Here is a 60,948-nt window from a genome sequence, read left to right as displayed (position 1 = left end):
TGGAGAAATATGATGGAGTTGCAGGGTTTCTGAGCTCTGAACAAATTCATCCTAGAGTCTTAGAAGACATGGCTAATGACGGAATAGATGTAATTAGTGTTAATTTCTCTTAAATTCATGATATTCTGGGAAGGCTTCTATCGATTGTATAGGAAATATCATCTCTCTATTCAAAGAGGAAGGGAGGCAGAAAACAGGAAACTATAAGCCAGTTAGCTGGCATTTTATCTAGCAGATGGAATATTATGTGAGAAAAAGTGAAGTATTTCACTTTGGCAGGAGAAAGAAAAGAAGAAGTATATTATTTAAATAGAGTTCTGAGGTACATAAGGATCTAGGTGTTCTAGTGCATGACTAAAATTGGTTTAGTATATTGGTACAAGCCCAGTGAACCTTTTTACATTTGTTTGTGGAATGTAGATGTCACTGGCTGACCAGCATTTATTGCCCATCCCTAGTTGCTCTTGAGAAGGTGGTGATGAGCTGCCTTCTTGAACCACTGCAGTCCACCTGCTGTGGGTTGGCCCAAAATGTTATTAGGGAGAGAATTCCAGGATATTGGCCCAGTGACAATAAAGGAACAGTGAAATATTTCCAAGAAGGCCAATTCATGTTATTCATTCCTACGAGAGGAATGTAACAAAACATTAAGGATTTTATGCGTAATTTGTACATGACATTGATGAGAACATAACTCATCTTTACTTTAGTGATGGAGAGGGATAATCGTGTGCCGCAGGGCAAGAGCTATAGCTGGGGGCAGGGAAATTATGATGCAGTGAGGCATGACTTAGGATGTGTGGATTGGAAAAACAGGCTTCAAGAGAAGAACACTAATGAGATGTGGGGAGTGTTCAAGGAGCAGCTACTGCGTGTCCTCGATAGGTATGTACCAGTCAGGCATGGTGTAAAGGGCCTTGTGAGGCAGCCGTGGTTTAGTAAGGAATTGGAGTCCCTTGTGAAAGGGAAGAAGGCGGCATATGTAAAGATGAGGTGTGAAGGTTCAGTAGGGGCGATTGAGTGTTATAAGGTAGCCAGGAAGGAGCTAAAGAGGGAGCTAAGAGAAGCGAGAAGGGGACATGAAAAGTCTTTAGCTGGTAGGATTAGGGAAAACCCAAAGGCTTTCTATAGGTATGTCAAGAATAAAAGGATGACTAGGGTAGGTATCGGTCCAGTCAAGGATAGTAATGGGAAGTTGTGTGTGGAGGCGGAGGAGATTGGAGAGACATTAAATCAGTACTTTTCATCAGTATTCACTCAGGAACAGGACACTGTTGCTGATGTGAATATGGAATCACAAATAATTAGAATGGATGCCCTGGAAATATGCAGGGAAGAGGTTTTGGGAATATTGGAAAGGATGAATATAGATAAGTCTCCTGGGCCTGATGGCATTTACCCCAGGATCCTATGGGAAGCTAGGGAGGAGATAGCAGAGCCATTGGCCTGGATTTTTATGTCGTCGTTGTCAACAGGAATAGTACCAGAGGACTGGAGGATAGCGAATGTGGTCCCATTGTTCAAGAAAGGGAGTAGGGATAGCCCTAGCAACTATAGGCCAGTGAGTCTGACTTCAGTGGTGGGCAAAGTCTTAGAGAGAATGGTAAGGGATAAGATTTATGAACATCTGGGTAGGAATAACGTGATCAGGGATAGCCAGCATGGTTTTGTGAAGGGCAGGTCGTGCCTCACAAACCTTATTGAGTTCTTTGAGAAGGTGACCAAGGAAGTGGATGAGGGTAAAGCAGTAGATGTTGTGTATATGGATTTTAGTAAGGCGTTCGATAAGGTTCCCCATGGTAGGCTAATGCTAAAACTTCGGAGGTATGGCATTGAGGATACATTAGAGGTTTGGATTAGGAATTGGCTGGCTGGAAGGAGACAGAGGGTAGTAGTTGATGGATTATGTTCATCTTGGAGCGCAGTTACTAGCGGTGTACCACAAGGATCTGTTTTGGGACCATTGCTTTTTGTTATCTTTATAAATGATCTAGAGGAAGGACTTGAAAGCTGGGTAAGCAAGTTTGCGGATGACACAAAAGTCGGTGGAGTTGTGGATAGTGAGGAAGGAAGTGGTAGGTTACAGCGGGATATAGATAAGTTGCAGAGCTGGGCGGAAATGTGGCAAATGGAATTCAATGTAGCTAAGTGCGAAGTCGTTCACTTTGGTAGGAATAACAAGATGATGGATTACTGGGCTAATGGTAGGCTACTTGGTAGTGTGGATGAGCAGAGGGATCTTGGTGTCCATGTACACAGATCTCTGAAAGTTGCCACCCAGGTAAATAGTGCTGTGAGGAAGGCATATGGTGTACTGGGCTTTATTGGCAGAGGAATTGAGTTCCGGAGTCCTGAGGTCATGTTGCAGTTGTATAAGACTCTGGTGCGGCCTCATCTGGAGTATTGTGTGCAGTTTTGGTCGCCATACTATAGGAAGGATGTGGAAGCTTTAGAACGAGTGCAGAGGAGGTTTACCAGGATGTTGCCTGGAATGGTAGGAAAATCTTATGAGGAAAGGCTGAGGCACTTGGGGCTGTTCTCATTGGGGAAGAGAAGGTTTAGGGGAGATCTGATAGAAGTGTATAAGATGATTAGGGGTTTAGATAGGGTAGATACTAAGAACCTTTTACCGCTAATGGAGTCAGGTGTTACTAGGGGACATAGCTTTAAATTAAGGGGTGGTAGGTATAGGACAGATGTTAGGGGTAGATTCTTCACACAGCGGGTTGTGAGTTCATGGAATGCCCTGCCCGTATCAGTGGTGAACTCTCCTTCTTTATGGTCATTTAAGCGGGCATTGGATAGGCATTTGGAAGTTATTGGGCTAGTATAGGTTAGGTAGGATTCGGTCGGCGCAACATCGAGGGCCGAAGGGCCTGTACTGCGCTGTATCCTTCTATGTTCTATGTTCTATGTTCAAAAAACTATGCAGTTTAGGTCTTCTTTAAGGATGATGTAAATGTGGTTTAGATTAAGTTTGCTAGATTGATACCTTGAATGGATGAACAGGTTGTCTTATGAGGAAAGATTGAACAAGCTGGACTTGTTTTCAATGGCATTTTAAAAGAGTGAGGGGTGATTTGATTGAATGCTAAATTCTGAATGGTCTTGTCAAGATGAATGGAGAAGAGATGTTTACACTTGTGGGTTTGTCCAGAAGAAGGGAAAACTGTTTCAAAATTTACACAAGCTCTGTTGGGACATAGATGAAGGGACATTTTTTTCCACCTGAGGATTTTGTGATTTTGGTACTTAAATATTTTTAAGGCAGAGGCAGATTCTTGTAAGACAAAAATATCAACGGTTGAGAGGAACAGATGCGACTGTGGAATTTGGAACAGCTCAGTCAGGATTGTACTGAAGGTATTTTAATCAACCTGCTCAAGGATGCTATACAAACCTTAAGAACAACTTATACTTGAACCCAGGCCTCTAGGTTCAGAAGTAGGGACATTATCCCTGCTCCACAAGAGCTCTTGCTTGAAGAAGTAGGTTATCCATTTAACTAAGACTCATATAGGCTGTTAGAAATGGCATCAATCTTGTCAACATTAAGCCTGGGAGTGATAGTCCCCTGCATCCCAAGAACCCTCTTTATTGTAATGACTAACAGAGGGTTGAATGGCCTACACCTGCTCTTAATTGAGATGTTAGTGCCTATGTATGTATGCTATGAAACCTTGTCTGTTGTCCCTCCCAGTTGGGGAACACTTCAGTGGTCCAGGACATTCAGCCTCAGACCTTCGGGTGACCATCCTCCAAGGTGGACTTCGGGACAGGCAGCAAAGGAAAGTGGTACCCATAGGGAGGGCCTCAACCGGGACCTTGGGTTCATGTTACATTATAGGTGATCACCATTGCACTGCACACACACACAGATATCCCTACACATACACACACTCTCAAATACACACGGGCACAGGTACACACAGATGCGCATACAGACACCCACACACACCCTTATAGAACACACACTCCCACACTCACACATGCACCCCGTCACAGACTTAAGACACTCTGCACCACTACACACACACACACACTTTCTCACACTCACAACCCCCACCCCAGTCGGACACATACACGCAGACAAAGAGCCACATGCACACATATATTTTGTGAGGTGAATTTGTACTTGCAGAGTTACATTGCACTTTTCTCAAAAACTGCATGCATTTATGTAGAACTCTGAGCTCAAAAACTGCATGAATTTATGTAAAACTCTATTATCTCACTTTTTAGATTAGAATCAATCTAAACATCAGGTCATAGACAGAGAACACAGGGGGCTAACACCTTCAACATATTGTCTAGCTATCACCATTGTTAACAGCTAACCCGAGAATGCAACTTTAAAAAAAAGGGTTTTGTGATTTACACATGAAAGAAGTGAAACTATCACTGTATTCTAACAGATGAAAGGCTTAACAGACAATCAATTTTTCAATGTATAATTTCAGTTACACCACACAGCAAATTTTTGCTTTAAATTCTGTGTTACGATCGAGCCATCCACTATCACCTGATGAAGGAGCGTCGCTCCGAAAGCTAGTGTGTTTCCAATTAAACCTGTTGGACTATAACCTGGTGTTGTATGAGTTTTAACTTTGTACACCCCAATCCAACACTGGCATCTCCAAATCTTGTCTGTGATTGGAGCTTTGATTCTTACTGCTCTTTACATTTATTTGTTAATAGAAATATTCTTCAACAGTTGAGTATATGGGAAGATTACTGAGACCAAGCCGACGGAATTTTACTCTCCATGCTAATTCTTCTGAGAAACTATTGTGTTTACTTTGAGATGTAAATGGTTCTATTTCCTAGCGCTGACATTCCTCACTTCATTGAAAACAAACAAAGTTACATGAAATACCCTGGTCTTAATTTAGTGTTGAGATCCATTCAAGCTCTTATCTTGGGTGGCTTTGATCCAGTGAATGTGACTTGAAGCAGGATCCATTCCTTCCTCTCCTAAATTAGCAAAAGCTGCTTTAGATTTGTGAAAGGACATAATTGAATTGTTTGAAAGGTGATAACCAAAGGAATGGGAGACTCTTCCAAAAATAAGAACAGCTGTTCTCTCTCCTTCACAATGACTGCTCCTCAGAGAATTCCAGCTTTCCCCAGCAATCATTCCACATTTCTTTTCAAACCAAATTTAGCTTTATCCTAAACATTAAAACTTTCATTATGCAGTAATTTACTTCTACAAGAAAACTAATTTGTTATAACGTATAGGTTTGTCTCATTCAAATCCTAGAAGCAGAAAAGTGCTTTTTATGATATCTGTTTATTTATAGCACAATTAGAAAGCTTATTCTTTGGATTTGTAACTTTTTTATAATCAATTTGTTTCAAAGTTTGATCATTTAGAGTTTTGTTGACTTTACGGTATTGTGCATATCAACTTCATAAGAGCTTGACATAAGGTCTGTATTGATTGACTTGTTTATTGGTGAAGCTATTGAAGGCAAAGCAAAGGAATTAATGAGTAGACTGCAGCATACTTCCTAAAGTTTTGTTTGTGGTATGGAGAAATTGTCCAAATGCATGAGCCCTTTAATTTTTTTTTAAATTTGCATAGTTGTACATGCATAATATGTTAAAGAGGGTAACTTAAAAGCCAATATGAAAACTCTGGTGATCTGTCCAAACAGCTTAGAAGGAACTTTAGTGCAATGTACCTGTGTGTAGCAATTTATAAATGATCAAAATAGTATAGATTGAATATACTTGCCTTTTTTTTCATTAATATACTGCCACAGTTGTTACTGTAGCAATGCTGGATCCCCATTGTAAAAGTATCTTTTAGGAATTAGGCCTTAGATGTTTAAATTTGGAGAAAAGTGGCTAGACTGTCTTCTGTCCCATATTGACACGCAATTTCTCAATGCTCATTTCTAGCCTCCAGAGAGTAACCAAGATGCTAAGTGTGTACAGTCTCTTGAGGTATATTTTGCTACTAGCTGACTGACTTAAATTATAATGATAAGTGACCAGCATTCGAAAATTTTATCTAGTTATTGTCTTTTATTTAAAAAAGGCAAATCTGAGCTGATGTCATTTACACATTACAAAAACTTTTCTTCTTAGTTTGATAAATTTTATAACCGTAGGGTTTCAAAGCAAAGAGAGTTCTCATCACAAATCCATTGGATTGTAGACATCAATTCATTTCCCTCATGATCACTCTACATTTCTCTTCAAACTAAATTTATCTTTACTCTACAAATCAAAATTTTAAATATGCAGTTATTTAAAATTATACTCATGAGCAAAGACACTTTTGAATAATTTTACAGAAGTGGTGTTAGCACCTGTTTAAATTCAACAAATAGGCTCCTTTGAGTTTGTGTAATAAAACCCACACTGATTCTTAGTACAGTCAAATCATTATCCAAAATGTTCACAATGTTCGTAGGAATTATCACACAAAATTCAATTTATCTGATACTATTCAATAGATTAGATTATTTTTGTGGTAGGATTTTTTATGTTTCCTGCACTTTTATCTTTGCTTCAAAGACCTATTGTCTCTTAATTGTACTAATCAGATCAATGCAGCTCAAATCAACACAGCAATTTATTATATACATGATATTGTTATGGAATCAGGAAGGCAAAAAGATGAGATTTGCATATCATAAAATTGTACAGGATATAAGAGAGCATGGAATGAAAAATTGCAATCTGATCCACTAGCTTCTGAAGATAACTCAAGAATCTCCATGAAATAGCAAAATAAGCCAATGCTTCAAACTTTTTGTTCTTCACAGGAACAATTGTTACTTGTATCTGAAACCAGATATCTCATCATAAAAATAAATTGACTTCCACAGCTGTACAGATAGGTCGGATTCCACTTCACCCCACCCCCTCCCCCTCCCCCGCCCTCTCTTTTGGTGATAAATCTAAAAATTAATCATTTTTGAGTTTTTGATCATATACTTTGCTTATACTTGCCTCCTGCATTATTATGTTTCCAGTTTCTTTCCATCCCCCAAAACACATTTATGCCTTTCCAGTGACACTCACCATACTGACATCTAAGAATAGCAAGATTCATGAGTCATGACAAAGCGATGGTCTTTTATGGATTAGTGACTCGTGCTTCTGTTCAGAACAGGCTAACCAGCATCTTTCTAAAATAGAACATTCAACCCTACCTCACCAATCAGGAAATACTCTGGTCTTGGGGTTGGACTGGATTTTAAGCACAGAATCCTGAAGTAAACTCTCAGATATTTACAAGTCAGCTGTGGTGTTTATTTGTGCTGCTTTTCTTCTGGGTAAGAAAGTATTCTTTTTTCCAAATAACTTTATTAGAGTAAGATGTGATCTTATTTGGTTACAATTTGAAATTATTTTTTTGCGGAATATTCAAGTAACGTTTTTACCAAAATAGGTCACATATTTTTATTTTGTTTACTTGATGTGAATTATAAAAGCTGGAAAATTTGAACCCATTTGATGACTTAAATGATTACATTTGTTCACACTAACATGAATAAAAGCCACACTTTTAATGTAAATGTTACTGTGATACTGGTTTGACAACTTAGAAAGATCAATGCTGCTGACATTTAGCATTTCAATTACTAGATGTTTGTTTTGTAGATATGGAATGATTAAATCCTACTAATATACAGTATGCGTATTTTCATGATAATATACTGATGAGGGAAGTCACAGGCATATATGACATTTAAATATGATTTTGAGAATCAGATTTCAACAGTATTTAAATTCAGGATCAAAAGTCTGTTTTGCACTAAGTTTTCACACCTTTGAATACTGAAATGTACTTTAATTGATGGTGTGCATAAGGTTTTAGAAAATGAGATTATGTCCTATTACTGGCTCCTCTTATCTGAAAAGATAAAATTCTTTATAAAACATTTCCCTTTAAAAGAATTTCAATGATTTCTGTTACGTAGAGATCTAAGTTGACCACTTGAAAGCAGTCATCACTGCCCAATAGCTATCAAGTGCCATGATATTACCTTTAATACTGATATAAATACATATTTCTTTGTAGTGTAAAGTACTCTAAACAGAATTTGAACTTTTACTTTGGAAAAGATTTCTACGTTGACCCTTAATTCTTTCCCTTCAATATAAACATTTCTAAACCTTAAACAAAAGTTTATATTGATTCCTTCAAAATAATTAAATTTTCAGTGTTTTGAACACTTAGCTGCCTAAAACTGCATGACAGAATTAAAGTCAATAAATTTATACTTCTGAATTTTTTCATTGTGAATTTTATTTTTCAAGAATACTCATTCTTGAATAGACTGAATGTACAGAATCACAGAATCACGCAGTTGTTACAGAATTTAAGGAGGCCATTCAGCCTGCCATGTCTCCACTAGCTCTTGAAATGTATAATTTACTTAGTTGCATTCTTCACTGCACCTCCTCAAGGGCTTCTTGCCTATTTAATTGAGTGGCAGCTGCAGTACCACCAGCAGAGCCATGGTCAGAGTAATGGTACTGTTAGAACTTCAGCAAGGCCTAACTTCAGAGAAGACAGCATCTATCCTGGAGAGAGGCATGTCTAAGGTTTTGGGATGGCAGTTAACAAAGCTTAACAAGAGGCAGGCTTTGGAGAGTGTGGTTTTCAGAGCAGATTGGTGGGAAGAAAAGACGGGTGCTACATTCAGAAAGAGTGTCCCTGATTTGCAACGAACAATCCTTGAATATAGCAACCTCAATTTCTTCCTGCCAGTTTCCAAAATTATTTTAAAAAGGCTTGCTAAGTCCTGTCCAGTTGTCCCTACTAACCATATTTTGGCATGGGCAGCATGTTATGAGGATCAAATGAACTTTCAACAAGTTTAACTAACCCATATTTATTCAGATGTGATGAACAGTTTGCCAGTTTTGACTGCCTACCCTCTGTATTATGGAAATGAGTCTAGGGATAGGTGGGAAGTTACATTGCTGGGTATCTAATATATATTACACACCACCCATCAAAAAAACAACACACCCAGTGAGGATACATCATAGGGACTGCATAAGCCAGCCAACATTTCAATTCAAGTAACCTTGACAGAGTCTTAGATAGGAATTTCCAGTAATAATTTGCTTTCTAAATATTGCCAATTAGTTTTATCACTGTACTCAACCAATTTTCATCCTTTTATATTTATTATAGTTTTGCCAACATGCATATTCTCACTGCCAGGGCAATATGCAGCACATGCTACATCATCTTGATTACAACAATAGATACTACAAATCAGTGCCCAACTTAAATCAGGATCAAAATGTCTAAATATTTTATAGATTTTCAAAATTGGTCAATTGATTGAAACTAGACAGCATTGTGAGCAAACATTCGTTTAAGCCATGCCTTATATGAGAACCAAGCTCCTCCGTTCTGTTGATCTTCTGGCAGGATCACAGTGAACCTGCATCTACCTCAAGCAAATGGTAGTGACATAGTTACCTTTGAGATTTCCAGAATCCTTTGACTGGCCTTTTAAGGCATAGCACCTTGGGAAGGAAGCTGGTGGAGGTCCATTTACTGAGAGTCTTTGTCATGACTCAATGAACCAAAGAAGGCTTAATTGAATAGCTAGGTGTAGGTCTCTATGATGGGGTCCAGCCCAGAGAAGGTCTTCCTGAAAACAAATGGTTTTGTTTTTATGAAAAATGACAGCTGGAACCTCTAGACAGAGGGCTGATGAGGACATAGACTAATGTCAAAGGACATTGACATTTCCAGCCACATGCACGTGTATTGGTGTTTTTCTGTACATATCTCAGCCATGCAATTGAAATGCAATTCACTGACTCCCCAAACTATCACCAGAGAAAAATTCTTCCCAGTTGTTTTTTGTTTCTTTTTAACAAGGGCAAATGGTTTCATATCAAAGTGATCCAAGCCTCAAATATTATGCTGATGTCCTGAAGGAAGTGCAGCAGTAGTCAGCTTAATCTAATTTGGAATTCTACGCCTTCATATTTGAATGAGAATCCTTCTGCAAACTCTTTTGCTATGAAAACATTTATCTTGTGGTTTATTTATGAAGCAACGTGGCAGAAATGCATTATGTCTATTATCTTTTCCGACCCAAGGAATCACTTTTGAGTATGTCAGACACAGAAGACTTTGTGGAGGAAGTTGAGTAAGTACAATTTTCCATTGATGCTTCTTTTTTATTCTGTTACCTTACTCATTGACTTCTCACTGCTTAAATGTTTTCAATTATTCAGTGCACAATTTGTGATATTTTCATTCCAAATTCTTTCCAAACCATTCCCTTCTTGGAGCCATTGACCCTTTACCCAATACCTCACTCAAGAATCCATTCTACATAAGAGGACCTTGACCTCCTATTTCCCGAGCTATGATGCTGGTGGATGTGTTAATTTGAAGCCCAAACCTGCCATCTCTTAACTACCATTAACTACTATTGGGAAAATTCCCATGATTAGGACTCTGGTCCAACTTTTTCTCCTTAACCCAAGGAGCCCAAATTTCAGTACTATGTTAGTATCCCAGTTGGAATCAACTGATTTAACAGAAATTTGAATGTGAATCGATGATTTCTCTGTTTTGCACACTTTACTCACTTTCACAGTCAACTTGCTCAGTATTTGAGGAGGTTTTTAATTGGTTATTATTTTATTACAGGGAACAAGAAGGTAAGAAGTCAGATATGAAAATGCTGCAGTCCCTTTTTTTTTAAGAAAGGAACACTCTAGTGATCTATAGTAAATATGTTTCTTTATGTTTCATTTGCCCATTACAACAGAAGAAGTGGCTGAAGGTAGGTATATATTTAATGTTTCTCTTGTTAATTTATTGATGATAAATACAAATTAGAAAGGCACTTCAACTCACTTTCTATAAGCCAATGATATCTTTAACACAGTATTTAACTATCTCATGCTTTAACAATATAATTTTTACTTCTCCTACTTAAAATGGCGTTCCTGGTATTAATCATTCTTTGCAAAGCAGTAAGTTCTGACATTGGCCTTACAAATATTTAAATTGTTTATTATCTCTGTCTCTTTGGTTTACATTCACAATTTAACTTGAAAGACTGAAGAGCATTAAATTAATCTTTTCTGTTTTACATTGTCTTCTATTTTTATATATATATATATATATATATATAGGAGCCCTCATATTTGTTTTTAAGTTTGAATGAATGGAAGCTTTTCTTATTTTTTTTCCTTATAATGCAGTCCTCCGGATTCTGACATGTGGTCCTTTATTTTTCACCAGCTGCAGGACATATTATGGACCCCTGAACTCAAGATTTCAGCTCAACTGCCTCTTTTAGCTTGACATTTGGTTTTGAATTGTGCTTGCTCTTACTGATTATGCCAAGATATAGCTCATTTCAAGATTACTATTGTTGTGACACAGAGACAGACAGTCCGATCAAAAATCAGCCTCCGTCTCCTCGTATGCAGAAAAATGAAAATACCCAAAATCCATCAAAATTGACCGATGGTTTATAATCAGACTTTGAAAATAACCTTTGTGAATAACCATTACTAGACACTCAGTTTATAGCTTACAAGGATTAATTATTAAATACAGTAGCATTAGCAGACAACAGTAAAAGAACAAAGCATTCTAATTAATGTCTATGATATAAAGCCAATCTTCTTTGAATCTATACTCCACTCACATAAAGATAGATAGACAAACAGACAGACGCAGTTAAGGAATAAATCAAAAGTAAAATAAATGAGATGTAACTGGCCAATTCATTTAAGTAGTGATTGGTAATATTACAGGCACATGGGATCGCATTTTGCTTGGTTCCTGAAGACACCAGTCAATGTAAATAGCTTCCAGTAGGCTCTTTAGAATATTCTCTTAATTCTTATACCTGGATTCTATTCTCTGAGCTTTCAATAAGTTGATAATGGAAGGATAACCAGGGAACAATCCTGTAGCTTACACAGCCACACTTTTTCTGGTAAAGCAAATCACAGTTCGAAACCAGTGTAAACTTTGGTTTCTTGTTCTGTTTCTTTAGCCTTCTCTTAGCATCAACCATTCTGTCAGGCCATGTTAACATGCAAATATTGAAAAATCTTGTTTGAGCATAATGTCTCTCTCATGTCACAATATTTATAAAATACTTTGAACAAGAATAAACCTGCAATGATCTTGCAGACCAGACCTCATACACAAATATCAGTATTTTTGTTCTTAAATAAAATATCAGGCTGCTGCTCACAGCTCAAGTCCTCAGCTCACAGTCCACAGCTCCAAACCAAAATGATAAAGTAAAGAAAACATTAGCATGGTTCCAACATTTTCATGACCAAAGCTTATTGGATCATCCGTTAACTAGTCTAGCTTCAGTCATTTAAGAATTTTTCCAATCATTTCTCATCATGATAAGGTTGTACCATTTCTACGTGTTAAATTTAATCTCTCATAGTTTGGCTATTTAGTGACATTTTAGCCTTGATTATTTTATCACATTCTACTGTTCTAGCTAATTTATGATTTATATATCTGAGCAATTTAGAGAGCAGCTAACCTATATTAATCAGTTTTCTCACATCTCAAATGAACCACTTTTTTTGAATGTCAAGATATTTATATAGATATATATAGAAGGATACAGCGCAGTACAGGCCCTTCGGCCCTCGATGTTGCGCCGACCGAATCCTACCTAACCTATACTAGCCCAATAACTTCCAAATACTAGCCCAATAACTTCCATATTTATGTAATAAGGCTTTCTAATAAGGACTTGAGTGTCAGTTGCTCCAGAGAAAAAACAAATCAGGGAGATCGTTCAGACACTTATTTCATAGATGTAATCTTCCAGATTATTCTTTGTATAACAACTCAGATTATTGGGTCTATGTTGGTTTATTTTTCATCCAATGAGATCTTCCTCCCCATTATTGACATCTCTAAGTATGAAAATTGTGAAATTTGTCCCTAGTTTCAATTAGCATCCATAGGGGATTATCATCTATTTCCTTAGGCTTTGCTAGGCATAAAATTGAAGCTTGCTTGATGTTGCCATAAGCAAATAGACTACTGTTTTATTCTACGACTTTGGTCCACACCTCAAAGTAAATAATTGACTACGATCTGCTTTGGGACATTTTATGAATGACAAAGAATCTACCTAACTGAAAGTGCATTTTATTTTGCAAGTGACATAGAAACCATATTTCTGTAACTTCTTCCTTTGTTGTTTGCTGACATTTAACCCTTTGCTTTTCACACTAGCAGTTTACAAAAATGCAAATTTAAACCCAGACTAGATGATAAAGTAAGGATGTGACTCTGAGGGCATGGCAATCACTTAATAACTGTTTACCATCACTGGGTCAATTTATGTTAGTTCTTAACAATGATTTTAGTTGAAACTTCTCATTGCAGTTAACATGGGATTATTAACCCAACTATTCTGATGGGGAGAATTGCAGATTGCTTCCAAATCCTATCTCTTTCTCGGAACATAGCACTGCAATTGGAAAAAGGCAATAATGCAAATGTAAGACAATAACAGAAAACATTATAGGTCATCACACTTGATATGAATTATAATCCTATATTTTGTCATGCCTTGTTTAAATATTAAGTTTTTACAAATTTGAAGGCTATACTTAAGAAAATGAACACAAAAGGTGGTTACAGCATATCGTGTGACTTTGAAGTAGTAACCTCAAAGTCTTGTTGATATTCTATGAAATATGTTTTAAATGTGGGCATTAATAGCCATCCAGGAAATTCACACATTCCTTTATTTATGGACCGACTATCAACAAGAACTATAATATGCCAGATAAACTGCTTTTCTGCTTCACAATGAATACAAGATACATCAAAACTAGATGAATGTGAAATAGATCCCATTGTCTTTTCATTGTACTGTGACAATTCTTTACCCTAACATAAATTTTCAAGGCTTGAAACGCCACAACATATTCATCTAACACACTACCATAATTGGAATAGCATGCTCGACTTGTAAGAGGTTACATGGTTAAGACAGCTATGTTTGTTGCCCACTTGTAAAGTAATAGCAGACACTGATCTGAGGCAGAGACCATGCTCAATGGTTGTCTGAACCCTGCAAGTGTAAGCACCACCATCTGGTCTCTGTTACCTCACACACCGGGGCCAGCACTCAAGTCGAACTCCACGACTGCAGATGCATATTAGCAGGGCTGATGCTCCACAGTTCTCCATATTCCATGTTATCATGTCCACTCAAGAATTTTCATCTACTTTATCCTCCCAAACTACTAATCCTTTCTGCCTTCAACCCATCCTATTCATCTCTCCTAACCATGCATGATCACTAATTATGCTTGCATCCACTGCCATCATACTCAATCCTTCTCTTTGTCTCATTACGGAATAGATTGTTCCAGCTCCCAGACTGATGTCTCAACAGAACCCTGACTGTAATCTTCGGACTGCTGATCGTAGCTGACTTCCCACAGTAATTTAAACAAGCCCATTTACCAGCAATGGTGGACAGACTATAAACTCTTCTAAGCATCCCACTAAGATGTGTCTCCTTTGGTTTGCATGCATCGTCACTTTCTTGAAGTATATGCAGTGTGTTTGCTGTATAAACTGTTGGAACAGTTTCTGTTGTGTTGTGGTGATGTATACAGTGATGTACAATGACATATTCACCTTATCTGACCTCTAGAGTGACTGACTGTTCAGTTTTCCCCACTGTCACGTGCTGCCTGTCTCTTCCTGAGTGCTGAAAAATGTATTGCTGGAAAAGCGCAGCAGGTCAGGCAGCATCAAAGGAGCAGGAGAATCAATGTTTCGGGCATAGTGCTGGCCAGCAAGCTAAACCACAGGCGGCCTGTGACTGAGCGTTCAAGACCTTGTGCATAAAAAGAAAACCAATGTTACCCAGAGGCTGGCAGCCTTTAAATAGGCATTAACACCATGAGTGCTAAGTAAACATGTTCTATGCCATAAGATACATGTTCTCATGTCAGTGGGTAGCATTCTATGCAGATGCATGAGAGGTGCACTTGTTCTTGTGTGCAGAATGACCTGGCAGAAACATGCAATCATTCGTATCTGTCAGCTCCAAAGTAGAAGTTGAAGACCTGATGTGGTGTGAGAGTTGGTCCAAGAATAGATATGCTCATGTTGTGAGGTTGATGGTTTTCTGTAGCTGACTCAAATGGGTGAAGGGTCAAGGAGGGTGGTGGAGTAGATGGGAATGTTGTGCAAAAGAAATATTGCATGATGGTTAAAATAGACATGCAGCAAGTAGCCACCAGGTATCTACTTTGTTTTTACCTGTTGGAAACCTGTACCATTTATTTTTTTTTCATTTACTTATGGGATGTGAGCATCATTGATTGGCCACTATTTCTTGCCTGTCCTTAACTGCTCTTTAGAAGTTATCTTCTTGAAACGCTGCAACCCACATGTTGCAGATTGAGTCACGATGCCCTAGGGAGGGAGTTCCAGGATGTTGAGCCGCAACAGTGAAGAAACTATGATATATTTCTGAGTCAGGATGGTGAGTGATTGGAGGGATATTTGCAGATGATGGTGTTTCTTGGTGAAGGGAGAGAATTAGAAGCCGGATGTAAATAGGATCAGCTGTGGCTTTAATGAGTTGCAAATGTTTGAAAATAAGTAAGTCATTACTTAAGGGAAACATTCTGGTCACCATTTAAGACTCAAAAAGAAAGTAATATGACTTTTTCTCAACGTTGAGAATCTGATTTCTTTCGATCTTGCCCTGCTTTGCCACCATACTCATCAGTATGCTAATCACATCACAGAAGGTAAAAGTCCATCAACTAAATTGTATTCGTGAAAATGTCCATAATGTGAAGAAAATTAACTTTTTAAGCTCAGTGACATTTGGACAGAATTGTAAGAGATATAACATGATGGCATTTATGATGATTAGGCAAGTGTGTTAGTGTTCCTTGAGCTGGGAACTGGTATTGTGAAGCTGTGGGTATTGACTGAGGTTTTATGAAACTATTAATCCTAGATTATCATTGTAAACCTCTTCTGCTGAGGTGAATGCATTAATCCTGAAAATCTATGGAACCACCTCTTTGTGTAAACATGGAAAACTCTTCACGCTGTTCCTTATCCTCTGGAGTGTATGTATGAACAGCAAGAGATCACATCCTCATAACATGGCTAACAGATAGCACTAACAACACTACATGGGAGCAAATGACTTCAGATACTGGAATGTAGACTGAAAACAACAAATGCTGGAGATCACAATGGATCAGGCAGCATCCCTCAAGAGTAAGCAAGCAATAAAACTATCTTGTGCTTACTTGACAAGAGATGAAAAATGATTCTTATGCTATGATAGTTATGATGAAGGATGTCCAATCTGAAGTTAGGAAACTAAAACTTTGTCAAGAATGCTGTACAAGTGTGACAATCATTCCCTTTTATACAAAAAAGGAAAGTTTAAAAGAAAAACGTTGAGTTTAGGACATGACCTGGGCCAGAATCTTCAGTTTCAAGTTAACTTCTTCAAATCCTATTCATCCTGAGTTCAACAGGTCTGGCATATCTGTGAAAAGAAATCAAAGTTAACGTTTCAGGTCCAGTGACTGAGGACACGAACAGAGTTGGGAGTGTGGTGCTGGAAAAGCACAGCAAGTCAGGCAGCATCCAAACAGCAGTTTCGGGCATAAGCCTCCAGCATCTGCAGTCCTCACTTTCTCTATACTAAACACTGAGTAAGGGTCACTGGGCCCGAAACATTAACTTTGATTTCTCTTCACAGATGTTGCCAGACCAGCAGAGTTGTTCCAGCAATATTTGGTCTTGTTTCTGATTTATAACATCCACAGTTCTTTAGAGTTTTATTATGTATTTTTATAACCCTGTTTTAACATGCTAGTTTACAATATTAACTGATTCAAACTTTTAATTTATGACACTGGCTCCCATGTAGAAGAGGAACATGAAGAAAATGGTAAACAAATTTTTAAACTCATTGAATTGCATGCCAAGCAACAAACCTACTAATGTTCATTGTTTGCTTCATTTCACGTTGTGCTTGTCCTCATTTGCATTGAGGTGACTTAGATTTTCCATCTCTTGTTTAAATTGTACTGGTTAAACCAGTGATTAACCAAGATTGTTTCTGCTCTGAAAGAACTGACCTTGATAAATACATAGCAACTCCTTCGGACTTGATTGTTTAACTCTGCATTAAGTAATTACAATCTCCTAATATTTAAAAGCTCAGTGAAAATGAGTCTGGCTATATGAACCCATGGTGTAAGTAGCTGATACCCTAATATTTTAAAGGAAATTTCTAACTTGCGATTATGTAGATCATTATGATGGTAAGGAATACTGTAACTGGTCTAAGAACCTTTGTTTATAAATGGACAACATAACCAGTATTCTCTATACCCAGTTTCACGGCCCATAGAAACCAATAACATTTAAAAAGAGACTTCCGCGACTGACTCAAATGATCACATGGCACGTTTTAAGACTTTTCTAAGAAACAGATAAAATCAATATCAAATAAATACTATATACAGTAGTAGATAAGAAAAAACACTTACAGGAGAGTTATCCCCCTTTGATTTGTAACGGGACTGAAGTCCCCACAGTGTGTTTATATATTGAATACTCTACAGAACTGTAGCCTTTACAGGAACCAGTCAGATTATTTCCAGCTTCCAACAGATTCACCCTTCCTGTTTTATTGAAATGAAACATTCAGTGTTTGTAGGTTCCCTCAAAGGTTGTGGTGCCATTCCATCCCACTAACAGTTTTTACTGCAATTGGGACTGCAAGATTGACCTAAAGATATTAGGAAGTGATGAGCTAGAATGCTGATGGGTCACTCTCTGGTTGAAGAGACAAGACCAATTTGAGATATAAGGACACTGTTAGTTTTTTTTCCCTGGCATAGCCAGGAAGGAATAATTGGAATGGAGTGACGCCATTTTGCCTATCTCCCTAATAATTTATCAACTGTGATTTTCCATAACTGTTTGTTTTCTCTACTGAGCCTTATCCAGTCTTGACTACAATGAACTGCTCAAAACTATAGCCACTGCCCTTTTGTAGCTTCATAGGAGAGAGTAACCCTCAACTGTGATATTATATCATTCATATGACAATCACCTTTTAGAACGGTGTTTGTAAAATCTCTGAGCCTAGAATGGTAAACTCCCTTTGGCAATTAGATAATTCTGTAAACAATAAGAAATCGAACCACAAAAGAAATAATACAAACAACACCCTGACTTAAAGGAAAACTAAATTAAACCTTACATTTTTATTGCAGAATCTTGCTCCCATATTTGTAAACCGGTAACTGTTACTTTTTTGTGTTTTTTTTAAAATGTCAATGCTGTAGAAGAAGAAATAGAAGATGAACAAGGTAAAATATTGACTCTCTAAGTACTAATGCTTGGCCGCGGTTGAATTCTAATTGAGAACTTTGTCTTACAAGTCAGGAATGAAAAGCATGCAATCTGTGTAGCTTCAGTGGAGGGTTTAACTGATAAAATATTTGCTACACACATTTTATTTTTGCCACATCCACTGCAAAACTCAGACTTCCAAAGTAGGATGTAAATCGCAGGAACACAATTAGAACTGGTCTTGCTCAGCCATTCAAAGAGAATGTTAACAAGTTGACATGAGACGCTTAAAGTGAGAAGAGTACATTGTGTAATGACCTTTAGTTAGTGTGCAATTGTGTATAACTATAATTAACATGCTTTTGATATCACTGTATTATAGCTTGAGACCTGATGTTATAAAGGTCTCTGATCTCATTTTAACTGTGGCCAGTTGACTCATGTTAAAAATCACACAAAATCAGGTTAAAGTCCAAAGATTTATTTGGAAGCACTAGCTTTTATTTGAGGTGCTGCCTCTTCATCTGGTGGTTGTGGAACATGACCTTACGACATATTTGAATCCTGACAAGCTAATAGAGGAGTGCTACTGTTTGCAACCAAATAGTTTAATGTTAGCCCAGACACCAAAGTGCCTGTGCCTGCAATAGAAACATAGAAAATAGGTGCAGGAGTAGGCCACTCAGCCCTTCAAGTCTGCACTACCATTCAATGATCATGGCTGATCATGCAATTTCTGTATCCTATTCCCATTCTCTCTCCGTACCCCTTGATCCCTTTAGCTGCAAGGACCACTTCCAGCTCCCTCTTGAATATGTGTAACAAACTGGCTCCAACAGCTTTCTGTGGGAATGAATTCTGCAGGTTCACCACTCTCTGAGTGAAGAAATTCTTCCTCATCTCAGTCCTGAATGGCTTACCCCTTATTCTTAGACTGTGACCCCCTAGTTCTGGACTTCCCCAACATCAGGAACATACTTTTCACATTTAGCCTGTCTAGTCGCATCAGGATTTTATATGTTTCTATCAGTCCCTCCTAATTCTTCTAAATTCCAGTGAGTACAAACCCAGTCCATTCAGTCTTTCCTCATATGTCAGTCCTGCCATCCCGGAAATCAGTCTGGTGAACCTTCACTGGACTCCCTCAATCGAAAGACCAAAACTGCACACAATACTCAAAGTGTAGACTCACCAAGGCCCTCTATAAGTACATCAAGGCATCCCCACTCAAATACTCAAATTTCTCACTATAAAGGTCAGCATGCTGTTAGCATTCCTCATTGCTTGTTGCACCTGCATGCCAACCTTCAGCGACTGTTCCACTATGACACCCAGGTCTTTTTGCACCTCACCTTTTCCTAAACTACAGCCATTCAGATAATCACCTGCCTTCCTGTTTTTGTGGCCACTTGGAAAACCTCACATTTATCCACATTATATTGCATTTGCCAAGTATATGCCCACTCAGCCAGTCTGTCCAACTCACCCTACAACCTCTCAGCATCCTCCTCACAGCAGACACTGCCATCCAGCTTGGTGTCATCTGCAAATTTAGAGATATGGTATTCAATTCCTTTGCCCAAATCATTTATGTATATTGTGAACAGCTTGGGTCCCAGCACTGAACCCTGCAGCATGCCCCACGTCACTGCCTGCCACTCTGAAAAGGACCCATTTACTCTAACTGTCTGCCAACCAGTTCTCTGTCCACATCAATTCATTACCTCCAATACCATGAGCTTTAATTTTCCTTACTAATCTCTTATGTGGAACCTTGCCAAAAGCCTTTTGGAAGACCAGAAACACTGCACCGACTTATTCATGCTTGCCCATTCTACTGGTCACATCCTCAAAAAACTCCAGAAGATTTGTTAAGCATTATTTCCCTTTCGCGAATCCATGCTGACTAGGACTGATTTATTTGATTGTTACCCATATCTAAGTTTCATTATAATCTAAACATTACTATATCAGATACAAATACTTTGGTGGCAGTTCAAGGCACATTATATTGAAAGCAATGTTCTTCTCTCTGGTAATATGGTAATATCTTTTCACTGAAAATTGAATTTAATTAATTCATCTGAGTTATTTTCCATGTAATATCCTGTTGTGCCATCAGGGATCTTGCCTCCCTGGAGAATCAGTGAGAGGTCTATGCTATCTCTTCTCTGCAATGTCCACCCCTGAAGCCTCATACCTCGAACCCTACAAGGATCAGGCAATGCTGAGGTTACCAGGCAACCTTCCCTTGGAATCAAGACACCAGACCAATCAGAGGCTGGCATCTTGTGCAGTCAGCAGCATCATTGAGAAGGTCATGTCAGTACAGGAGGGATATAAATCAGTGTTCCAAGGTTGCAGTGGATCTAGGCCACAGACAAATAATGTTAGGGGAGGGGCAGTAATTGATAGGATTCAGAGGGAGAGGGAGGTTGGAAACAAGGCCAGGGGCATGATCCCACTTTCCCAAAGTCCAGTCTCTCGATCAGATTGGTTGCCTCTGCTCCCTCTGCCAAGATAACAAGCAGTCAGCATGATTTTGGCTGTCATGTGCATTGAAGATTGACAGGCCTGCCTGGAGGTGTGTTAATCCCCTCAATAGCAGGCTGATGCATTTAGGAAGTCATTTATTGGTCACTTAAGGCTCCCAAATGACAATGGGTTTTCCCTCTGACTGTTTCATTTTGGGAGAGGTGGTAAGGCAGAGGGTCCATGTTCTTGTTACTCACTAAGGGATGTCACTGGCTGGCCAGCATTGATTGCCCATCCCTAGTTGCCCTTAAGGTGGTGGCGGTGAGTTGCCTTCTTGAACCACTGCAGTCCACATGCTGTAGGTTGATCCACAATCCCCTTAGACAGGGAATTCCTGAATCTTGACCCTGTGACAGTAAGGGAATGGTGATATATTTCCATGTCAGGATAATGAGTAGTTTGGAGGGGACTTGCAGATGGTGGTGTTCCTATCAATGTGCTGCTATCAGTCCTTCTAGATGGAAGTGGTTGTGGATTTGGAATGTGCTGCTAACTTAGGATCTTTGCTGAATACATCAGCATCCCACCTAATTACATGCCTTACCCATTTCCAAACTAACCAGTGGTGGGAACAGAAGATTGCTCCCATCATCTCACTATTACTACATTGCAATGTCAATCTGTTGATTCATATAGTCAAAGAGGAATGGTATTATACTGTTTTATCCCTTATGGAATAGCTACTGATATGTGCCAATTTATATTTAATGAACGTTCTTTGCTTGAATGTTTATTTCAGGTGATGAAGAAGAAGTGGAGGACACAGAAGGTAAAGTGTATGAACCAAAATGAACATTGTCCTTATGATATTTGTTTTGCTTGTCAAATTGTAAGTTCTCTTGTTTGATAATGATGAACATCATGTGTGGCTACTCTATCTTCTCTTCTCTGGATATAATGCTCACTGTACCAACACTATTTCCAAAAAAACACAACAACAATGATAGTAATTATTTTATTGTCAAAGCTGTTCTGTAAACATCATTTCTTTCTGTTAGAAATTTACTTTCTCAATTTTTTTTGGAAAAGCTAGCATCCTCAATTTCAAGACAGGCAGATCATTGCATTTTCTTAGTTTAATCGCAAAGCATGCACTTCACTGGGAAATATATGGCAAACGCCATTACTATCAGAATATTAAATTGAAGAAGGTGTAACTGGCTAAAATGAAGTGTAAATCTGGATTTTAATATTTTTGATTTTTTCTAAAGCTGTATTATTTCAAACATGAGTGATATTTCAGGGGTGGGAGCTTATACAGAAGTGGATGGGATGGTCAAGCTAATAAAGAAAGTGGTACATATGTTCTCAACAGATGCTCACGGAATCTGAAGAGTATCACATAAAGGACACACACAATATACCCTCACAGGAACTCACAATAGCCTTCAAAATTGCAAGACTTAACAATCACAAGTTAATACCATGAGCACAGATATGGAAAACAATCCATTTGGTCAAGTATGATAATCTTAGCAACATTTTCATTCAGCATGTCATAAAACATTCACTGTGATAGCAATAAAGTGCAAATTATTCTGCAATTTAATAAGGTAAAAGATTTTAAAACAGACAGTTTACCAATTAAGTTAATATAATGTTACTTCAAACCCACTTGAGCTGCACCTTTATTTTCAGCTCAGTAGTTCTACTTGAACCAAAAATGTAGGAAGTTACACATTAATCTTCTAAATATTTATGCACATAAAACACACAAGTTATAAAACTGTCAAAGATCAAAGTTAAATGTGATGACTATTATTATTCAGTTTGACAGAATGAGTTGTTGTTTTCAACTTTCTGAATCTACAACCGAACAGTTCCGGGGAGTACTTATGCTCCACTGTGAATAATGGTTCAGATTCATTTTCAGACAATGTAAAGTACCCAGTGAGTTGGCTCAAACCACAGTGCACTGAGTAAGTGGAAGGTCCTTCGTAAACTTTGGTTAAGAAATTATAAAGGAAAAACAAGACTTGAGGATAGCATTTTTTTTCTCATTTTCTCCAAATAAACATTTTAAAAAACAGTTATATGTGATGTAATATCTTAACATAAGATTTATAAAAAAAATCTTAGAGTGCCAATAAAATCCCAATTTTACATCATTCAACAAGCTGTAACCTATTTCAAGAGGGTTTACAGCGAGACTAATAGTGTGAATGGAGAAGTTCTCACCAGTTCAGTAGATTGCAATTTATGGGGTCTTCCAGGAAAGCATTTAATAGCTGTCAGCAGATTTCAGTTGTACATGTATAGACTCTAAAACTGCTGTCAATTTCAGAGGAGTAATGATACAAGGGCTGACAGTTTCACTGTCACTATCGTCTTAACACTGTATCTCATTTAAGACAAAAAATTGCTGAAAATAATTTTAGATGATTAAATAAACTTTCATTTGCAATTTTAATTCCTAGAAGATAAAATTGCTGAAGAGGCTCAAGGTATGAATTGTAAAAAAAACCTCAGAATTGTTGCTTGCAATCATTAACTGCTTTACTTGTGTCTTCAGGCTTTGGCTGATAACTGAAATGGCCAAATGATTGTTACACATCATGCACTATTTTAGCATTCACCCTTCTTCCTGTAACACACAGCTATTGGATAAACAGAATCAGAGATGCTATGTATTGTCGCACAGCTTGACAAATAGATAGGAGACTCAGGAAATAAACTGTTAATTTCCATGTATACGCAAGGAGAGCTAATCTTATCACCATGAAGTATAAAACCATCTCTGCGTGAATTGTGATACCTCCCAGCTTTATTAAAAATACTAAATCATTACATGGTACAATCCCCAAACTTCAACTGTTTCTCGCCATTTATAAAGTTATTATCTGTCTTTCACTCAAGGCCAGCACTATCTTGTGCATAGTGCAGCTCCTGCACTTCTAGCCCACATTTGTACATATGGGGTTCTTATTTGCTTTTTCTTAAAAATGTAACCCCAACCAACTATAATTTATGGTCCAGATTTTTATTTTTCATTGGAAGATAATCTGAAAGATAATGTTGTTGTATACAAAACCACATAACCCACCATCTCACTATGGCAACCTCAGAAATGTGTTTCTTCCTGAAGTTGTCTCTGAGCTTTTATGAAACAGTTTTACTGAGATTGTATCCCTGAAAGTAAGTATTAGTTATTATGTTTGACTATTGCATTTGAATCACCATACATATCAGAAGTTTCTCGAATTGAGCCTGCCAAAATTTAATATTTTATTTTCCATGAACAATTCTTTGAAATGTTGCACATGTTAAAACTGACAGGCTTGAAATGATTTAGTCAAATCATTTAGTGCACAGCAGCTAATAGAAATTTAATCAACATCAAGCATTCTGAGCAATAGTAATAATTTAATGAAACTTGCAATGCGGGATTATATGCTTTCCCATATGGATAGTTAAGCTAAAATGGGCTCAATGATGCTCAGCATAAAATTATGTGATTTTGTGGCCATCAAGCAGCCTATTGCATTGCTGTGTATGTGCCAAAATGTTTGAAAACTTGTTGATATTCAATGGTGGACATCTTACAGATTACAACTGCATCTCAAGTGCTCATCTCTTTGGTAAATTTAAAATAAAAGGAACTTATAGTTAACCAGGAAGGAATTTCAATGATTAATTGATTCATTCAGCACTGAAATCCTTCAATGTGGGATTGGAATGGAAAGTTGAAGATGCTAACGACTTATCTATAATCAAATGCAAATATGCAAACGTTCTCTCTCATTCTGACGTACACAGATTTATAGTAAAAAATGAGGTCTGCAGATGCTGGAGATCACAGCTGCAAATGTGTTGCTGGTCAAAGCACAGCAGGCCAGGCAGCATCTCAGGAATAGAGAATTCGACGTTTCGAGCATAAGCCCTTCATCAGGAATCTTCCTGATGAAGGGCTTATGCTCGAAACGTCGAATTCTCTATTCCTGAGATGCTGCCTGGCCTGCTGTGCTTTGACCAGCAACACATTTGCAGTACACAGATTTATGCCTATCTATTGGACTGCTAGGGCACATTAGTAATGCTCCAATTTTAACGAAGTAGGGGTGGGGGTGTGGTAAGAATGTGTGGAATGTTGTTTTACATTTCAGAATCAAACTCTCACTTTGAAACAACAAAAATGACAACAGACAGGAGCATTAAATCGAGTGACAACTGTTAGATGCTCAAGAAATGACACCAAAAAAGATGAGAGGTGCGGGCAAGAAGGGAAATTGAAAGAATCCCAATGCTGAGGAAGGCTGAAGTTTAATTGTAGGACCTGCTGGAGCCCTCCTGTTACCCATAGACCACAAGAAATGAATTTAAAAATGGTAAAAACATTTATCTAGGCTAGGATACAATTCACTACTGTCTTCCCTGCAATGGTTGGCAATGCAAATGAGTCAGGGAATCCAAGGTTCAAATCATTTTGAGGTTTGAATGGTGTCATAACCCTTTTAGGTATTTAATAAAGACCTTTGCCTGTGGAGGAAGCCTCATATACCTGCTGAAGCTTGGGACTAGACAGTATAGAGTCATAGAGATGTTCAGATCCTCCAGTCCAACTCGTCCATACCAACCAGTTATCCTAAATTAACCTAGTCGCAGTTGCCAGCATTTAGTGCATATCCCTCTAAAACCTTCCTATTCATATGCCCATCCAGATGCCTCTTAAATATTGTAATTATATGAGTCTCCACCACTTCCTCTGGCAACTCCTTCCATACATACACTAATCTCCGTGTGAAAACGTTGCCCCTTAGTTCCCTTTTATATTTTCCCCCTCTCACCTTAAACCTTTGCCCTCTAGTTTTGGACTCCACCACCCCAGGGAAAAGACCTTGTCAATTTATCCTTTCCAAGTCCCTCACGATTTTATAAGCCTCTTTAAGGTCACCCTTCAGGTTCTGACATTCTAGGGAAAATAGTCCCAGTCTATTCAGCCTCACCCTGTACCTCAAACCCTCCAATGTTGGCAACATCCTTGTAACCTTTTCTGAACCCTTTCATGTTTCATAATATTCTCTCTATGACCAAAATTTTGTGCAGTATTCCAAAAGTGGCCAAACCAATGTCCTGTACAGCTGCACCATTACCTACCAACTCCTATACTCAATGCCCTGACTAATAAAGGCAAGCGTACCAAACATTTTCTTCACTATCCTATCTACCTGCAACTCCACTTTCAATGAACTATGAACATGCACTCCAAGATCTCTTTATTCAGTAACACTCCTCAGGACCTTACCATTAAGTGTATAACTCCTGCCCTATTTTGCCTTCCTAAAATGCAGCACCAGTTACATTTATCTAAATTAAACTCCATCTGCCACTCCTTGGCCCATTGGCCCATCTGATCAAGATTCTTTTGTACTGAGGTAACCTTCTTCACTGTCCACTACACCACCAATTTTGGTGTAATCTGCAAACTTACTAACCGTACCTCCTATTTTCACACCAAAATCATTTATGTAAAGCAAACCTCCACCATCACCCTCTATCTTCTTCCTCTAGCCAGTTCTGTACCATATGACTAGTTCTCCCTGTATTCCATGTGATCTGATCTTTCTAACCAGTCTACCGTGAGGAACCTCGTTGAATGCCTTACTAAAGCCCATATAGATCACATCCACCACTCTGCCTCAACAATACTCTTTGTTACATGTGACACTGACTGATGGGATGTTGGTGAGTAACTTGCTCATATTATAGCCTTCATTCCCAAGCTTCCACAGCCCATTATTCACAAGAGGTCAAAACTGAAACATGGATGAACAGAGGAAAAGAACATTTATGAAAACTTTAAAGATTTTCCGTGTTATCATTATTTCAATATTCTGTGTCACATGCTGACAATAAACATTGTGGCAATCATAATTCCCCAACACAATCAATTGCCAGTATCAGCTACACTTATGTACCAAGAAGCAGAATGGATTCTAGGCAGTTTACCAGATGGAGGAAACAAATAATGGATGATCTGTGGCCCCAGGTAACTCTCGTTCTCTCGAATATAAGTGAATTATAGTTTGTTTTTGAGAGACATATGGGAGTGGAAGAAGGTTACCAAGCTTGGTCAGGGAGAGGATCAGGGCTAAATAACTGGGGCCTGGGGCTCGAGGGACTCTGCTGTGCACAGTCGCGATCATAGCTGCCCTGCATGGGTCAGAGGCCAGGGACTCAGTTTCTGTCCTTGCTTCTGAGTTTGAGATGGCGCAGCAGTAGATACTACAAAGTCAAAATATTAAAAAGGAACAAATAATTGCTGTATCGACAGATTTCTATGGAACGTTGACAAAAGCATCAATGCTGAATTAAAAAAGACATTCACAAAAGGAACAGACAGAAAGGTGCTTAGTACAGAGAACTCTGCCATGAACTCCACTAGTGACATCTATTTTATTTTCGTTATTTCCACAAATAATACAAATGATCAGGTTGCTGCTCATTTACTACTGAATACAATTTCACTGCATTGATTCTAAAGCCTTTACCAGATAATTATTGCTAAACTCAGCCATTTCTGAAGCTTATACTTCATCTTGAGGTTTATTAAGGATTCAATGTCAAAATGTTAATATTTTTCTGAGCTGGGGCAAACAAATGTTTGAATATAATGCAAAGAAAAGTACAGTAGCAACTTTTAATCTTGTTTACTGTCAACACAGGTGATTGAAAATATCAATTCAGCTTTGCTTTCACATCTCTAATATATGTTTTAATGCACTGGCACCTGCTATTGAAACCACAAACATTTATTAATGTACATTTTATTCTAACTTTATGTCTTCAGAATTATGATACACTGGAATATTTAATGATCTTGGTATTTGTCTGAATGGTATGTTTTTATTCATTCATGGGATATTGGCATCATGGTCACTTATTGTCCATCCTTAATTTTTTCTCAGAAGTGTTGGTGCGCTGTTTTCTTGGCTGCTTCAGTCCATGTGACATTTTTACTGAAACAGTTCAAACCTTTATTAGCTCAATGTCCTGCAGCTGATGCTGCATAGTGGCACTTTTCTCCTATGTGTGGCATTTCATCTGTGTGCTAACTTACCTAATACAAACGTCTTTAAACTACAGAAAATGCTTCTATGGAATATATGCTCTACACTTGATATAAAATTCTGCTTTGTGACATTTGAAATTGCTCTCTGGCACTTCCATGATTACATTACAAAAGTGTAGCTCCACTCATTTTCTTAATGCAGCCATTTCACAGCAATCAACATTCTCCTGTTCTTTCCACAGAGCCCTGGAAGTTTATTTTACCCAAGGGCTGATCCAATTGCCTTGTAAAATTGTTAAACATCTCAATTTCTACCACACTTACAGGCTGTAGGTCATTGCCAGTTACTGCATAAAATGTTCTTCCTCACATTCTCCTTGTATTCTCGCCCCCAAAACCACATATCCATGTCCTGTAGTCCTTGAACCTTTAGATAACGGGAATGAAATTTTAATGTAAAACTTAGAAATTAAACAATTATATTTTATGACTCCCCTTTAATTTCTTTCACTCCAAGGAGAATAATCCCAGTTTCTTCAAACTAACCTTACTACTAAAACTCCCCATCCTGAAATTAAAAAAAAACTTCTTCATACCCTCAAGCATTCTCACATCCTTTCTAAGGTCTGAGTACTTGGATTAGAAGCAATGCTGTGACTAACTAGAATGATATACTGGCTCAGTATTCCCTGCTTTTGGATTCAATATCTCCAATTCATGAAGTCCAATATCCCATATGTTTGTCTAACTGCTGTCTGTATAACCTGCCAGATTCAAAATTTACAAACATTGATATTAAGGTCTTTTAGCCCTTTTGCACTTTTTAGAACTTCTTAGTCTACATTGTATCTCCCTATTCCTTCTGCAAAGATACATAATCTTACATTTTTCTGCATTAAATTTTGTCTGCGCATTCTACTAGCTATCTTTGTCATCCTGTAATTGATTGATATTATCCTTACCAGATCAAGATGGTGTCAGAGTAGAATGCTTGACATGGAGCTCATCCACTTTGTCAGTTTCTTTCTTTTTTACTCTTTCGCTCTTGCATACTTTTTTTTCCTTCCCACTCTCTGTGTGGACCCGACGAGGTGGCCTTGGTAGTGCCTTGGCCTGCTATCTTGGTGGCTCATGGCGGGTCTCAACATGTGAGTGAGTCCTGCTCGGGCATGTTCCAGAGGCATCAGGAGGAGATTGGGAAGGCACCAGCTTCAACAACGATGGCACTGTGGCCCAGTGTGAGTGGAGTGAGCAGAGAGGGAGGTCATCAGGTATCTGTGGAGGTGTCGTTAAGAACAGGCAGCTGACATCTCCTGGAGAGCGAGCTAAACAGAGGGTTCATCAAATATGGCTGAACTTTTAACTTAATTCCGTTATTATTCTGGTTTAATAAGATGGATTTTAACATTAACTATTACTTTATTTCTTTATTTTTCTCCTTATTCTATGAAGATAATGCTTAACTTTTTAACTCAGTTTCTCTTACTACTTTGCGCCTAAGTTTTTTGCACCGAGGTATCTTTGAACCTAAGATGGCTTTGTGTGTGTTGACTTCTACATTTTTTACTGTACTCTTATACTTCTCTATAGTTCTCTATTTGAGGACACATGACAACAGAATCTAAGTGTAAAATCACCATCAGTCATACTCACAATTAATTATCAGCATTTGAAATTGTACTTTGCATCCAATTTCATTTATATGTAAAAAAAAATCAATAATCCTGACAATAGCGAGATAATCTAAATAGTGCCACAATTTTACAGTCAGAGAACCAAAGACTACTCTTTTCTGTCCTTAAGTCAATTTCTTTCTTAGCTGATACTGGCCCCCACCAGTACAAACCATGTAAAGCATTCGATATAACAAATCACCTCAATATTTCTGAAGTAGAAATGAACACAAGTCTTAATACATTTGAAGTAAATGGACTGAGGACTGTGATATGATTGCATTGGGTATGGTATTTTCTATTACTCACAATGATAAATATTACCATTATGTATGGACACAGTGGGAGAAAAAAGAAAAACAAATGGAACATTTCATACTACACCCCAATGTGTAAAACTTAATTCATTTTCTTCCTGAAGAAATTATCATTTGCTTAAAATTGTCATTGGCTCTTTAGATTTAATAATATATTATTGTCTCAATAAATGTCTAGCTCTGTTACGAGTCAATTCTAAAACTGAGTGAATTCTGTTAATAAGGTAAGGAGGTTTTCTATGCTATTTTTGCAGTCTATCCAGACTACTAGCTTACAAATAAAATAAAAGAATCATATTTGAAAGAATGATGGTTGAAGCTAACAGGTCTGTAATTGTCACAAGGAGGGTGTGAGGGTCTTTTAAAAAAAAATTAATGAAGTCTTACCTACTTTTTTTTACAGAAACAGATACAAGAGATGGAGGTACAATTTTTTTTTCACCTTCTTAAAGAACATTGAGATTTTTTGGACAAAGTCCTATCATTAATAGAAGTCACTTGGCTTTTGGTTCATTTTTTGTTTTATAATAGCCTGCAAAGTGCTTCAGGAAATTTTAGTTGATTAATGGTGCTATATAAATAAACATTGTGATTTCTTGCAAAAGTACCAGTTGGCTTTATTATAACCTCTTATTCAGACAACTTACATGGTGGAATTAATAACTGATGTCACAATTTTATAATTTATTATCTCTGATACAACTACTGAATTCATACACAGGAAACTGTTAAGTCAATAATTATTTTGCTAAGAAAGCTTATATATTTAATTGTTTTATTCTTTCATCCATCTGTTTTTGCCAAGTTCGGCCAGAAACTAGCAATGGAATGAAAATTATTCCAATTAATGTTATGGGTATCTGTTACTTTCATACACTTCATCACAATAAACACTTTACAATGCATCAGAATAATTATTTAAAAGAAATTAGAGATATATAAACCGATATAAAATTTATCCCTGACAAGCTGGAAAAATATCAGTCCATTCAACATCACAATAACTTCCACGTTCAGCAAAGAGAAATATCTCCTCCCTTGATATAACATTTGTGGCATTTGTAAAGAAAGATATGATCACAGTTTGTAGCCAAAGAATTAGCACTTCAACATGCACAATGAATAATCATCATAAAGCTTGACAATTAACATCTGTTGAGCTTGTTTTCACATTAACATAGCTTGTCACACTATTTGTTAAAGCATTTGAAACCCTCCAGCTGATGAGATTTGGGGAGGTGAGAGGATAGGGAAACAGGGTAGGAATGTGAGTGAGGAGTTGAAAGAGAGAAGTGTGGGGTGGATATAGGAGGGATAAAATATCAGGGGATAGGAGACTGGTTTCTCTAGACTTCCTGTTGTTTTTATTTCAGATCCGTGGTACTTTGTTTTATTTAAATTTTTTATATATTTTCTTCACTTAATAGATAGCTATGACTGGAAACGGTTGCAAATAGAAATGTATATGTATAGAATCAGGGTGTGGCTCAGGTGTCAGTTTATTTTCCATGTAGGCTCACCTTAGTCCTCACATTGCCAACTTCCCAAACATTTTTTTCTAACTGCTCTTTTAAATACTTTCTGTGATCTAGCCTTCACAACTCTCTGGGGTAGAAAATTCAAAATGTTCATTAGTTTCTGAGAGAAGAATTTCCTTTGCTTTTCAGTCATAAATGAATGTTGCCCCCATTCTGCAAGCATGTCTGTGAGTTCAAGATTTCCCCATTAATGGAGACAACTTAACATCTACCCTGTCAAAAAAAGAAGTCAAAGGACTGCAGGTGCTGGAAATCAGAAGGAAAAACAAAAATTGCTGGAAAAATTCAGCAGACCTGGCAGCATCTGTAGAGAAAAAGCAGAGTTAATGTTTTTCGTCCATGATGTTTCTTCAGGATGGAAAAAGGAAAGGTCTGAAGAAGGGTCACTGGACCCAAAATATTAACAATTGTTTCTTTTTATCAGATGTTGATTTTAAATAGACTTAGCCTTAACATATTTGGAAGTATCAAGTGGAGACAATCATAATAAATTCGCTACATAACATTGAGCAACCTAATCTAAGTTGAACAACACTTTTTGGCTTGATCTTCAGGCAATGTTCTGGCTGACTAATTCAATAGACATTTTATGTAGCTGGTTGTTTTTTTTTCTCAATGCTAAGTTTGAACATTATTCACCATTTATAAGCATTTAATGCATCACTTTACAATACAAATTCTTCATATTGCAAGCATTGGCAATGATTATCATCCAACAGAAGTAATTTAGACCTGGTTAATGTTTTCATTCTGACTTTCATAAAATTTGACTAATTGATGTCTCATTTTCTCCCACTGTTCCATGTGAAGGAAGACCCAAGCCAAAGTAAGTGCAGCTAATTTCGTCAGGCATTTTTGAAGCTAATTGCTATTGTATCATGACTACTTGTTGACATTTTGATACTTGTGAGGTTACACACACACACACACACACACACACACACACACACACACACACACACACACACACACACACACACACACACACACACACCATTCCAGAAATTTGACTGAAATTTCAGTGCAGTATTTGATGGTGAGCTGCATTGTATGTTAAACTCTGTGCGCACTCTCAAGTGGGCATGAATAGCAGAGTCATTCCCTTGATTACATGGCCAATATGAAAATCACCTTGTCACAATCTCATTGCAGTTTATGGTTCCCTGATGTCCTCAGTTGGCTGCTGCATTTCCCTATGTTGCTACCGCAATGAATCTGTTTTATAATGGAGTAAGGATGTCTAAAAAAGTTAATGCTGAAGTGTGTCGCATTGATTTTGGTGGGGGGGTAGGAACAATTTAGGATTTTAAAGGAGTGTGACCTACCATCTGAGTCTTTCTCATGGTCTCTCTAACAATGTTAATTGCATAGAAACATTCAGAACAGAGGAAACCCTTTGGTCAATACAGTCTTCACTGACAAAAACAATCCCAAATGTACACGAATCCCACCTTCCAGTCCTTGGCCCATAACTATCAGTGTAATTGCATCAAAGTTTCCTGGTTGAGCTCAGTAAACATGTGAACAGCGAAATGATCTAATGCATTCTTTGTTTTATCTTCATAGACTCTTTATGACCAACCTTGTACCACCTAAAATTCCAGATGGAGACAGAGTTGACTTTGATGTAAGTACCTAAACTGTCAATTTCTTTGTTTGAAACTATTTTCCTGAGCTAAATGCTTACTTGATTTTTAAAGATTTCTATCTTGCCCCTTGTATCACATTCTGTCTTGAACATATCTTCTTGTGTATCCTTTGCTCTCTTGCACGATGTTGATCAGTCCTTATTTAGGTTAACAAAGGAAAGGGTGTAGGTAGGTTAATCCTTCAAGCAAGTTCTGAGATTCAAACAGATCATTGCTGATCTGTAGCTCAACTTCAATTAGTCCCTTGCTCTAAACCTCCTGATCTTCTTGTTTTTCTTGTTTCCCTCACCTAATTTTTGGAGATCCTGATAAGTGCATACCAATTCCATGGCCATCAGGATCTGAAAGGGAATTTTAACATGGAATTTCTGCTTCAGAGATAGGCACACTGTCACTATCCATTTTCTGGATACCCTGTATCTCTCAAAATCAATTATTTTCAGTTTTGATGGTAACAGTTGAGCAACATCCTTTGGAAAAGTGTTTTTATGATTTTACACTGTATTTTATGGGGAACGATCTTTCCTGATTTCACCCCTTAATATCCTAGGTCTATTTTTGATAATGTCAGTTTTATTCAGGATTCTTGTCCCAGAAGATATAATTTGTCCTTCTTACCCTCCAGACTGTTTTTGAGTGGTTTCCTGTTATTTAGTGTTTGGACCATAACACCCAAGCTCAATATTTTTTCCTTCCCAGCATACAGACGTGGAAGCCCTCTTAGCTAACCTAATATCCTAAGGTCAGTTATGACATCTGTAATTTAACCCTGTATATGACTAGCCAATTTAAAACTGTGTAATAAATTAACCCAGACTTTCCTTTATCACTCAACTTGCCATGCAGATAGCTAATTTCTGCTGCATTCCCATGGTAGCACCCTGACTAATTGGAGTCTACCTGTCCAATCTGAGAACTAAGATTGACAGAAATCTGTTTCTCCATGACAACAATAACCCAACCACTCGACTCCCCTCTTTCAAGCAATATAAATTGATGTCCCTTTCCTCTTTTTTGCATTAGTCCTGATGGATGTAAGACAAAAAAGCTTCAATTTGTATTTTCTTTTAGCAATGCTTATCTGCCTGTCCAATCATGAAAAATTTGGGAGATTTTCAAATGTGTTGATGTTCGCTTTTATGACCATCAATTTTTTAGGACATCCACCGGAAACGGATGGAGAAGGATCTTCTGGAGTTACAGACCTTAATTGAGGTGCATTTTGAGAACAGAAAGAAAGAAGAGGAGGAAATCATTGCTTTGAAAGAAAGAATTGTGAGTTGTTTCTTTTTAGGGATATATTCTAAGTTGTGAAATGTGAGTCTGGAACTTTTAGTACTGATTCTGCTGCATTTTCAGGATTTGAGTGTTTTCATTGTTTGTATACCAACAACCATAAATAGATAATAACTTAGGGTGCCAAGGGCAAATTAGGCACCAATACAAGCAGAAAGCTAAGTTAGAAGAGATCCTTTTAAATAAAACACCAGTGCCTCCTCATTCACCTTTGCAAAGATGATTACTAGAAAACATTCAACTATATGCCTCTAAACTACAGGCCCTGAGATTAGTCTGGACTACTTTGGACTCCAATATCATTATTCAACAATCCACACCACCTGAATTCATATGAAAAATTAACCAGCAGTGCACAAACCAACCAAAGGCTGATGATGTCTACACTTGCTAAATAGGGACCCCTCTCTTGATTGTTGTTCCTCTCTCAATAGTTGTGTGAGCTTAATGGAGTAAAGCCTGAAATATCATCTTAGGTCTTTGCAAGAAGAATCCAAAAGAAAGCTCATTGTCCAAACTTCTTCAAATTTGCCACCAAACCACATTTTTTTCCCTGGTAACTAAATATTTCAAATGATTATTGGAAATTATAGTTTTTGTTGTTATAGAATTTCTAGTTGATTTTTGGAGCTTGAGTGACATCTGGTTTCACTACAATGCATCGGCAAGGTTGAGAATTTTGTTCACAGCACATTTTATTGATGTGCTCGCCCTGCAGCTTAAGAGTTTGTAGGAAGAGAGGGAATGAATGAATACCAGGTGATCATTGAGAAATGAGCAGGTAGTGTAGGAGCCTTCCACTTGCACCTCATTTTCCGAACAGGGTTCAATTTTGAATACCTATGAAAGTAACGGCTCATCTGACATGTTGCATTAGGTAGTAGTTCTAAAAGAATTAATGTTAGAGACAGTGTGTAGTGATTGGTAAAAGGGTCAGGTGGAGCTCATTGACTGAGATCCCTGATTGTGGTTGTTGACCGCCAATCAGATATATACAGGAGGTTCAGAAGGTCTCCTCAGTCTCAGAGCCCACATATTGCACAGATTTAAATAGAGGGTGACTTGATGACTGGCTACCAGTCTCTGTGCAGTTATTTCACAGCACTAAGATCTACCTGATCTATTGATGCCATACAGTATTAGACAGGGAAAAGTCTACTTCTTGGTCCCAGTTGAGCCAGATGTGTCATTGCTGTATGGCTAGACATCATAACCAAAACTGAATAATATATTTTGCCTCATTAAGATCCATTATTGATCTATCCGCTACCACTGTAAGTCAAGTAAGCCCTTGGGTCTAGTATTGAAAGGGGGGTGGCATACAGCATGCTATCCCAATCATTAGCTGTTAGAGGTAAGCACATGTGAGTTCAACCTGAGCTAAGTCCTTAGTGCCATGGTTGGTTCAGCTTTCTAGAGTGCTGTGAAGAGGACTAAAAGACCAAGCATTATAGGTCACTCCATAGTTCGGGGAATGGAGAGGTGTTTAGCAGCTGTGGATGTGAATCTAGAATGATACATTGACCCCCCAGTTGCCAGATTCAAGAATGTCAATGAATGACTGCAGAACATGACAGGAAAAGGTCAACGCCCAGTGGCCATCATCCACATCAATACAAATGACATAGCTGGAAAGAGGGATGTGGTACAGCAGTTGGAATTCAGGGAGCTAAGAAGTGAATTAGCAAGTAGAACCTCAAAAGTTGTAATCTGCAGATTATACTTAGTGTCACATTCAAGTGAATGTGGCAAAAGAAAGATATAGCAGATGAATGTCTGGCTGGATGGATGAACAAGACTCAGGGATTTAAATCTTGGGACGTTGAGGTCAGTTCAGTTCTGGGGATATAGCACATGACAGATGGGTCACACCTTACAGAGCCAGAGCCAATTTTTAAAAAAATTAGAATATAGTTTGGAAATAATAAATCCACACTGATTCTCAAAAGGGTAACCCACCCAATTATCCTATATTTACCCCGACGGATGCACCTAACCTACATATAGCTAAATATTATGGGCAATTTAGCATGGCCAATTCACCTAAGCTGCACATTTTTGTGGGAGGAAACTGAAGCAAACCCACACAGACAGGGGGAGAATGTGCAACCTCCACACAGATAGTTGCCCGAGGCTGGAGTAGAACTCGGGTCCCTGACACTGTGAGACAGCAGTGCTAACCACTGAGCCACCATGTTGCCCATTTCCTTGCAGGGGTGACCTGTTTGTGCTTTTTGGACATTTTAAACTAACTGGAAAACTGTGCAGGGATCAGGAGGTAGTGTTAGAGAGAAATAAAAATGTGGAGAAAGTGAGGACTGCAGTTGCTGGAGAGATCAAGAGTGTGTTGATGGAAAAGCACAGCAAGTCAGGCAGCATCCGAGGAGCAGGAGAGTCAACATTTCGGGCATAAGCCCTTCATTAGGAAATAAAAATGTGCAAAGGATATCAGGTGATACAGGTAGTGCTGCAGTAGGAAATAGTATAGTATTAGGTGGATTCAGTTTAAATAAAAATGCTCAAAAATATATGTTGTAAAGCCCTAATATGCTATTCTGTGGAACATGTAAATTAGACTGGCAAATTTCAGACAGCTATTAGGAAATATGTTTTGGGAGTAACAAAGACCTGAGTCAAAGAAAGTCAGGACTGGCATTCAGGTAAGGGGAAGGGATGGCAGTCATGCTTAAAGAGAAGATCGCAGTGCTGGAAAGAGAGGATATTCCAGATTGTTAAGGACAAATCTGTTTGACCAGACCTGAGGAATGCAAAAAGTCAATTACATTTCTCAGTATATTCAAGTGGGAATATTGAGGAGGAACAAATTTACAAGGAACTTGCATGGAAGTGCAAAACTTATAGTGTAGTCATCATGGAGAATGTATTATCCTGATGTAGACTGGGCTAAGAGTAGTGTTAAGGACAAAAAGTATAAGAAGAGGCTAATGCTAACATATAAGGAAATAAAAAGCTGGCAAAAAGTGGAATGGGGTGATTAGGGACAAAAAATAAGATTTGCACATAACAAAGGAGTAAGTGAATATTCGGCATCTGCCTTCCTTAAGAACAGAGATCATAGAACATTTCAGCGCAGTACAGGCTCTTTGGTCCTCAATGTTGCGCCAACCTGTGAAACCAATCTGATTACCATCTATCCTACATTATTCTGTTATCATCCATATGCCTATCCAATGACCATTTAACTACCCTTAAAGTTGGTGAGTCTACTACTGTTGCAGGCAATGCATTCCATGTAGCTACGACTCTCTGAGTAAAGAAACTATCTCTAACATCTGTCCTATATCTATCACCCCTCAATTTAAAACTATGTCCCCTTGTGTAAGCCACCACCATCTGAGGGAAAAGGCTCTCACTGTCCATCCTATCTAATCATCTGATCATCTTAGTTGTCTCAACTAAGTCACTTCTCAACCTTCTCTCCAATGAAAACAGCCTCAAGTCCCTCAGCCTTTTCACATAAGATCTTCCTTCCATACCAGGCAACATCCCAGTAAATCTCCTCTGCACCCTTTCCGATGCTTCTACATCTTTCCACTCATGCAGTGACCAGAACTGTACATAATACTCTTAAGTGCGGCCGCACCAGAGTTTTGTACAGCTGCAGCATGATCTCCTGGTTCCGAAACTCAATCCCTCTACTAATAAAAGCTAACACACTGTATGCCTTCTAAACATTCCTATAAACCTGGGCAGCAACTTTCAGGGATCTACGCACATGGACACCAAGATCTCTCTGCTCATCACACTACCAAGAATCTTACCATTAGCCCAGTACTTTGTATTCCTGTTACTCCTTCCAAAGGGAATCACCTCACATTTTTCTGAATTAAACTCCATTTGCCACTTCTCAGCCCAGCTCTGCAGCTTGTCTATAACCCTATGTAACATGAAACATCTTCCCGCACTGTTCACAACTCCACCAACCTTAGTGTCATCTGCAAATTTACTAATCCATCTTTCTATGCTCTCATCCAGATCATTTATAAAAATGACAAACAGCAGTGGGCCCAAAAAGGATCCTTGCAGTACACCACTAGAAACTGAACTCCTGGATGAACATTTCCCATCAACCACCACACTGTCTTCTTTCAGCTAGCCAATTTCTGATCCAAACTGCGAAATCACCCTCAATTCAATGCCTCTGTATTTTCTGCAACAGCTTACTGTGGGGAAGCTTATCAAATGCTTTACTGAAATCCATATACACCACATTAACTAATTTGCCCTCATCCACCTGTTTGGTCATCTTCTCAAAGAACTCAATAAGGTTTGTGAGGCATGACTTACATTTCACAAAACTGGGTTGATTATCCCTAATCAAATTATTCCTTTCTAGATGATTATAAATCCTATTCCTTATTATCTTTTCCAACACTTTTCCCACAACCAAAGTAAGGCTCACAGGTCTATAATTATCAATATTGTCTCTACTCCCCTTCTTGAACAAGGGGACATTTGCTATCCTCCAGTCTTCTGGCACTGTTCTTGTAGATAATAATGACATAAAGATCAAACCCAAAGGCTCTGCAATCTCCTCCCTAGCTTCCCAGAGAATTCTAGGAAAAATCTCATCCGACCCAGGGGACTTATGTATTTTCACACTCTCCTGAATTACTAACACCTCCTCCTTATGAACCTCAATCCATCCAATCTAGTAGCCTGTATTTCAGTATTCTCCTAAACAACATTGTCTTTTTCCTGTGTGAATACTGATGAAAAATATTAATTTAGAGCCTCTCCTATCTCCTTGGACTTCACGTGCAACTTTCTACTACTATCCTTGATTGGCCCTAACCTTACTTTAGTCTCTCTTTTATTCCTGACATACCTATGGAAAGCTTTTAGGTTTTCCTTGATCCTACCTGTCAAAGCTTTCTCTTGTCTCCTCCTGGCTCTTCTTCGCTCTCTCTTTAGGCCCTCTCTGGCTAACTTGTAACTCTCAAGCACCTGAACTGAGCCTTCACTTCTCATCTTTACATAAGCCTCCTTCTTCCTCTTGACAAGTTATTCAACTTCTTTAGTAAACCATGGCTCCCTTGCTCGACTACTTCTTCCCTACCTGACAGATACATACTTACCAAGGATAAGCAGTAGCTGTTCCTTGAACACGCTCCATATTTCAATTGTGCCCATCCCCTGCAGTGTCTTTCCCCCATCCTATGCATCCTAAATCTTGCCGAATTGCGTCATAATTGCCTTTCCCTCAGCTACAACTCTTGCCCTGTGGTATATACCTATCCCTTTCCATCGCTAATGTAGACGTAACCGAATTGTGGTCACTATCACCAAAGTGCTCACCTACCTCCATATCTAACACCTGGCCAGGTTCATTACTCAGTACCAAATCCAAAGTGGCCTCGCCACATGTTTGCCTATCTACATACTGTGCCAGGAAACCCTCCTGCACACATTGGACAAAAACCAACCCATTCTAAAGTACTCAAACTATATCATTTCCAGTCAATATTTGGAAAGTTAAAGATCCCCATAATAACTACCCTGTTTCTTTTGCACCTATCCAGAATCATCTTTGCAGTCCTTTCCTCTGCATCTCTGGAACTATTTTGAGGCCTATAGAAAATTCCCAACATGGTGACCTCTCCTTTCCTGTTTCTAACCTCAGCCCATTCTACCTCAGTAGACAAAGTCCTCATCAAACGTCCTTTCTGCCACCATAATACCATCCTTGACTAACAATGACACCCCCTTCCCTTTTGACCACCTTCCCTGTGGAGGGTGTTCAAGGAACAGCTACTGCTTGTCCTTGGTAAGTATGTACCTGTCAGGCAGGGAGGAAGTGGCCGAGCGAGGGAGCCATGGTTTACTAAAGAATTTGAATCACTTGTCAAGAGGAAGGAAGATGCTTATGTAAAGATGAAACATCTAAACCCTGGAACCTCAACAACTATTCCTGTCCCTGCTTTATCCATGTCTCTGAAATGACAACAACATTGAAGTCCCAGGTATCAACCCATGCTGCAAGTTCACCTTCCTTATTCTGAATGCTCCTGGCATTGAGGTAGACACATTACAAACCACCTTCCTGCTTGCCGGTACACTCCTGCAACCTTGAACACCTGTGAAGACACTGGCCAAGTCATTGTGAAAGAGAAAGTAGTTCAGACACTTAGAGAATTTTAAATTGATAAAGGGGATGCTTTGGATAGGCTGTCTATATTAAGTTGACAAAAATGAGAACTGCAGATGCTGAAGATTAGAGTCGAGAGTGTGGAGCCGGAAAAACACAGCAGGTCAGGCAGCATCCGAGAAGCAGGAGAATCGACGTTTCGGGCAAAAGCCCTTCAGACTCTTGTCTGTATAAAGTTGCCAGGACACCAGGACTGAATGTGATTCATGCAAGGATATTGAAGAAAGTGTGAGTGGAAATTGTGGAGACACTGGCCATTGTTTTTCAAACTTGCTTCAACTAGTGTGGCATCAGTGGACTAAAGAATTGCAAATGTTACACCAATCTTTAAAAACAGGGGAAAGATAAATCCAGCAGGATAGGCCAGTCAGTTTAACTTCAACAGTGGGGAAGCTTTTGGAAACAATAAATCGGGACAGTTAATAGTAACTGGGTTTAATACTGGTTGATTTAGAATAGTAAAAAATGAGGTCTGCAGATGCTGGAGATCACAGCTGCAAATGTGTTGCTGGTCAAGGCACAGCAGGCCAGGCAGCATCTCAGGAATAGAGAATTCGACGTTTCGAGCATAAGCCCTTCATCAGATTAATGCCTAACTTGCTGGAGTAACTTTTTTTGTGGTAATAGAGAGGGTTGTTGAAGATAATATGGTTTGTGTTTGGACACAGATTTATGCTACTTAATAAAGTGCACACACTGCTAAGCAAAGTTAGAGTTAATTCAACAAAAGTGATAACAACAACAGAGATATTAAACTACCTGAGTGACAGGAAACTGAGAGCAGTGGTGAATGGTCATTCTTTTTGGACAGGAGAAATATTTTGTAACATTTGGAATCTTGTTATTGTGATTTATATTAATGACCTAGGCTTTAGTGTTCACGGATGCAAAAGTATTGGAGAGATTGTGGAACAGATTCATAAGAATTGTTACAAGGATGAGAAATATAATTAGGTTAAAAAAAAAAGAGAGAAATGGTTGTATTTCCTTAGTGAGGTAGAGAGGAAATTTGATAGAGATACTCAAAATCATGAGGTGTCTGGACAGAATAGATAATTAGAAATTGTTCCCATTTGTGGAAGGAATTAAAACCAGAAGGAAAGCTTTATACTAATAAACAAATAAGGTGAGTAAAATATTTTTTCACACAATGTCTGATTGGAAGTGATAAACAAAGCACTGCCTGAGACTATGCTGCAAGCATAGCCATCTGAGGATTTCAAAAGGAAGTTGGATCATTATCTAAAGAGGAAAGATATCACGGGCATTGGAAAAATCAGGAAAGTGGCACTAGGTATGTTGTTTCTTCAGAGGTCTAGCACCTCCTTCTGTGCTATAATCATTCCATGTTTCTATTACTTCGCATGCCAAAAATTTCTGATTAAATTAATTTCTATCTCTACAGGAGAACCGCCGAGCAGAAAGAGCAGAACAGCATAGGATTCAGGCTGAGAAAGAAAAGGAGCGACAATCCAGGATTGCAGTAAGCAATGATCTTTGTTAAAATATCTTCAGGATATATTTTAAGAGCTGCAGAAGGAATTGATATTTGTGTACTTATATTACGATAGGAGGAAAGAGCCAGGAAAGAAGAGGAAGAATCAAGAAGGAGAGCAGAAGAAGATGCAAAAAAGAAAAAGACTATGTCAAATATGTCCATGCACTTTGGAGGTTACATGCAAAAGGTAACTATTACATCTATACTATTACTTAAACTGCTAATTCAAGATATCTTAGTTAGTCTGAACAAGCATTGTTGTTCTTATTATTGTCTATAAATGAATTGTATTGAAGACATTTGCCTTTATGAGATAGTCTACACATACCGTTGCATAATTTAAGCTATCTTTGGTTAAGTCTTCCATTTCAGCATTAACATAGATGATTTGTTCAGTAATTAAAATTCAACACTCTAATTCCAATGGAATTTGGCAAATGGAAATTAAGTTTGTACTACAGAGCTGGTTCAATTTAAGATGATCCAGAATAATTGGTGTCTGTTTAAGCAGCTGGGGGCTAAACTAAAAGTAATCTTTGGATTATTATCTGAATCACAAGCAATTTGATGCAGGATAAATAACATTAGAGATTTGAATGTGTGGCTCGAGTATTGGTGGGGCAGAATTGGGAGTTGATTTATGGAGTTGTGGTGCCAGTACTGGGGAAAAAGAGAGCTGTATCATTGGAATGACCTTCACAAGAATCATTACACTGGCAAGACAATTAAGAGGGTTAGCGAGAGGAGGCAAGGGTATTAGCCTACGCATTGGGGCAGAAGTCTTGTGAGGAGAGATTTGGAAACTTGAAGAGAAATGACAAAGCAATGATGCAAGTTAACAAAGTAAAAAGGGAAAGTTCTGGAGAAACTGAATTGATCTGGTAACATCTGCAAAAAGAGAAACAAAGTTAATATTTTAAGTCCAACATGATTCCTTTTTTTTCAGTACTTTGCCTTTATTTTAGTGCAGAGTATTGATACAAGTAGATAATAACCAGATTGTGCCAAGAAGGCATAGTGTACAAGGATGAGTGCACCAGTAAATAAGGTCAGATTTGGTAAACAAAACAGATTAAAGGCTTTTTATCTGAATGCACGTGGCATTCGTAATAAGATGGATAAACTGATAGCACAAATAGAAATCAAAGTATGATATATAATATTTCTTACTAAGACATGGTGACTAAAGAGTGAATATTCAATTCCCAGCTTCAGTCACCTCTTTGAATTAACTTATGAAGCTGATACCTCAAATCTTCAAAACCCAAAGGCACAAGCGATAGATTGTATTTCTGCTTCATTTCCGAGGTCTGGTTGGTCCATAAATTGGACCTCTGACACAGTAAGAAATTTTTCAAATGACCTGAACTTTGAATAGATATTAGCAGAGCAAGGTATATTAATTCCCACTCAGCAGAATGCCACTCTGCACGCGATAGTCAGCAAAAGGCCCAAACCATTCTCATTTGGGACTTATGTCAGATGCCAATATTCAATGAATACTGAAGGTAACATCAGAGGTATGAGATGGAAAGGGGTTGGAATGAATCCAGCTGATCCTTCATGGACCAGTGACAGATGTAAACAGATAAAAGGGTAGAATCTTTTTTTTAGCTCAAGTGTGGTGCCAGCCTGTGTGAGGTTCAGTGGTGAATCAGTTTAATAATTAGCCAGGAATTGGAGTAGAATGTTTAAATTCTTTAAATTTTCATGGGTAACTGTTAAGCTTTGTCAAGGTAGAACCTTCTTAAGTTTCCAACTTTAAGGGTTCCAGAAGCAAAAGAATTGCCTATCAGACATTTCAATTTTCCAGGCAGTTCCACAGGAGTCTGCTGAATCACGCATTTTGTCAGGTCCTGATATGCAACTCCAGACTTTGCTGATCCAATGACCCTTTGGCCATGAGAAAGCCCAAGTCCTTTTATTTAAAGTTAACAATGATTATTTCCAACAAAGTTTATTGAATTTTTTTTGTGTAGAACTACGAATTTTGAAGTACTAGAAGTTGGGCAATATCTCAAACTAGAATGAAGGATAAAACACTTTTATTCCAGACAATAAGTTGTAGGCCATTCAGTCCATCAAGTTTGCTGCATCATTAAGTTGGCTGATCTGAGTAAGCTCAACTTCACTTTGCTGCTTTTTCTCCATAACTCTTGGTTCCCTTTGCTCATGAAAAATCTATCTTTCTCAGAGTTGAACATACTTGCAAATTGACCTAGCCTCTATAGTTCTCAGAAGTCAAAAATTCCATAGGCTTGCTACCATTTGAGAGAAGAAATTCCTCCTCATCTCTGTCTTAAATGGGTGAGCCCTTACTCTGAAATTATGACCTCTGGTCTTAGACTCTCCAACAACTTCTCAACATCTATCCTGTCAAATTCCCTAACAATTTTTCCCAAGGTTGCTTCTCATTCTTCGAAATTCCAGAGAATACAACCCCAATCTATTTAACATTTCCACATAAAGAAAACCACACATGTCCAGATCAACTTAGTGAACCTTCCCCAAAACGCCTCCAAGGCTGGTCTCACTTTCCTTAGATACAGGCCCAAAACAGCTGTGGTCTGACTAGCATCTTATATAGTTTTAGGAAAACCTCCTACTTTTAAACTTGATTCCCTCTGAACATTCCCTCTTTGCCTCCCCTATTACCTCTGGAACTTGTAAGGTAGGTTTTTGTGATTTATGCATGAGGAGCCTCCAAAACACTGTCTGCTGCAGTTTTCCATAGTCTTTCCCCATTCAAGTAACATTCAGTTCCTTTATTCTCCCTGCCAAATGCATAGCCTTGCATTCCATCTGGCAAGTCTTTGCCCACTGACATAACCTGTCTAAGTCCTTCTGCAGACACATGCATTATCCTCAACACTTGCCTTCACATTTATTTTTGTGTAATCTGTGAAGTTGGTGATTGTACAATCATGTTCCTCATTCAGGTTATTAATATATTATTTGTACAATATGTATGCATTTTATTAGCATGAGTCATTTACATATAGTTGTCTGTTGAAGCATTAAACTAAATTACTGGTAAATTCTTCAGAGTTGTTGAAAAGTCAACTATTTTTTTGGAAAGTCCTTCACTCCTTCAATTTCATTCTTCCACCAAATACTTTTTAATTGAAAATGTTTTCTTAGTCTCAGAAAAACTAGAATGCCATTTTGTGAGTGACATTCCAATTTGATTAAAACAGCAATGAATTATAGGATTAAGTCAAACTAATCACTGTCCTTCCATCAGATTGAAAGTCGCCGAGGAGGGAAAAGACAAACGGAGAGAGAAAAGAAGAAGAAAATCCTGGCAGAAAGACGCAAATCTTTAGATATTGATGACCTGAATGAAGATGAACTGAAGTAAGGATGAACTTGCTTTGTTGTTTCTTTATACATCTGTTTCCCTGAGTCTGTTTGAGAAATATTGTAGTCTTAAATAGTTATTCTATTTTTACACTGATTTGCTTCATAGTGTCACCAGGATTCCAATAGGAAAACAGGGGAATTCATAATATTTTAGGCACATACAACAGAGTTCATCTGCTTTTCATGTCATTGCTAACTTAGAATTTTCAGAAAGGACTCCAATCAAAATTAGAATAATATTTCAAGCATTCTGCAATGTTTATTTTACTGTGTGAACAGGGAGAAAGGCAGGGAGCTGTGGAAGTGGCTGTACCAACTGGAAGCAGAAAAATTTGACTTACAGGAGAAAATGAAACAACAGAAATATGAGGTACGTAGAAGTATGAATATTGTTGCTAGATTAAAATTTTACATGTTTTTAACCAACTACGTACATTCAGTTTGCTTTTTGACAAATACATCACAGTGTTGCACCCAAAGCTAGAAAGTGAACCACTTTTTCGTGAACCAGTTACATCCTGTGCATCAATGTGACTTAACTCCAGAATTTTCTATTAACTCCAGAAAATCTTTATAATGTAAGAGGAGATATAAACACATGCACTATGAAAAGATTATGAAATAGAGATTATTTATTCCACTGGCAAGGAATCTTGGAGATATTAATCAAACTGTGAACCTACAACCCTCCATTTTGATGATAATTGGTTCTGAAAACAGTCAAGCAGTAATAATATTATACTGATCACCCTTGAAATTATGTCAAAAATAGCTATGGATGATGCTGAATCAGTTTTGTTTTTAAGAAAGTAGCCTTTTGCAATCAAAGGACAAAATATTTATGTGTATTCATATCTACTCTTAAAAATTGTAAGTTGTATATGTGGTGGAAATGGGCTTTAATCTAGCACTGAGTTCCAATGGTCCGCTGTTCCCAGCATTGAAATAGTTGACCCTTCCTTTTATGTAGCTATGATATTTCAGCTATTCTGAAGCACTAGACCTTACCCCAACCCTGAACTGACCTCTAAAGACTCAATAATACTGGGTGTTTCAATTGAATATGGCAATAAACTAGAAAAAAACGTACAGTGGTTCAGAGTTAAGTGAATACACCCTCTTAAGCATACCTAAGTGGAAATACCATAACAGAAAAATGTAGATTTCATTGACAACATACTTTCTATGCTATATATTTCATTTCAATTAATGTTCATTGGAGATGATTAAAAATAACAAAATGCTACAGGAATTAGGACAGCAATATTCATTAAATGAAATTGTTTTTTCTCACTCGTGGGATTGCTCACTTATTTGACCTGTTTAAGTATTTCTTGAACTTCTTATTGTCTTGCAGATTAATGTACTTCGAAACCGAGTCAATGATCATCAGAAGGTGTAAGTTTTGAACACTCAATATCACTTTTATGATGTTGGCACGATCAATACCACTCCTTACTGGACCATTCAAATCACAGTTTAGTGTTCTGTAAAAGCTGGATTTTTTTTTAACTTGTTCCATCATAATGTTCCAAGTTATGGCATTGTGTAATGTAGAGGGAAAATGAGGGGTGATGATGCACCCATGGATCTGATGTGTTGTTCTTGTAGATGGTGCAAGCTGTGGGGTTGAATGATATGGCCTAAAAAGCTGTGGCAAGTTGCTGTAGTGCATCTTCTTGATGGAACACACAGCCGCCACAGTGCATCGGTGATATAAGTGGTGACTGTTGAAGGTGTTAGATGTGTACGCAGTCAAGTGGATTGTTTTCTCCTGGATGATGTCAAGCTTCTTATATGTTATTGGAGCTGCTTTCATCAGGGCAAGTGGAGACTATTTCATCTCATTTTTGACTTGTTAACTTGAATTTGAATTTAAATTCCTCTAAGTGTGGTGATGGGATTTAAACTCATGTCCCCATGAGTTTCTGAATTACTATTCCAGTGATAATATGACAATATCACTACCTCTTCCATCAATTAGCAATAATTGATTGACAATTGCCAAGACTATTATTATCTGATTTTGTTCTATAAATTCTGATTTCTTAAATCAACCCATACTGAAATAATCTCTTAGATTATTACTTCATTATAATTCCCCCATTTTCATCACATGTAATACTTGTTATTCTCTTAGGTTCTCTTTAACCTCTTGCTAAATAATTAATTGTGACATGCATACCCAGATTTGAAAAGCAAAGACCCATTTAAGGAGAACTTGGACAAATACATGAAGGTCAAAGAAATAGAAAAAATAAGCTAATAAAGTAGATGGAATCAAGTGAGAGGAGAATATTATGGAGCATAATTATCAGCTTAAAAGACTTGTTTCTTTCTTGCAAATTCTATGTAATGTGAGGTTGAAAAAAACTGCAATAATTCGTTGCTATTTTTTCCCCTTTTAGCTCAAAGCGTGGCAAGGGGAAAGTTTCAGGTCGTTGGAAATGAGGGAAATATGGAATCACGTCTGATATTTGGCAGAAGCATTTGTCAAATGATCCCATAATCTCAATTGCAACTGTTCTACTACTCTCATTCAACTCCTATCACGTCCTGTCTAATTCTTCTCCTTTAGTTTCTTTGAAAGAACATTCTAATTTGACTATTGTAGTTATCATGTCATTCAATGTTTTAGTATCTATGATGACAAAACCCTTGTTATATTTTAAGTATTTCATTTTTTTTGTGGTTCAAAGTGGTCAATGTTTTGCATAATAGTTGTTCTTTGTCATGAATGAAATCTGACCATTTATTTAAATAATAATGAAAGCAAATCACTGCAAACCACAGTTAAACTTTTTTTTTATTTGCTGATGGGCAAATTATTTCAGGATGACTATTTTCTGCTCGACTGTCAAGTGGATAAAGCTGATGACTTGAGGCATTTGAACATTTCCAACTAATTTGTAGAGAATGTTTCATGAAAATGCCTAATTATTTTATTTCTGAGCTAATGTTTCTCCAGAAAAGAAACTGCAATTGCAGAGACAGTGAAGATTTGAGCCTTGTTCGTTCTCTGAATTCTAGTTTATGATGACTCAGCATATGTATTGAACCAAAATGCCAAATGTTGGGGACATAACAATGCACAGTCAAAACAGTGAGCATTTTGAATTTCAAGAGAATATTCATGAGCCAAAACCGTTGTTCGAGTTTTAATGTGTAAAATAACTGCCGTGAACAAAAGTCACTGTTAATCACACAATATGATGAACATCTGCACAAAGTCAAATGAATTATGTGCATGTGTTTATTAATATGCCCAATTCTGGCTTCTTTAATTATGGCAAATGCTCTAATTGGCTCACAGTCATCGAAAATGAGCTAGAGCTGATTTATGATGCAACTTTGTTACTGATATCCTAGCTGTGAAATAGAATTTTTGATGTTTGCCGCATATGAGTATTATCTATTAGATTCAGTTCATAACTATTTAAGAATTGTTTAAGTTACCTTTCCATTGTATCATTAAAGCTGCAATAGAGAAATGTTTAATTATTAACATTTCTTTGTTTTATTTTCATGAAATCCCAGTTTGAATGCACAAAGTTTCTCCTTACAGAATACCTGTTTGATTAGGTCTATTTAATACATCAACATGCCAGTCAAGTTAAATCCATTGAAAATGCAATTATCCCTGGTATCAACGGAAATATATGTCCAACTGTGGAACACAATACTTCCAAATAGTTTGTTTCCTTATACAACATAATAAATACTCCTTAGTGTACAGGTCTGAGGAGACCACAAACATAGTTGCATTTAATACACTGGTCTTGTAATAAAACAAAATGCCTGTGGTCATACTAGATTACTGTGTGATGTGTAATCACATTTTACATTTTTTTTCCAAATCTGCATATTCATAACCTTAACTCAGTTAAAATATAAACCATGCGAAACATTTGTTCTTGCATGCACACACTAAAGGCTGCCATCTCATTAGCACTGCACCATACACTGTGACAGATTAGACTGGCAGTCTTCTGCTTTTGGTCTCCTTCTCATCTTGAAGAGAAGTATCATATTAAAAGGTTTTCTAATCGGTTAGAATCTTCCCAGAAACAAATGAGCTCTGGAATATTTTGACAAATGCCTCCATGATCTCAGTAGCCATTTTCTTTAAAATCTCTTGGGTTCATGTCATCAGGTTTTTGCAATTTTTCTGACATTAGTCCTATTAATGAACTATTAAACAGAAAAGAGGCTTCAAAAGTCAGATCACAGCTTTGTTGACAGTGGTGCCCGCATTACACATTAAAGTGGAAAGGGTGATGGGACAAAGGTAATCGCCAAGATTGCAATTGAGGAAACTGCTGACAACAGCCAGATCTTTTAATGTAAGTTAATAAATTGTTTCTGGTCCTGATGTTTTTACTGCCATATCCCAACATGCACCATCAACTTTTATTCCTGCTCAGATACTACCATTTCTGCCATCTTCCTCTACTCTAATTCTCTTCTATTCATGTATGATAAGAAAAAGAGTTGCTAAAGTAAGTGTGTGACCTTTGGAGGATGCAAGTTGGGAATTAATATTGGAGAACAGGGAAATGGCAGATAGTTAAACCAATATATTACACTAGTCTTCGCAATAGAGGTCACAAACATCCCAATGATAAACAGAAGCAAGGTGCTCCTGGAAGAAAGATTTTATAACAGACTCTATTGTGAGGAGTAAAATATTCATAAAATTAATGGGACTAATGTCAGAAAAATTGAAGGACCTGATGGCCTGCATTCAAGAGATTTAAAGGAAATGGCTACTGAGATCGAGGAGGCATTGGTCAAAATATCCCAGAACTCACTGGATTCTGGGAAGATTCCAAACAATTTGAAAACCTTTTAATGTGATGCTTCTCTTCAAGACGATAAGGAAACCAATAGCAGGAGACTGCCAAACTGGTTTGCCAGTAGGATAATGCTGGAGTTTGTTATTAGGGGAAAGAAAAAATAAAATATTTAAAAAACGCTTAACACAATTGATTATAAGCAACATGATTTTTTGAAAGGGAAACTATGTATGACAAATTTGCTGAAGTTCTTTGAGAATCTAACAAACAGAATTGAGAAAGGGGAACCGGTAGATATATTTGGATTTCCGGAAGGCATTTGATAAGGTGTTACATAAAAGGTTATTGCACAAGATAGGAGCTCATGGTATTGGTGGCAATGAGTTAGTATTAATTGAGACAAAAACAGAATTTGCCAGAAGAGCACTGCAGGTCTGGCAGCATCTGTGAGAAGAGAAATCAAACTTTGATTAAAACAGTTGAAATCAAACACTACTAGTGGAGTACCAAGAGGAACAGTCCTAGAGTTTCAAATTACTCAATACGTATTGCCTGCTTCAAGTTATTAATGTAGATAATGCATCCACATTAGTTGACAATACAAAAATAGGTGGAAGGATATTTAGCAATGAGGACATAAGGAACAGGATGTTGGTGAGGCTACACCTGAAATACTGTGAATGGTTTTGGTCAAATATTTAAGGAAGTTTATACTGGCATTGGGGGCCATTCAAAAGATATTCATGAAGCTGGCTCCTGAGATGAAAGGGTTGGAGGAATTTCTTCCCTCAGAAAACAGTAAATGTCTATTAAGCATACCCTAGAGAGTTGTGGATAGATCACTAAGCATTTAAAAAGGTAGATAGATAGTTGAAAATTTGGGGATTTGAAGATTGTGATGAGTTGATTCCAAAGAGGATTTGAGAATGGGACTTGTCCTTTCTATTTCAAGGTTAAGGGGCACAGTTTTAAGGTGAGAGGAGCGAGATTTTAAAAAAGACATGAGGGGGCAAGTGTTTTACACAAAGAGTGGTTAGCGTGAGAAATGAACTTCCTGAACAACTGATAGATGCGGGTGAAATTACAACGCTAAAGAGACATTTGGATAGGTACGTTAATAGGAAAGATTAGAAGGGATGCGTGCCAGGAGCAGGTAAGTGAGACTAATTGGACGTAGACTGGTTGGACTGTGCTGTATGACTCCGTGAAACCTTTGATAGATCATACATGATTTTGCTACATTCCAGAGCAGGCTTTATAGGTGCTGAATGGTCTATTTCAATTTCTTATGTGCCTATAATTCTGTTGCTGACCCAAATCTCCAATTATCTTCAAGATCTAATTTCAAAGCCATTGTCTAATGTTCCTCTGGTGACATTTCATACACTATAGCTTAAATATAATCTAATTGAGTGATGTGTCAGCTTCTAGGTATCCCCAGTTGTCATCAGTATCTATTCAGACTGGTATTTTAGATTGTTATGAAGAATAGCTGGGACAATGGGTGAGGTGAAAAGCAGAATGGGATGATGATTGTGTTTCCTCTAATGTGTGTCCTGCATGAAATGGGTCAATAGCTATTGAAGGAAGGTTGTTTACAACAGAGGTGAATTAGTATTGCAAAGTGAAAACAATAGCATCACTGTCTGAGAAGAGATGAGGCATAGACAGAAGCATATCACTCAATGAGGTGGGAGGAGAGTGTCAGAGTTGGGAGGCATGGGCAATGTGGCCATGTGGTATTGAAGGAAGGCTGTTTGTTGGAGGGAGCTGGATCGCATTTACAGGAGTATTGGGTGTTCAAATTGTTGGATCAGGTGTTTGGGTAGGGGAGGTTAAATCTGGGTAAATGATTGGCGATCCATCTTGTGGTGAGTTGGAAGCGAGAGTCTGTTTTACAGATTTCCAGGAGTTAGAGCAGATTTAAATCATAGAGTCATAGAGATGTACAGCATGGAAACAGACCCTTCGGTCTAACTCATCCATGCCAACCAGATATCCCAAACTAATCTCGTCCCATTTGCCAGACCTTGGCCCATAGCCCTCTAAAGGCTTCCTATTCAAATACCCATCCAGATGCTTTTTAAACTGTTGCAATTGTACCAGCCTCCACTACTTCTTCTGACATGAACCACCCTCTGCGTTAAAAAGTTGCCCCTTAGATACCTTTGATATCTTTCCCCTCTCACTTTAAGCATATGCCCTCTCGTTCTGGACTTCCTCACCCCAGGGAAAAGACTTTACCTGTTTATCCTATCCATGCCCCTCATGATTTTATAAACTTAATAAGGTCACGCCTCAGCCTTTGCCGCTCCAGGGAAAATAGCCCCAGCCTATTCAGCCTCTCCCTATAGCTCAAATCCTCCAACCCTGGCAACATCCTTGTAAATTTTTTCTGAACATTTTCAAGTTTAACCACATCCTTCCGATAGGAAGGAGACCAGACTTGCACACAATATACCAAAAGTGGCCTAAGCAACATCCTGTCGAGCTGCAACATGGCCTCCCAACTCCTATACTCAAAGCTCTGACCAATAAAGGAATGCATACCAAACACCACCTTCACTATACTATCTACCTGTGACCCTACTTTCAAGGAGCCTTGAACCTGCACTTCAAGGTCTCTTTGTTCAGCAACACTTATGCATTTTTCAAAACATCCAGCACTTCCTCCTCTGTAATATGGACATTTTTCAAGATGTCACATTTATTTCCCCACATTCTATATCTTCCATGTCCTTTACCACAGTAAACACTGATGAAAAATACTCGTTTAGTATCTCCCCCATCTCCTACGACTCCACACAAAGGTTGTTTTGCTGATCTTTGAGGGACCCTATTCACTCCCTAATAACCCTTTTATCCTTAATGTATTCAAAAAAACTCTTTGAATTCTCTTTAACCCTATTTGCCAAAGTTATCTCATAACCCCTTTTTGCCCTCCTCTTAAGTATACTCCTACTGTCTTAATACTCTTCTAAGGATTCATTTGATCTCTTCTGTCTATATCTGACATACGCTTCCTTTGTTTCCTTAACCAAACCCTCAATTTCTCTAGTCATCCAGCTCTCCCAACACCTACCACCCTTTCCTTTCACCCTAACAGGAATATACTGTTTCTGGATTCTTATTATCTCATTTCTGAAGGCTTCCCATTTTCCAGCCACCCCTTTACCCCCAAATATCTGCCCCCAATCAGATTTTGAAAATTCTTGCCTCTTACTGTCAAAATTGGCCTTCCTCCAATTTAGAACTTCAACTGTTAGATCTGTTCTATCCTTTTCCTTCATGATTTTAAACCTACTGGACTTATGGTCGCTGGCCCCACAGTGCTCCCCCACTGTCACCTCCCCTGCCTTATTTCCCAAGAGTAGGTCAAGTGTTTGCACTTTCTCTTGTCGGTCCATCCACATACTGACTCAGAAAATTTTCTTGTACACTCTTAACAAATTCCTCTCCATCTAAGCCCTTAACACTATGGCAGTCCCAGTCTATGTTTGGAAAGTTAAAATCCCCTACCATAACCACTCTATTATTCTTACAGATAACTGAGATCTCTTTACAAATTTGTTTGAAGTCCTGCTAACATTTACTGGCCAACTAATCTAGAACCCTCCAAAATCCCTCTCTGCAATTCAGAATTAGGGACTTTTTTGAAGGTTCCAAATGAAAGGTAATTATCCTTTGGGACATGAAAATTCCTGGATAACTATTACGTAGTGTATCTGAGGATTCCCATAATGCACCAGTCAGGGTATATCTGATTTCTGACAGTCTGGAGACTGGGAAATTTGAACTTATGTCCAACTCTATTCTGTGAAGAACCAGAGTTCATAAGACAATAGCTACCCAACACTAATTGATTTGCTGGTTACTTAAAACCATTCTAAATAAAATCTCTTGAAAATTCACAGGGAACAGTGAAAACTAAACCTGCAACAGTATATGGTAGCGATTATCAAAATTGACTTCACATCTTCAACTATTAGTCCCTGAACTTTGTGCTTTGAATCAGAGTTACATGCTGTGGCTTATATATATGAACTGTTACCCTTCAAACATTGCCTCCCTGCTGGGAATTCATGATCACTATTTATTCATGTTTAACGAGTTGCACCCTTTGGCTACAGTCTCTGACAATGTTTTCACAAGCAATTGACTTTGTCATTATGACCTGAGGAGAAACAGATACTGGGTTGGAGGCGGGCCTAATTAAGCAAGAACCTGTTGACATCAACTGAATGATATTTTGCTGCAGGGAAAGTCAAATATAAACCTAAGTATAATAAACTTATAAATAACACTGCCAAGTGCCAATTAGTACACACGTGAGCACGTTCAAATTTGTGGCCTCATTCATTCTGGCAAAATATTCAAAAATGATATTTCTTGTTTAAATAAGTGAAAGTCATGCTTCTTTGTGATGAATTGAAAGAAGTGCTGAGACAGCGATGGTGATTCTACCACTTACTGACCTCCTGAGTGAGTTCAGGTAAGAACAGGGCAAAACTTGATTGTGTATAACAGCAGGAAATGCAGCGTGGCAAGCATCATTGTGTCCAAAACCATTCACCAGCAATATTGCTTTCTTACATTGCCTACATGCAGATGAACATCTACATGCATTCCAGTTAACACTTTCAGACCCTGTTCATTCCTGTGTGCAATTTGACTGCCAATTTGGAACCCAATTCCATTACATCCATTTTCCCTTCAGTATTTTCATCCTTTTTACTTCTTCACTCTATCCATCCTTGATCTTTTTCTCCTGTCATTAAGACTTTTTAAAAAGACTTTCCCTCTTGCGTTTGTTTTCCCCACCCTCTACTCTGTTAAATTCTCCTCATCTTCCTACTTTCCTGTCACAATTGTAGGGTGAACTTCCTCTTAAATAAACTTCTCCATCTCTCTCTCAGCATGCTATTAAGGGCTCATCAAATAGCCCAATGCCTCTCCAATTTCAACTGCCCCTATCCTAATCACTCAGCAATCATCCCAAACAATACAATAACTGGGGACTAATTAACTCCTAGACCAATTTATCCTTCTTTTTGAATCTGTCTTGAGCTTAGTTCTCCTCACTCCTCTCTTCATGCTTCCAAAATGGCTATTCATTTATATTAAAGGAGCCCTTGCAGTCCATGAATGACTTAGAGACATTTGCACCAATATCTTGACCCTGATAGAAAACTGGTTACGGATTGTTGACACCCTCCCTTTATTGAAGCCACCATCCTGGCCATACCTCTCTTTACTTGCCTCGCTCAGACTGTCACAATGATCATGCAGCACTTTTCTCTAAATCATGCCTTGGTCTGGCTTTTATTCTCAAGCACATTTACCATTTAAGCAATTTAACTTGTTCCACTCACCTCTCACTGGAAAACCTCATTCTCTCTTGCTCATCCAAGTATTGTGCCAGATTTCCCACTGGGGAGATATCTTTACTGCTTACCTTCCTCAATTTCCTGAGCACCTTCTCATTCTCAATGATTTGGTCATTCATCGTAGTTCTTCATACGTTCTGTCCTCACAGCTCTTCTGCATTTCCTTAATCTTTCCTTCCAAACAAACTTCCAACTCATTCTTTGTTTTTGACCTTGCATTTCATATGGTCTTGCTGCCCCTCCAGAATTAGTTAAAGATAAAGTCATCTCTGCTCTCTTTCTTGTAATGTTCCACCCACACTCCCATTCTCCTCCAAACCTTACTTCACTTTGAATCAGTCCCTGGAAAAATCTCTTGCCAATTCACCTACACCCTAGTTGTCTAGTTTTTTTTATCCTCCATTCACCACACAATGTAAACCACACCCTCACCTTTGGAAGCTTTAGTCCCCATTAAAGCCAATACTCTCTCTCTCCTCCTAATGTTCCTCCAGTACAGCCCTCATCTCCACTCGCTTAAGTGTGACATTTAAGTGTGAAATAGATGTGGTGGACAATTGATGTAGCCATTCACTGCCAAATCTGAGTGAACTGAATAAAATACTATCAGGTTGTTGTTTTTATCTGGTAAAACCATTCACTATTCCAAGATCATCCTGTAACAAAAGGGTAAACCCCAGATTTTTTTGTTGACTACAAACTTTTTTTTAACTCGTCTCCTCCTCCTTTCTCTCCAACAAATTGCGCAAGTTGGTCATGAATTTCTTTGTCATTATGATTGAGATCATCTAATTAGCTGAAATGAATTAAAAATAATTCAACAGCCTGACCAAACCCAACAGAAGCCCTGCCTGCTCTGGCACTTAGTTTTTGAAGCACTGGTGACTGGCTTGGCAGGGTGACCAATGGATACCATCCGAAAGCCATTGCCTATTTGTTGTCTTCTGCCCAAATTGTGATGCACCAAATACACAAATAGACTTCTGGTGAAATTTTGTGCCATTGATAATTTGAAAATCCAGTGACATTGGATTCAGGACCATTTTCTGCCCTTCATCCCAGATTGCGCTGCTGTAAGACACTTTGGCTGCTAGGAATTTCAGCACCCTGGTGTTCAGTCTAGTTTACAGTTCATCACAGTAAATACAAGCTGAAGAAGGCCAGAGGTACAAGCTTGGTAGAAGGTAAAATCTAGGCTATGGTAGATGGAAACCAATGAGTAACTTCAGCAAGCAATGCGCTGAGGTAGGGAAATGACCAAGGCATTGTAGACAGATTAACCCAATACTTTAAGCAAGGACAGTCAGTAGTTTCTAAGGGTTTAGAGGCAATGAAGCCTGGTGTGGCTGCCTCCCAGCCTGGTATAGTGGCCTCCCGCTGTGCAGGGGGGAGGGGGAGGCCCCTGGCCTGGCATTCTCTGGAGTGATCCCTCAGCCTTATGAGCTTCAAGGTGAAGTTGGTGTGGCCTGGAGCCAGGACCCAGGTGCAGACTCGAGTCAAGGTGCCAGCATGGTCTGGCCTGGAAGGCCACTCTTCTGGACTTTTATATCTGTAATGCTGAACATTTCATTTCTCCATTTTCTTCAGATCTTGTAACTATAGGATCTGAATGGAGGTGCCTTAGTACCTAAGATGGCGCTGTAAGGGTGACATATAAATGTTTCACTGTACTCATTGAATATATGTGAAAACAAAGCCGAAGTAAATCTAGATAATCACACAGTATCACTCGCACAAAAAGGTCCAGGGTACGGATAAGAGATGGTGCAAATAGATAGCATGGTAGAGTGCACACAAATGTAGAAGTTCTGATAAAATTGGAAGGATGACAGCACAAACCGTAAGCAACCACACTTTGACTTGCATGAAATAGCTAACTTGGAGATTTATTTTTAATCAATGTTGCATGTAACCATTGTAATGTGAAAATGCATAAATATGTTATTTTGAGCTGTGGCTGATTCTGAGGTCTGTCCTGTGTTACGTTGGTGCAAACTTGAATAAAGTTCTCCTTGTTACAATTTATTCAGACTGAAGAGTCAATTTGTGCAATTTAGTCACTTTCTATTCTCCAAAACAAGCTTAAAGCTACAACCGCCGAACATCAATACTGTGTTGTAGTTTCTGTTGATGTATCATTTGCTGTCTAATTTATCTATTTAGCAGTTTATAATTTAAGTTACAGTTTAGAAGAGTAATTATTTGCTGAGGGTGATTACATGAGGCTGTTTGATATATCCAGTAGAGGAGTCAAAATTCATTAACATTAAGCACCTGCTCAACTGTAAAGGAAGCATAAATTTCCTGTTCAGCACTGAGTATAATTTTGGTAGTGAGACAGGCTGAGGACATAGAAAATGAGAAAGACATCTAACATCAAAACTACAATCAGGAATAGTACTAATTAATAATGGCAATAATTAAAAGTGAAGTATATCTGTTCTGGTGGGAACACATTTCTGTCTTTGTTACGAAATCTGACTAAACACATCATTTTGTGCAGGTGGAGACGTGATTTGACTTGTATCAGACTGGGAAACAATGGTTCCAAATAACTTCTAATTTAAATCATGCAGTTACTCACTTAAAAACATCAAGAGGGTGTGTTAAAAATGATTTATCTATTATACTCAGAAAAAAGCTTAATGCAGCAGTTTTATATGTTTTACTTATAATTAATTCATGCTTAGGACACCCATGCTGATTGGCACAATAGCATTGATTCGTGCCCTGAGGTATCATTATAGGCCTGGGAGAGACGCACAACAGTAACGTTTAACTCTTAAAGGAATTAATATTTTTCCTTACTTCTTTGATCAAACATATTTTCATTTTATTTTTAAAGTGCATATATGATTTATGAATTATGGCTTTTTTAAAATAAACCTGCCTTTATAATCTTTGTTTGAACATGACACTGAATAAACCTTGTTGTGGCCAAGTGAGGAGATGGAAAGGTGAGAGATGATTTAACCCTCCTCACATAGTCATAACAAAATGTGCAGTAGTTCTAATCAATGAATCGAAAATGAGGCAAAATATATTTCTAGTATTCATTTTTACAAATCTTGATGTCTGTTTCCATTGCTCATTTTTCATGGAACAGATTACTAAACTAAAACCTCGAGCTTGGGAGGCATTGATCTCCATCAAGTTGAAAAGGTTTAGAAAAGATTTACAAAGATGTTGCCAGAGTTGGAGGATTTAAGCTATAGGGGCAGGTTGAATAGGCTGGGGCTGCTTTCCCTGAAGCATCGGAGGCTAAGGGGTGACCTTATCGAGGCTTATAAAATTATAAGGGGCACGGATAGGGTAAATAAACAAAGTCTCTTCCCTGGGGTGGGGAAGTCCAGAACTAGAGGACATAGGCTTAGGGTGAGAGGGGAAAGATATAAAAAAGACCTAAGGGCCAACTTTTTCATGCAGAGTGTGGTACTTGTATGGAATGAGCTGCCAGAGGAAGTGGTGGAGGCTAGTACAATTGCAACATTGAAAAGGCATCTGGATGGGTATATGAATAGGGTTTGGAGGGATATGGACCTGGTGCTGGTAGGTGGAAGTAGATTAGGCTGGGATATCTGGTCGGCATGGACAAGTTGGACTGAAGGGTCTGTTTCCGTGCTGTACATCTCTGTGACTCTAAATATAGCTAACCAGGAGACTCCAGTGCTCTTATCTCCTGCTATAGATATATTGAAAGATTTACAGTGGTAATCAGTCTGTTTGGCCTGATTATGAAATCATTTTTCACTGTTATCAGATCCTGGATTTGCACTTAAATGATGCTTTTGAGCTCAGACGTAGGCATGCTTCCCATTGTGACACACACCCTCCCCTGGAATTCCTGGATTAACATTAAAATGTAAATAATTTTTGATGCTTTAATGCCTGCATGCTGTAACATATGGCTTTCTGAATTTTACAGTGCTACATAAATGAACTGGTTTCTGTAGCACCAAGCCTCTTTGTGGATATTTTCGTATCAACCTAATCAGAGATGGTATTACATAACCCTGGAGCAAGTGGGACCTGAACCAAGGTCTCCTCGCCCATACCTTAGATTTTCCAGAGAGACACGAATATATTTATATAGTCAACAACTATAAAGAGTTTATTTTTAAAAATTATTCTATTCAGAGGTGATATACAGTAAGTCATTACTGGAGTAAGTGTGCCTGGAACTCAGGTGTTTCAGCTCAGAGGTAGGGACATTACCATTGCACCTGAAGGACCCCTAAAATCCAGGAACTGCAGTAAGACTCCATTTGCCTGACATAACTTGAACATGCAACTTGCTGATCTATAGTGTCACAGGTCTACCACAAGCTCCTTTGTATGCTAAGAGATTGGGTGAAATGAATTCAAGAAGTTCAAGAAGCTACAATTGAAATTGAAGATTAGCCATAATATACTCCTATTTTCTGTTCTTATGACTTGTATGTGCCTTCAGTAGTTGTATCTTTTCTGATCTTATACTGTGAATAACGTGAAACTAAAATATATGAGCTTATTGCAATATTATTTGCTTTAGATTCAGATTGAAGTGCATAATATCAGCTGCATATTTGTTTTAGTTATCTCCACCCTGCCTATGGGCGTGTTTGAGGCTACAAGTCTGGAAATGTTTCATTCCTTGCAGTGCTTTGACCTGTAACAACATACTAATACATCACCATTATTCGCCGAGCTTCCAAAGTTTGAAATCTTCCCTTGGACTATGTGGTTGTTTTGATGCATTCTACTCACTTGTCAATTAACAGAGGATACTTCCATTATTATCTCTGTTAAAGATACAGAAATAGAAAGAAATACACTGCCATCAAAAGACAGATATTTGAGACTGAATTTTCTCATTAGAGGCTTGTATCAGACTGGGAAACAATGGTTCCAAATAACTTCTAATTTAAATCATGCAGTTACTCACTTAGTGGTGGTGGGTGGGGGGGCGGAGTTTGCCATCATAGCTCACCATGACATTTGTCACACAATCTGTCACTATGATACAATGACAACACTTAAAAGGCTTATGGATGGGTATATAGGAAGGGTTTAGAGGGATATGGTACAAATACTAGCAAATGGGACTAGATTAATTTTGGATATCTGGTCAGCATGGATGAGCTGGACTGAAAGGTCTGTTTCCATGCTGTACAGCTCTACGACTCTATTCACCACCCAGGCTAGACAGTGTGCTTCTCATGCAGCGACAAGTCAACTGGGAACGCTTGCTGCTGCTAGGATTTCACCTCATTCACCGGCCTCACATTTAAACCTGAGTTACACACTAATTTTAACAAGCCAGAAACTTGATATTCCTCTGCTGGACCATTTCAGGAAAGGGCAGGTTT

At 38.1% G+C, this 60,948-nt stretch overlaps 1 protein-coding gene across 1 annotated transcript; it reads left to right on the top strand.

Annotated features, from left to right (window-relative positions):
* Positions 1–10,747: 10,747 nt before the first annotated feature.
* On the top strand, positions 10,748–48,103 carry tnnt2a (troponin T type 2a (cardiac)). The gene is made up of 14 exons (XM_060845024.1): positions 10,748–10,787; positions 16,935–16,955; positions 18,364–18,387; positions 21,645–21,674; positions 30,308–30,328; positions 32,253–32,268; positions 33,009–33,069; positions 34,250–34,366; positions 41,962–42,039; positions 42,128–42,241; positions 45,299–45,411; positions 45,697–45,787; positions 46,775–46,815; positions 47,826–48,103. Exons 1-14 carry the CDS (start codon positions 10,748–10,750, stop codon positions 47,866–47,868), a joined length of 810 nt encoding a protein of 269 aa, XP_060701007.1. The 3' UTR covers positions 47,869–48,103.
* Positions 48,104–60,948: the final 12,845 nt, after the last annotated feature.

Source organism: Hemiscyllium ocellatum, chromosome 26, assembly GCF_020745735.1.
Source record: "Hemiscyllium ocellatum isolate sHemOce1 chromosome 26, sHemOce1.pat.X.cur, whole genome shotgun sequence".
NCBI lineage: Eukaryota > Metazoa > Chordata > Chondrichthyes > Orectolobiformes > Hemiscylliidae > Hemiscyllium > Hemiscyllium ocellatum.
Note: the sequence above shows the minus strand (reverse complement) of the source record. Positions and strands in the feature narration are given on the sequence as shown.

Coding starts and splice junctions, on each gene's coding strand:
- tnnt2a (XM_060845024.1), top strand. CDS start 10,748: ATGTTTCATTTGCCCATTACAACAGAAGAAGTGGCTGAAG. Junction 21,675..30,307: donor AGAAGTGGAGGACACAGAAG/GTAAAGTGTATG, acceptor TTTTTTTTACAG/AAACAGATACAAGAGATGGA. Junction 42,242..45,298: donor TTGGAGGTTACATGCAAAAG/GTAACTATTACA, acceptor TCCTTCCATCAG/ATTGAAAGTCGCCGAGGAGG.